The sequence below is a fragment of the Onychomys torridus genome, chromosome 3 (assembly GCF_903995425.1).
Source record: "Onychomys torridus chromosome 3, mOncTor1.1, whole genome shotgun sequence".
NCBI lineage: Eukaryota > Metazoa > Chordata > Mammalia > Rodentia > Cricetidae > Onychomys > Onychomys torridus.
In genome coordinates this window covers 61,081,137-61,153,225 of record NC_050445.1, presented here as the reverse complement: position 1 = coordinate 61,153,225, position 72,089 = coordinate 61,081,137, and the positions used below count along the sequence as shown (strand labels likewise).

Sequence of the window (72,089 nt, the reverse complement as noted above, 5' to 3'; positions counted from 1 at the left end):
GCTCTGCTTGCATCCTTGTCCAGGCACATGACGCCCCACGCTGGCTCCCTGAGCGCCTGGTCCAATCTGTAAATTTACCTAACATTCCCAGGGGACCGGCTGGCCCCCCTGAGGACCCTCCTTCTCTTTCAGATGCTAAAGCTACCATCAAAGACAGAGACCCCAAAGAGATGGAGATCACCCACAAAGCTGCCCATTGTGAGTCAGCTGGCTGTCTGGGGTCTCATACTCCTCTTCCCGAGCCACAGCCTCTCTAGCCTACCCCAAGACACCAACCACCACTAGCCCTTAAACCATACCTAGCAAGTACTGATGAAGCGATAAGATGTCATCTGGTAAACTTCCCTAGTCATCCATGCCCCCTGGTGGCAGACCTTTATCCTGACCTTTGTAAAATGGCCACCTTAACATCCCCTGATTGGCATGTTGATGATCAACCCCTTGCCGGAAGGGCTCCTGAGCTTTCTGATTCTTATCACAACCCCAGGCCTCGACCCCCTGGGTGTGCAAAGAAAGAAACTGGCCACCCTCCATTTTTATGTCTGCCCTGGTCATTATAGGCCTTGCAAGTTTCTCTACAAATGAGGGGGAACTGGAGAGTTTTTTTGTAAGTCCTGGGGATGTAAAACTATGGGCAATACCTATTGGCACCCCTCTTCTTCTTGGGATTTTATTACTGTTACCAGTAATTATTCCACTGGACATAGTAATACTTATCATGGCACCATTGATTGTTCCTCCTGGTGCCACTCCCTAAAAGTTACCTTCACCGAGACTGGGAAGGCTCATTTGGCCTGGGAGGCAGGCCTCATTTGGGGCCTTCGCCTATATCAGGAAGGAAGAGATACAGACGTCACCTTTATCATCAAACTTTTAAAACAGCCTGTTAATTCCCCTAATGCTGATGCCATCGGTCCCAACTCTCTTCTTGGCAACAATAATCTTCTTACAACCAATATATCTCAGACATCCACGGGTTTTTCTCCAACATTACTACCTCCCCCACCAACTACCAAAGATATGATTACCACCCTTATCGCAAAAACCTACCAGATTCTTAATACCTCCAAGCCTGATTTGGTTGACTCCTGCTGGCTTTGCTATCATTCTGCCCCCCCACCCCATTTTATGAAGGAGTGGCTGTTAATTTAGATTTCTCCCTAACCACTGACCCACACGATTGTTGCTGGCAACAGCCACCCACATCTCGCCTTACACTCTCCCAAGTTATGGGCTCAGGCCTCTGCCTTGTCACCCAAGGCACAATCATTCCCCACGTTTATCAACCCCTTTGCAATGTTACAGATAACCTAAATACCTCCCTTAAGTCTGGATATCTTCTCCCTGCCAATGATACTTGGTGGGCCTGCACTGATGGCCTAACATCATGCATTTCTCTTCATTCAAATAATCCCTCTGCCCCCTTATTTTGCATATTGGTTCAGCTTATCCTTAGGCTAACCTATTATTCTCCAGATCAATTCTCTGGAAGATGGGAAGAGAAGACTCTGGCAGAGATGGCTGCCCTTGCGCCACCCTGCCCCCCATCGCTCAAAAAGGGAGCCTGTGACCGTGGTCACTTTAGCGGTCCTCCTGGGGGTGGGGGCTGCAGGGGCCGTTACAGGCATAGCCTCCCTGGTTTTACCTAATCAGCATTATTCAGAGCTTAGAATTTCCATAGATGAAGATATAGTGCAGCTCGAGCAAGGCATTTCCGCCCTTGAATCCTCCCTCATCTCCCTTTCAGAGGTGGTCCTCCAAAACCACCGAGGACTTGACCTCCTCTTTTTACAGCAAGGAGGCCTCATTGCTGCTCTTAAGGAAGAGTGTTGCTTCTATACTGATCACACAGGAGTAGCAAGAGATAGCATGGCCAAGGTCCCTGAAGGCTTAGAGAAGCACAAAAAAGAAAGGGATCAAGAGGTAGGCTGGTTCCAAAATCTCCCTGGCTAACTACCCTCCTGCCATTCCTCCTGGGACCCTTGGTTGGCCTCATTCTTGTCTTGACAATCGGCCCTTGGGCTTTGTCTCAACTAACTCGATTTGTGCACGGTCAGCTGGCCGAACTTCAGGCAAAACAAATTCAGGTTCATTATCATCACCTCGACCTCCATGAACGTGGTCTCGATGAACCAGATATAGACTCCATATCAGCATAGACCCCTCTGCCCAGGGGAGGATGCACCTGTGCCTGGGAGATGGAGCCCACTGCTTAGGGGATTGAGGGTGCAGCCAGAACTGCAGAAGGCAGGGAGACTAAAGTGCTCCACCATCCTGGGTGCCTTAGATGACATGCTCTATTACACGGCGGTTATGCAGACCCTATACTCTTCCCTCCCGGATTAAAACCTGCCCCCTGTTAAAAAAAACCTGCATTGTTCCACCTTCCTTTGGGTCATGTGGGGACACCTACATGTACCGACCAATTAACAACGGAACTGAACTTATCAGGGATGGAGCCTCTGTCACCCCTCCCCCGTCACAGCAAAACATTTGTATTGGTGAAATTATTAAGGCCACTCCACATAGTTAAAAGGGAGGTTTATTTTGTGGGGTAACTTACAAATGAAGGGGTAGGTTGCAGGTCTGGCAAAGGTATAGCGCAGTCCGGCGGTGTTCTCTGGAGAACTCTGCTCGGTCTACCTCCAGCGTCCAGGGTCCTGGAACCAAGAGAGAGAGCTCCTCCTGATCCTTGGTCTTCTGCTTCCTCCTCTGCCCTCCTTGTGAGCATGACCATTACCGAAGCCTCAATGGGGGTTGGAACTTCCAGGCCAATGCTGGGATGGCTATCCACTACATCTCCCCCTTTTGTCTAAATAAGAAAGTTCTAACCTAATACAAGACTATATACAAAGAGATGGTAATCAAATATTGTCCAGGAGTAATGAGGGATAATGACCTAGATAGGTTGGAATTACAATAAGTGCAAACAATATCAAGCAAAAAACACATAGTGAAATCCAGGGAAGTCTAGGGCATGGGTAGGTGGCATGTTACAAAGATCATTCCAAAAGGTGTCCTATCCTAAAGAACCTGAGTCTAATACTTAATATATTCTATCTAAGATATTATATATGTATATATACTAAGTTGTAACTATAACTGCTAATCTCCAACCTCATCAAAGACCTGAGAAGGAATATAATAATACCTGAGAAATGGGAGAAGGATGCAAGCAGCTTTCGGGAGTCTTGCAAGAGTAGACAGACACAGCTAGCAGCCTGGACAGTCACCTAATGTTTCTCAGCATCGTTGGTGCATTCAAATTGGCTACAGGCCTAGAGTATCTGACAGACCATTTTCAGAAGCAGGAATTCTGAAAGACCATCTTACCCTGTCTTGGCAAAGTAGAGTGGTCGCTTTCCTTGTGTCCCGCTTGTCCAGAAAGGACAGCATTTGTACTGTCAGCAGTTGAGGCAAGGGCAGTTCTTTGCCCAGTAGGCCATTTTGTGCCAAGAAGACAAACTTCCAAATGGAAATGTCTTAGAAGCCCAACATTCTCTCGGGATCAAATTGGTGCTGCCAGGAGCAATTGTGTCTCATGTCAGCAGAATTCTAAGTTATTTAAATGCCATGTTCTCTAGGTCCATGAAGTGTTTGAAGATTACCTGTCCATCTGACCTATGTATTTATAAATCTGGATAACCTAACTAACATAATTATAGAGATGACAAGCATAGGTGACAATAACTCTGTAAGTCTTATCTACCTAAACAACCTAAGGACTAAGCTTCCTATAAATAAGGCAAACGGTCTGTAAGCAAATGTACAGTAAAAGGACAATGACTTTAAATTGTGACAATACACAAAATATCTTTAACAGAGGTAGGAATGTATAGTGCAATATGCAATATGATAATAATCCTAAATATATATCAGTATACAGAATATCTTAAACAGAAGTAGAACATACAGTATGACAGATATAAATTCACATTTATATCAATATACAAATATTTCAAATAAGAGTAAAAATATGTGTACATTATAACAAACATAGTTCTGTATTTGTATCAATATACAAATTATCTTAAATAGGAATGTAAAAAGTTTATATTTGTATCAACATATAAGAATTCATAACAGTGCAAAGGCTGCTATATTACTAAATTTGTTTACTAATGTATATGATAGTCTACCATAATATCTTATACCTATCCATTCCATTTCTTCTCCCCCCCACTTTTGTTTTTGGGACATATTTTCTTTCCTTAAGGAGAGTACTGAGTTTAACAGTTTCTTCCACCCCCAACCCTAGAACTATTATCCATAACCCTGAGAAATATGAAACCTTAGGGATAAGGGGTGTTGTTTTCTTAGAATTGCTTCCTGCTGTTTAGGGGGCAATGGTATCTCTGTTGGGTATTGTGAGAAAGCTCAGATAGTTAAATCTCAGTTAGACTAACTGTAGATTGTGCAGCAACTCTCAGAGTAATGGGTAAGATTGTCTGAAATTCTGGCAAGAAGTGTAGTATGATAATGATTACCATTGCTCCTTTCTTTGTTTTGCTATATGTATAGAAGGGGGAGATGTCAGGGACCAAGATGTCAGGAACCAAACATGAACCATGGAAAAGTACTAGCTAGGCCAGAGAACAAGTCATAAGACCACTGCCTTCCCAAGAGCAGTAACACCTGTTTACTAACCAGAGGCTCCCAAAGATAAGATATTCCACAGTCAGGTGCCATGACAACCAAATGTTAAGAGCATTACATGGTCAGGTAGCCTAGCAACAGAACAAATGGGCCCTGACCAGTGACCTTAGCTGACATCCTGCAGTTGCACGATCTGCATGTCTCCCATGTTCTGCACCCCTTCCACGTCCCTTCCCCTTCCCTCCTTCCTGCCCCCTCCCCTCCTATGCTATATAAGCCTTGCTGAGGAAAATAAAATTTGCCGCTTGATCAGAATCCTGTCTTGCTGTCGTCTCTCGTGTCCCCTGTGTCCCCTGTTCCTTTTATTTGCTCTGACAGGTGGGTTGCCCCTGTTGAAACCCTGCTGGCTGTGGCAGAAATTGTGTACTGCATGTAGCTTGAACACCCATAAGACCTCAAAGCCTGCCCTCACAGTGACACACTTCCTCCACTAAGACCAAACTTATGTCAATAAGGCCACACCTCCTAATAGTGCCACTTCTTATGGGCCAAGTGTTCAAACACATGAGTTTATGGGGGCCATACCTATTCAAACCAACACATTTATCATTCCATAAAATTAGAAAATATGAAAGCAAATAAATCTATTTTCATCTACCTAAATAAATTTTGGGTAAAGAGAAAACAGGTATAAATGGCAAAATTCAGAACAAAGTTTGCATTATATGGCCAAAGTAACAGGCAGAAATAGTTCTAGAGCTTGCTTCGAGTATTAATGTAAGCTTTAAAAATAAATTTAAGCCGGGTGTGGTGGTGCATTCTTGCATTTGGGAGGCAGAGGCAGGCAGATCTCTGAGTTCAAGGCCAGCTTGGTCTACAGAGTGCATCCCAGGACATCGAGAGCTACACAGAGAAATCCTGTCTTGAAAAATCAAAATGAATTAATTGATTGATTAATTAAACAAATAAGTTTATTTTAATAATAAACATTTTTACTCTTAAATTAAAATTAAAGTACAAACTCAGAAACATCTTATTTCATTACTTTCTTTCCATCTTACCCCTTTTATCTTCATTGAAAACTTAAAAAAATCCTCTTTTCATTTATCCTTTTTGCACAACTAAGAAATAAAAAACATTATGTTTTACTCTGTTTTGTACAAAATCTTGCACATCAGGTGCTTTCCCATTAACTAAGACATTCATGCTACAGAATCCACTGGTTTCTATTAAAAATTATTAGTTATTAGGAATGTGTTTTGAACTTGTCAATTTTTTATCAGCATCTATGCAATGATGATTTCATCCTTAGAGCTTACATATGTTATTAAATTATTGCAAATAAAAATTTATCTAGATTTTTGGCTGATTTCCTCATTACAATTCATAAACAATTGTAAATTTTTCAAAACATCAATTACAGACTTAGAGTCTTTCCATCCAGATATAATTACATGTAGTTCTCTTTGCTACTATTTATGTAATATGTTTTAGAGATTCAGGAATACACTAAACAGACCATTGTATAAATTTATTTTTTATAGTACAGATTTTTTTCTGAGATAGGATTTCTCTGTGTAGTCATGGCCATCCTGGAATTCTTTATGGCCTCAAACTTGGAGATCCTCCTGCCTCTGCTTCCCTAGTGCTGGATTAAAGGCGTGTGCCGCTACCACCTGGCTCATAGAAGAGATTTTTTTCATGAATTAATTTGTTTCTTTTATTCTTTGAACTTCATGCTTAATTTGAAATTTTATTTATTTCTTCACCATTGTCCTCAAATAACTATTCAGATGCCAAGTAAAAGTATCTAAGAATTCGTTTCTGTACATATCTGCCACCTCAGTGTGATAATAACATTCAAGGTAGGGATGAACTATTTCTGGTGTTGACAGAGGTGACTCTAAGTAGCCCCTGTGATTAATTCAGCCTCAATCATCTCTCTGGTCTTTAAGTTCATGAAAACTACTTAGAGAAAGATTTAGCTGCCATTAACCACACATCTGTAATCCCAGCTATTTATGAGCAGAGGTAGATGTTCAAGGCCAGACTGGAGCATATAAAGGACTGAAGGCATGACTAGGGCAATTTAGTGAAACCTTGTTTCAGAACATAACATTTTTTAAAATGAGAAGCAATGTAGCTCAGTGGAAGAGTGCTTACTTAGTAGGGGGCCCTGAATTGGATCCTTAGTACAGAAAAAAAAATACTGCTACAGACTTTTACTTTATGTGTTTGAGTGTTTGGCTGCATGCAAATCTGTGCACTGTGTGTATGATGGATGCTCATGGAGGACAGGAGAGAGCTGGATCCCCTGGAATTGCAGTTACATGTTATGAGCTGCCATGTGGATGCTGGGTACTGAATCCAGGTTCTCTGCAAGAGTAGCAAGCGCTCTTGACTGCCGAGCCATCTCTCCAGCCCTGGAACATGTTTTTAGTATTATTTGATTGTAAGACTTATTTTCTCTGGGGTAGTCAGATGAGGAAAGAGCTCAGTATGTTTTTTATAGCCTCTTCTCTTGCTTGAGTTTCATAGGCTTTTTAAAAATTTTTTTGCCAGCATGCTCTGTTTGTTAGATGACGCCAAAGTAAAGAAGGGCTTCCAGTCTTCCTCCAAAGTAGCTTCTTTTATGTTAATCTTGATGTCATTTTCTTCAGAACCCTCTCTCCAGTCACAGTTTGATCATGTACAAATTATTCATTACATAAGGGTTAAAAATATAAAACAGAGTGCATGAACATATTGATATCATAAATATGGTATCAATTACTAAAACTTTCAGAAAATTAACTTGATTTCTGTAAATGTTTAAATGCACGCATGTGTATTAATAGAAACATGTATTTTTTATTATTCAGTGTGCTTATCTTTTATAGACATAAATAAAAAACTGCAAGTGAAAACTGAAAAAAAAAAGACTTATTTTCTATGATCAATATTATGAAAATAGCCTCCAGTAGTGTGTTGCGACCACCTCGACCAGCAAGGAAGATGCAACACCAGGCTCTTCTTTCAGCAGTTTATTCAGGAACCTTGAGCAATCTTCTGACTTCTGACCCCAGGGAACCCCCCTCACAGCCTTAGGTAATCACTGGGTAGCCAACCCTGATACGACACGTGGGCACTACCAATAGGTCCAGGTGCGTGTAAGCAAGCCAGATTCTTAGCCTTAGCCAATTAAGGAGTTGTTTATCACAGAGAGCACTCACCATCGGGAAGGCGGAGGGCGGAAGCTGGCACCATCTTTAAGGTGCGGCTGCACGCAGCTCTCTACAGTAGTGGGTAACTTCAAGGACACAATAAGCCAAATCAAATCAAATTATTAGTCCAGATTTAATGAGCCAAGCATCCCAAGGTGATCTCAGGGGAAGAGAAGAAATCACATGGCAAGACTATGGGCTGCAACTTAAATACCATGTAGAGACAGTCTAGAGGAGCTCCCAGGGAGTAGCTGTCGATTGGCAGGCTTTCTTTGGGCAGGTTTTGGAATGGGAGGAGCTGGAGATTGCCAATATTCTACACTTTAATATAAAGACCAGAGTATGCATGCCATGAAGTATCAATGCAGCGGGCCCCAGGCAGATGTTCTCTTTCTGTTTTTTTTTTTTCCAGTTGCTTTTTTCCTTGTTCACCATGTCTATCTTTTCAGTTAACACTCCTCTCTGTTTGTCAAATGCCATTTCTACCTGCTTCTTCCATCTCTATTTTGTGGGAGGTGATCTATACAAACTCTTACTGTCTCCATGGCATTCCTATTACAATTTTCCTCTTGTGGTCAAAATGAAGTGTACCAATCTGGTACTGTTCAACAAGGATATACACCAACTGAGGACCTGTTGCCTGCTGACTGTTGCTACTCCCCACCCCCCATCCAGCGAGACCTTGAGACTGCGAGGCTGGACCCCTATACAACTACTACTGCCATGATTCTTCACAGTGAGTCTGACGTTCTCACGGCCGTAGTCTTTGCAATGGACACCCCGGGGGTTATCCTTAGGCTGTGCTGGCACATTTTTGCTCCTGACGAGGAGGAAAATGTGTTTCGGGTCTACTGGGTGGACCAACGGCAGCACAGTCGCAGCTCTTCCATCCCTTGATGAAGAGGATGGCGGACTTGAGCTGATTCTTAGATCTTACTCCACCCTCGGGGATGCCCGAGTTGAAGTCTGATCCCAGTTTGTTATTTTAATTTTTTATTTTTCATTTTTTTATTTTTCTCTCGGCTACAGCCATGGGACAAAGGGGCAGGTACCACCCACTTACATTGGCGGATAGGGCGGGTACTGGTAAATCTGGGTGCATAACAGAGTCGCGGGAACTTCTGCCAGCGAACGGACAAATAAATTACTTTATCTTCAAGCTTTCTGCTAAAGCTCTAAACCCTTTTCCCTCCCCACTTCTGCATTGGCCACGTGCAACTTTTTCTGTCTGACTTCCTGGGTCAGTGGGCGGGCTCAAATGCATGGGCTTGGGCAGCTTCTGAGACCACCCTAACTCATTTTAACTCCACGCGCTCATTCTCAAACTGCCTTGAGAAAGTGGCTAAGATCCATACAATTAAGTTTACAGTAGTCAGGAGGGCTCCTAAGCCAAAAATCAGCTTGTAGCCTCAGACAAATCTTCCAAAAGGATCAGTTTATAGTCTTCCTACTGGCAGATCTTCCAAAAGCTGTCCTTAAGCCACCAATTATCAGAAAAAAAAATTCAGGACACTGAGTAAAATCCGTCTCTGGGATGCAGGCCAGCCTAAAAAGTGGGCGGGCCCTCTGTTCCCCCCTCTTCTCTCTTTCTGCCCTCCATGCGGTCTGTCTCTCTTCCTCTCTCCTTCTCTCTCTCTCCCCTCTCTCTTCCTCTCCCCCTCTCTCTCAATAAAGCTCTAAAAAGGTAACTATGGCTTGTGACTTTCCTCCAGCATGCTCCTCCGCCGGCATGGCCGCTGTGGGTGACGGCCAGCCACCAGCAGCGCCGCTTTAACTAACACCCAGGAATTCAACTCATATTTTATTTTCCATTTATGGATTCTTTGACCACAAGAGGAAAACTCAGTTGAATGGTCAGAGAAACAGGAAGTTTCATTCTTAAAATAGTGCACTGCCTCACTCATTGTGGAAAAAAGTTCATGTTAGTACATTCATTTTTTTTTTTTTTAAGATTTATTTATTATGTATACAGTGTTCTGCCTACATGTATGCCTGGACGCCAGAAGAGGGCACCAGATTTCATTATAGATGGTTGTGAGCCACCATGTGGTTGCTGGGAATTGAACTCCGGACCTTTGGAAGAGCAGCCAGTGCTCTTAACCTCTGAGCCATCTTGATTCCTTTTCTCAAGGTCTCGCAATACCACCATGTCTTAGAACAGTCAGATATCCTGCACATCATATAGTTACATTTCACAACAGTAGCAAAATTACAGTTATGAAGTAGCAACAAAATAATTTTACAGTGGGGGGTCACCACAACATGAGGAACTGTGTTAAAGGATCACAGAATTAGGAAAGTTGAGAAATACTACTGTCTTAGAATCTTTCTGACCATCATGTCCATTTCTGATCATTGGTTTACAAAGCTTTGTGGATCTTTTCTGTTCCCTTTAGGCTGAATCAATTATTTTATTAGTTCATTGGCAGAATATTTTTCCACATTTTTATAAAAAGCTTTGGCTCTGAAAGAAATATTTCTTATACCTGTAATTTAACCTAAAGGGAAACTAGAAAAAGTAAACTAGAATGAGAAAATAATTTTAAATGTATAGGGATATTAACAAATGAAATAGGGCTAGAAAAGTTTCCTGAAATAATGACACTGTTCTTCAGCCCTCACCATTAATGTGGTTTGTCACAATACCAAATTAAATCCCTTAAGAATATCCTGTATTCTTTTAGGCAAATATTTTTCCTAAAGTTAAGTAAAAGGAAAAACTCTAATCAAGGCAATAAATATGGAGTACTTTTTGTGATGCACCATAGAGAGCCCTGGAAATGAGCAAATCTCTGAGAATATTGTCTTTTTGGATTTTCTAGTAGTTATATAGACAGAAATCAAGTGTCTGTGAAAGAACCACCCAAGATCTTATATTCTTGTGTTTTACGTACATGCTCAGCACCATTAATAAACTTCATGCATCAATGCAACAAATATTTGTGTGCTCATTACAGCTCTAGAGCACAGATGTATCAGTGGGAAACACCCCTCCGGAAAAATTCCTTCTTTGAGTATTCTAGTGAGAAACAGGAGCAAGTAACTAAATAAATGCTGTGTACTAAATATTATGAACAAGAAAAAAAAAGGCAGGAACAGCATGAGAATTTTGGCTTGGTTATGTTAGTTTCAAACAAGGTTGTCAGAGGGGTATGATTTGCAGGTTTCCCAAACCATGAGTTGGGCAAAGTAAATAAGCTAAGAGAATTCATATGAGAGAAGGTTACAAACAAATGTTTGTCGAGTGCCTGGCCTTCCATTGCGAGTGTGCCTGGCCTTCTCAGGTTAGTGTGGCTCGAACTCACTAACTAGGGAGTAAGTATACAGAAAAGTTAAATTCTAGAGGTCGAGAGACTTTGGGGTTTTACACCAATGGAATGCTATTGAGGATTTGTCAAGCAGAGAATGATATTTCCTAATTTCCACTTAGGTAGATCATAACTGAGGTTCAACATGGCCAGAGGCAGGAACACAAATAAGGAAGCTATCCAATGGAAAGAGATGATTATGGTACAGGACACTCTCCAGTGGAAAGAGATATTTATGGTACAGGGTGTGGTGAAAATGATGCTTGACTTCTGCATGAGTTTGGATTTGCCATTAGGATTTGCTGGAAGATTAAAAATGTAACGGGAATAAAAAACAATAAAGATAAAGAGTTACTGGCTCTGGGCTGGGTGGTGGTGGCACACGCCTTTAATCCCAGCACTAGGGAGGCAGAGCCAGGAGGATCTCTGTGAGTTCGACGCCAGCCTGGTCTCCAAAGTGAGTTCCAGTAAAAGCGCAAAGCTACACTGAGAAACCCTGTCTCGAAAAACAACAACAAAACCAAAACAAACAAACAAAAGTTACTGGCTCTGGAAAGTTACCCATCTCTTCACAAGTTAGGACTTAGGAACATCGAGATTCCTGGTTTTCACCTCACATTATAAGAATCCCCATGATCGTGGCCTTGGAAAAATACACTTGGGAAAAAACACCTCCCGTGATTCTTCCATAGCCTACTTGACCTGGACTAACCAAGTCTACCAGCTGGCGCTCACTGTGCCAGTTACCTGGGAGAAGCTCTGCTTCGAGGACAGAAACTCCAAATATCGCAGTGTGAGATGGGGGTGGGCTATTGGAGGGACCGATGAATCCACACTGATCCATACCTCCCTCCCAAGAAAACTCCCAGAAGCCTCAAACAGTTTGGATTAACCAAGGAAGGCTTTTTGGAGGAGACAGATTTTGATGAAGTGTTTCTCAAATCTTTAGTAAGAAGGACCTGACGAAGATGAAAGGAAGCGACGATGAATTAACTCTGAAAGGTAACAACTCGCTCACTCAAGACTTTCGAGTTATATAGTATTTCTCTAGGAATCCCGAGAAATTGCGCTGACTCCTCAAAAACCACACCTCCAGCAGAGATGGGGCGCTTTTCTGTCGGCACCAAAATTCAAGCTTCCGGAAGGACAAGATTCGATGTCGGACCAAACCGGATGAAGGTCGCACGCCCTTTACCGCCGCCCGCGACTTCCCAGTGGGGCGGAGGCGCGCTGGCCTTCTGCGCAGGCGCGGCAGGTCCAGCTAGCGCGGCGCAATGCCGGGGAGGCATGTTTCGCGTGTCCGGTGTTTATACAAGCGTATCTTGCAGCTCCACCGGGCTCTGCCCCCGGACCTCAAAGCTCTGGGCGACCAGTACGTGAAGGACGAATTTAGGAGGCATAAAACTGTTGGTTCTGGCGAAGCCCAGCGTTTCTTGCAGGAATGGGAGGCAAGTGATGCCCCCTCCCCGCCCCCTTATCCCAGGCTTTTGGGGTTTCTCAGTGGTATTCGGTTCCCAGACCACCTTCCCAGCTGCTCCCCATTGTCCATGCACAGCCAAACAGCGCATTTGAATTAAATAGCTTAAAGCTGGTCAAGCAACGCTTCACCAAGTGTCGTGAGCTCCCTCAGCTTCTCCCACAGGCTCTCCGCTGAAGCACATAAAGTTTCCCCGGTGTTCAGAGCAACTTTGGGAGAGTCTGAAGTTGTCAGGTGTTGGAGAGATGAGGGTGGGCTGTCTCAGAACTTACCACATCACGGACTGTTGAGTACTCCAAGTTCGCTGGCTTTTGTCCTTTTGTTTGCTTGTGTACGTGACAGTCCGTGTAATTAACACTGTGCGGTTACTTAGCTTCCAGAGATATAAGCTTATTCCCCCCCCCCCCCCCCCCCCCCAGAGACAGTGTTTCTCTGCGTTACCAGCCTTAGATGTCCTGGACCTATCTTTGTAGACCAGGCTAGACTCGAACTCACAGAGATCTGCTTGCCTGTGCCTCTGGAGTGCTGGGATTAATGGCGTGCACTACTACGCCTCGCTGAAAGTTATTTCTTTAGTCTCAAATCCTGGTAACTAAACATTGCGCTGTTGGATAATTCTTAAGATGCACACATTTGAATTTAGTTGTTTGGCTTTTCGCTTTTCTTTCTTATTTATTTTCTTTTTAATTACATATTTATTTGTGTGTATGGGGAAGGGACATGAGATCAGATGATACCCCAAGGAGAGTCTGTTCTCTCCTTTCACCACATGGGGCCTGGGGATCAAAACTCAGGTTGTGTGCCTTGGCAGCAGGCACCTTCTCACTGAACCATCTCTGCGGCCCTAATAATCTTTTATTGGAGACAGGGTTTCTATGTGTAGCTTTGGAGCCTGTCCTGGAACTTGCTCTGTAGACCAGGCTGGGCTCGAACTCACAGAGATCCATTTGCTTCTGCCTCCTGAGTGAGTGCTGGGATTAAGGGCATGTGCCACTACCTCCCAGCTCGGAATCTTTTTTAAGAATGAAGGGGGAAGCCGGGTGGTGGTGCACACCTGTAATCCCAGCACTCGGGAGTCAGAGACAGGTGGATCTCTGTGAGTTCAAGGCCAGCCTGGTCTACAGAGCTAGTCCAGGACAGGCTCCAAACCTACACACAGAAACCCTGTCTCGAAAAACCAAAAAAAAAAAAAAAAAAGAATGAAGGGGGAAAAATGAGAGTATTGCAGGATTCCTTACCACCTTGTAAATATCAGGAAGTGAAAGGAATTGGAAAGCAGAGTGCTTCTAGGTATTTTAAAGACACTGACTGCTATGATAAAATAGGAGAAAGAGTTTTCATACTGATAGTGTCTGAAGAGACGAGTGACGTTTACCATTAGAAAAACATAAAGATTATGCTAGGGTAAACATTTTCATTGAATCCTATAATTCTTGATTGCAGAATTGAGAGAAATTTAGAACTTTCTTAAAAGTCTTGGTTTATTAGATGTAATTTGGTTGCCCTGAACTGGGGAGGCTTAATCTTTTAAAATGTAAAGCTCCTTCTTTAAATATGTAATTGGTCTTGGAGTCAGAAAAACTAGATTTAAATTGAGACCTCAACATTTACTAAATGTCCCATCAGTTAATTTCTCTAGTTTTACAGTCTTATCTGTAAAACAGCAGTATTTACAATAAGCATCTCAAAGCTAGTTTATTTATTACTTTGGTTTGTTTCATTTGTTTGAGACAGGGTTTCTCTGTGTAGCCCTGGCTGGCCTGGAACTTTCTCTGTTGACCAGGCTGGCCCCGAACTCAGAGATCCCCCTGTCTCTGCCTCCCGAGTGGTGGGATTAAAAGCATGCACCACCATGCCCTGCTAAAGCTAGTGTGTTTAAAAAGTACTTTGTATATTGTTAATTACATTGAAGGTATAATATGTTAAGGGGTTTGTAAAGTCCCCCTCTGTTGAGTTACTTTGAAGCCCAACAGGAAGACTGTGTTGAGAAGAAATGAGTCTACTTTGAGAAGTCCTAAAGTTTAAGAACTTGAAATATTTACTGAAAATGTAGGAAAGGGTGGAACTTAGAATAAGTTGGCAGAAAGCTGAAGGAAAGGGTGCAGGATAACTGGGTAAATGTGTTGGTCCTCACAGGAGGCTTGATGACAGTAATTTCACTGTTTTTTTTTTTAATTAAAGTAATTTAGAGTTACAGAAGATATGGAAAGACAGTGTAGAGTTTACAAAAATCTACCATCCTCCTTCCCTTTGTGACAACATATAACCAGGACATTTATCAAAACGTAGAAACTAATATTGCTGGGGAACTCTTAACTACAGGGCTTATTCCCACTGTACCGCTACTTTCAAGAATGTTCTTACTCTGTTTTAGGATCAGGACTGGATTCCACTCTGCGTCTAGGAATTTTATTTTCCCTCTTTAATCTGTAGCTTGATGGCAGCTGTTCAGTGTTTCCTGATTTTGACACATTTTTTTGAAAAGCACTTTTCTGTTACTTAGAGGATTGGGTTTATTTGATCTTTACTCATGGTTAGATTAATGTTGTGCATTCTTGAAAGATTATTATGAGGTAAACTGTCACACATTATGATAGTTTATTATTATGTATTATTCAACACATTATGTAAAGGGTATATGTTGTGGTAAATGTGATGGGGGTTTGATTAAGGTGATACGTGCCCAGTGTTTTTACAGTTAAGTCAGTGCTGTGGTTTAGGGAAAGTTTATCGATGAGAGATGTTCATAATGTTCAGTCTGATCCCCAATGTGGCATATTGTGGAAACTTTAAGAGGTGAGACTCCAGTATGAGGCCATAAGCTCACACTGGAGCATTGGGCATCACCAATGGGAGAGACTGATGTAGTTTCAGGAATCTTGGAAATCCCTGTTGGAGCTGGTTGTTATATATAAAAATAATAAAAACAAAGAAAAACAGCAGCCTGAGCTCAGTGTGGTAATGAGTACTTATAATCCTGTCTATCCCAGGGCCAAGGGCAAGAGAGTTGAAAGCTTAAGGCTAACCCATGTAATTTAGCATGACCTCATCTCAAAATAAGATCACAAGAGGCTGGGGTGTAGTTCAGTGATAGAGTACTTACCTAGTATGTGCCAAGCCCTGAGTTCAGTTTCCATTACACACACACACACACACACACACACACACACACACACACACACACACACCTATACCTCATCCCTGAATCTTTCTTACTTCCTGCCTAGCCATGTGAAGTGTGATCCTTCCCTCTTACATATACCCCCACCACGAAGCAGTCAAAAGACTTCCACCAATGCCAAATAGTTGCTAGTGCCATGGTCTTGGAATCCCAATCTGTGAGTTAAGTAAATGTCTTTATATACTACAAAAGATCAGTATTTTTCCTTGTGAAATTAAAATATTTTGGGCCAAGAATCTGATGCTACACAAGTGTCCTGTTTCTCCTTAAACTTTGCCTAATCCAGCACTCAAGACTATATGCTGTGGTTGTGTTCCAGTGCTAATTTTCTGTTCCCAATATTCTTCTGAATACATTAGTTGAAAAGCTTTTGTAGGGAAGAAATGGTTCATCTTCTCCATTGGTCTAGTAGTTTTACATATTCTTTGGATTAAATAAGAAGTATTCTGTGGCATGTGTGTTGGGGGAGAGGGCGAGGAGCGGGGGAAATCCTGTAGTTGATGAATCATCAGAAGTTTAAACCTGGTATTTTCACTATCAAGAGTTCATGTAACCTTTGTAACTCATCTGAGGTATACTTTTTTTATTTGTGACTTTTAAATGGATCATAAAGTAAAAATAAATGTCTTAAGTTGCATGTTATATATTTAAAATTCAATTTAGTATAATTAGAGTTGATGGAATTTTGCTATTTTTAATAATTTCATGCTTCACCTAATTTGAAGACCTGTTGGCGTAAGTTTCTGTCCTGCAAGCCTCTCCCAAGTAACCACATAGAGGCTTATTATTAATTACAAATGCTCAGCCAATAGCTCCTCAAGTTGTTACTAGCTAACTCTCACAACTTAAATTAACCCATTTATATTTATCTATTCTTTGGTACGTGGCTCGGTACCCTTTCTCAGTACAGCATGTCCATCTTGCTTCTCTGCATCTATGTGCAACTCCTTCGATTCTGCCCTTCTTCCCAGAATTCTGTTTGGCTTTCCTCCTAACCTTATCTTGTCCAGTATTGGCCAGTCAGCTTCTTTATTAAACCAACCTCAGCGACATATATTCACACAGTGTTGTTGTTTATTTTTTACTCTTTGGCTCTTTGTGGGGCCTGCCACCCACATCCCAAGTAAATCAGACACAGAGACTTATTCTTAATTATAAATGCCTGGCCTTAGCTTAGTTTGTTTCTTGCCAGCTTTTCTTAATTTTATATTAACCCATCTGTCTTTTGCCTGTGGGCTTTTGTCTATTTTTGTATACCTTTCTTTGTGTCTTACTCTGTTGCTGGTTGTGTAGCTGGGTGCCTGGACCCTGAAGTCCTCCTCCTTCCTCTCTCACTCCTTGATCTTTTCTCCTTCAGTATATTCTCTCTGCCTGCCAGCCCCGCCTATCCTTTTTCCTGCCTTGCTGTTGGCCGTTCAGTTCTTTATTAGATCATCAGGTGTTTTAGACAGAGTAACACAGCCTCACAGAGTTAAACAAATGCAACATGAACAGAAGTAACACACCTTAAAATAATATTCCCCAACACAGTGTAAAGGAATATTCCACATTTCCCCTTTTTTGTCTAATTAAAAGGAAGGTTTTAACTTGAACATAGTAGAATTATATACAACAAAACAGTTATTAAGAATAACAGTTATAATATCCAGTCCATTTGTATTTGGTAAATTTAGAGAAAATATTCTATTTTTTATCTTATCTTTGTGACTCTAAAGTTTTATATCCAGTCTACCTTTTATCATAACTAAGGAAAACTTTAGCTATGCCTATCTAGTTTCCAACTCCATCAAAGACCCCAGAAAGGTGAAATGTTACCTAATAACAGGGACAAATTGCTGCCAACTCAAAGTTCCTCTGTAATGTTGGGGCATCCAACTCTGGCCTACAGGCCTACATATCTGATAGATTTCCCTGTGAAGTAGGGAATTTTGAAAACCTGTCCTACCTTGTCTTGACAAAGTTTGGCAGTCACCTTTCGTACATCCTGTTGGTCCAGTTTGGACAGTAACTGTCAGCAATTGAGGCAAGAGCAGTTTCTTTGCCCACATGGCTACCTTTTGCCATAAAGAAAACAAATCCCATATGGAGTTTCTTTGATGCCCAACATCTTCTCTGAAATAGATTGGTGCTGCCAGGAGCCATATGTCATGAAAAGCCTTAGGTTATTAAACATATTAACATAAAATTTCATAACTTTTGAATTTAAACATGTTTAAAAGGCAAGTGGAAAGTAGTTGAAGTTAATATAATATGTAGTTGATGGGAATTACAAAAAATAGGTGGTTGATGGCATTAAAATTTAAAAAAGCTTATTTAACTTGGTAGAAAATACTAAAAGTTTAAATTTAAAAGATGGGTGGGGTGGTAGTGCTGCATGACTTTAATCCCTGCTCTCAGGATTTCTATGAGTCTGAGGCCAGCCTGGTCTACTGACTGAGTTTCAGCACAACCAGGCCAACACAGAGAAACCTTGTCTCAAATAAACAAAACAAAACAAAGATAGGCAAAGGGAGTTTAACAGACCTTTTTTTGATTTACATATGAATAATGTAAACTGTTTTATTGCTTGGATATAATACAAGTAAGACATTGAAAGCAGTGTAGCTGCCCAACAGTAGAAAATAATTCTAACAGAGATATATAATGAGTGGGTGGGTGTAACTGGAGTTTTCTCCAGTCCTGCCTGACCCACAGTCAGGACAAATCTCTCTCACCCACCAGTCCCACAGCTGCTCAGATCCAACCAAGTAAACACACAGAGAATTATATTGCTTAAAAACTGTATGGCAGCAGTGGCGGGCTTCTTGCTAACTGTTATTATATCTTTTTTTTTTGAGCTGAGGATCAAACCCAGGGCTTTGCCCTTGCTAGACTAGCGCTCTATCACGGAGCTAAATCCCCAACCCTATTATATCTTAAATTAACCCATTCCTATTAATCTATAAGTTGCCACATAGTTCATGGCTTACTGGTATCTTAACATGTTGCTTCTCATCATTGCGGCTGGCAGCGTCTCTCTGCCTCAGTCTTCTACTTCCCCGTATTCTCTTCTCTGCTTGTCCCGCCTATACTTCCTGCCTGGCTACTGGCCAATCAGCATTTTATTTATAGTGAGCGATGTCCACAGCAGGTGGGTTAGAAGGCAACTATTGGAAAGGGTTTTAGAAGAATGAGTAGCAACGGCTCATGATGTAATTAGATAAAAACAATGTTTATTTGGTTGATAAGATAAAGAATGATTTTAATTTTTTCTTTGAACTTCAGATTTTCCAGATTATCTCCATATATTATATTTCTTTAGTAATTATAAGAAAATGTTACTTTAAAATGCAATCAAATATACTCAATAATTTTGTAACCAATTCTGTTTCTCTAAAGCCTTCAGTCAGGAATATTCAAAGAACTAAATACCAGCACTTTATAAAAATTTCTTGCCTTTATCTTCTGATTTTTGTATGCTAAATCTTAAAGTTTTTATATTTTGTAGAAACATTGATTCCAGCTACATAGTTTTTAAATATTTTTTAATTTTTCTATATTAAGAAATTTTTTACTCATTTTACATACCAACCACAGATTGCCCTCTCATCCCTCCTCCTGCTTACCCCCTAAGCTTTTCCCCTCAACCCACCCATCATCCCCTCCTCCAAAAAGATAAGGCCTCCCATGGAGAGTCAGTAAAACCTGTTACTTTCAGATGAGGAAGGACCAAACCCCTCCCCCTGCATAAAGGCTGTGCAAGGTGTCCCACCATAGGCAATGGGTTCCAAAAACATCTCATGCACTAGGGATAGATCCTGATTCCACTGCCAGAGGTCCCTCAAACAGACCAAGCTACACAACTGTCTTGCTTATGCAGGGGGCCTAGTTCAGTCCTTTGCAGGCTCCACAGCTGTTGGTCTAAAGTTAGTGAGGTCCCACTAGCTTGGTTCAGTTGTCTGTAGGTTTCCCCATCATGATCTTGATGTCCCTTGCTCATAGAATCCCTCTTCCCTTTCTTCAGCTGAACTCCTGGAGCTCAGCCTGGTGCTTGGCTGTGGATCTCTGCATCTGCTTCCATCAGTTACTGGATGAAGGAAGGCTCTATGATGACAGTTATGATGTTCATCAATCTGATTACCGGGGTAGGCCAGCTCAGGCACCCTCTCCACTATTGCTAGTAGTCTAAGCTGGGGTCATCCTTGTGGATTCCTGGGAACTTCCCTAGCACCAAATAGGTTTCTCCCCATCCCCATGATGTCTCCCTCCATCATGGTTTCTCTTTCATTGCTTTCCCCCTCCATCCCTCTTCCAGCTCAACCATCCCATTCCCTTATGTTCTCATCTCCTATCCCCTACCATCTATTGCCCCCTCTCACTCCCAGTTTACTCAGAATGTCTCATCTATTTCCCCTTCCCAGGGCAATCCATGTGTCCCTCTTAGGGTCCTCCTTGTTGCTAACTATGTAGTTTTATGTTTTCTTGCTGAGTTTTAGAAGTGAAATGGAATTCTAAGCATGTGTAACTTCACATTAAAGTATTTTACTCTTTACCTAATCAGAATAAGTATTTGAATTTATAGATATTATTTAAATATTCAACTATGTTCCAATAACTTAATTTGGTAAAAATTAAGATGCTATTTAATAATTGTATGGATTTAGTTTTTTTACTGTTTAAAAATTTTATAGGATAACAGTGAGGTTGAATGGGGATATTCATTAATAATTGTTTTGTGAAGATGTGTTAACATGCTCCCTTTGTGACTTAGAAATTGGTAGTAGGCTTAAGGAAGAGATTTAAGGTAGGCATATACCATGCCTGAGAACTGGTTACAAGGCCCAGTAATGATCTTGCATGATGGACCGAACTTTAGCAAGATACTCAAAGACATCAGATTGTTGGTCTCAGACTCCTTATACAATAATGAAATATAAACCAAATTATCAATTGGCTCTTTCTGCTGGGAACTTGCTGTGGGATGGTCTTTATGTTAAATGTGTTACTCTGATTGGTTAATAAATAAAACACTGATTGGCCAGTAGCCAGGCAGGGAGTATAGGCTGGACAAGAGAGAAGAGAATTTGGGGAAGTGGAAGGCTGAAGGGGAGAGACACTGCCAGCCGCCGCCATGACAAGCAAGATGTAAGATACCAGTAAGCCACAAGCCACGTGGCAAAGTATAGATAGACTAATAGAAATGGGTTAATTTAAGATAAAAGAAGTAGATAACAAGAAGCCTGCCATGATCATACAGTTTGTAAGCAGTACAAGTCTCTGTATGTTTACTTGGTTGGGTCTGAGCAGCTGTGGGCCTTGTGGGTGAGAGAGATTTGTCCTGACCCTGAGCCAGGCAGGACCAGAAAAACTCTAGCTACAAAAACTAATGAAGAGCATGTTCTTTTCTAGAAGTCAGGATATTTGCCTTCACTTCCAGGGGACCCTTTCTCAGTTGTATCTCAGAACAAAGAATTATTTTAGATTTTCTAAAAACTAATAAGTAATTTACAGTGACCATTACAAAAATATCCTATTGGGATCTGGGATGGCACCTGTTACCTGTAATCAAATAGATTAATTCGTTTGCTGAAAAAAATTGACCATTCACAATAAGTGTAGTAAATAAAGACTTAATGTTCAATTATGTCAGAATTGACTGCCAGATCTAAAATTATTTTTTGTTTTTTCAGGATTTCTTTCAAACTTTAAACTTGCAAAGGAGGGGTTGTCTTCCTGGGAGATTGGATTCATGTTAACATGGTTGCCTAGTGAACATTACATTAAAATGAGGAGAAGTGGGGCGGGCAGAAGAATGTTTTCGTCAGGCTTCACTACATCTGCAGTAGCAAAGGGTCCTACAGCTGCATTGCTCATTTGTTTTTCTAGACATTATGGACTCATACTAATGTTTTCTCTCAATCCTGTATTTTAATGTTACCCACTTTTGCTTGACAGTATTGTTATATCTGTTAATAGATTAAGCTGCTTAACTCAACCTTCTGGGCCTGAGAGACATCAGCTTATTCTCCTTTTGTGCAGATTTAATTAGCTTATTTCCCAAGGGAGGGATCATATTTTCCTTGTTTACAAATTTGTGCTCTTCTTTACTCCCAAATCACTGTAATTGAGGCATGTCTAAAGGAAAAGGCATGCTTTACTTTTTTAAGTTCTAAAATACTGAAGTATTTATGCTTTATTTGAATTGGTTTTAAAAATACTAGACATTTCAGGACTTTGGTGCAGTGAGACTTCATTTTGCTGTCCATCAACAGGTCTATAGTTTGTTTAAAAACTATCCCATATAATAAAAAAAAATGTGTATACTTTGTATACTGCCTTTGTATACCAAACTCAGAATGGTGGTAGATGGCATAGCTAACACATATTTCCAGACACAGCTACAGTGGTCACAGGAGTGACAGGAATACTTTTCTAGCTTTAGACAGCATAATTTGAACTGAGAACTCTCTAAAAGACATCATGTTTAGTGACTTGTGTAAAGCACAGCCTAGAGTTTGTTGTTGCACTTACTCATTAGATAAGCTGCAGATACACACATGCAATTGATAACTTCATAACTTCTAGCCAGCAGCAGCAGTTAACACTGTTTAGCTGAAGACACATGCACTGCATTGGGAACTACAGAACTCGTAGGCAATAACAGTGTTACTGCTGTTTTAAAGTGGTTTTGTGCTGGTCTTCCAGTGCCTTCAGAAGGGTAAGAGAAAGCCATACAAAGCCAGAAGAACTATTTACTATGAAATGTTTGGAAAGATGTGCATCTTTGAGTGTAGTTCTGGGTGCTCATAACATCTGGTACATTTTATGCAAATTGCTGGTTTCTAGAGTACTTCTAGAAACTGCAGTGTGATTATATTTTAATTATGTAGTTAAGGCCAGCAGAAACACTATGAAAAGGTTTACCCTGTAGACTAATGTGGAAACAGGAAATTCAGTTTTATTTCTTAGTAATTACTTCCTCAGCTCTTTCTTCTTGTCATTCTCTTCATTATGGTCATCATGGTTTTCAGGCTACAGTAGCCACGGTTTTTGCTGAACCCTTGTCCTCATCATCTGTGCTTGCAGCAGCTATGTCCTCGTCATAATTTTTTGTCAACTTCTCCTCTTTGTTATTGTAAGGCTGATTTTCCCTATCATTCATATTGCTAGCTTTTTGGTCTACATTGGCGATGCAGGGATTGTGGAATTGTTTTTAGGATGACACTCTGAAAAGAACAGGAAGAAGCCAGGAGTGGTGATTTGGGGTCTTCAGGATCCTTTTTATTGTCTCTCTGTAGCTAGTTGGTCCAAAATACTTCATTTTTACATCATCAAATTTGGGTTGTTTTTCCAGGCATGGCCTTTGTGGTAGTTTGAGTATATAGGATCCCATAAACTCAATGTGTTTGAATTCTTGGCTCATAGGAAGTGGCACTAAATTAGGAAGTATGGCCTTGTTGGACTAGGTGTGGTCATGGTATCTCTAGACAGCAATAGAAAGTCTAACTAATACAGAACTTGGTACCAGGGACCTGGGGTATTGCTGTGATCGGCCTGACCATGATTTGGAACTTTGGGTTAGGAAAGCAGTGTAATGCTTTAAGCACTGTTTAATGAGCCATACTAGTAGGAGCATGGAAGACAGTGGTGCTGAGGGTGATTTGAACTCTGGGGGCCTGGCTGAAAAGGTTTCAGAGAAGAATTAAAGTATGTTGCCTAGAGATCGTTCTTGTGATGTTTTGGTGAAGAATGTGACTGCTTTTTGCTCTTGCTCTAACAGTCTGCCTGAGGTTAAAGTGAAGAGTTTTGGATTAATTGTATTGGCAGAGGAAATCTCAAAACAGCCTAGGATAGACTCTATCGTGTGGTTATTATTGGTCACTCTTAAGAAGATCTGTAATGAAAAGGAACAAGCTGAGAAAGGAAAAAATACATTGTGGGACTGGCGGGTAAGAGAGATTTGTCCTGACTGGGCCAGGCAGGAAAACTCTAGCAACAAATGGTGCCCAACGTGTTGGCAAGAGTTTCCACCTAAAACTTGAGAAAAAAGATTCTAAAACAGAGCTAAAAACAGCTTCCTAGTTGTCTCTCTCAAGTTAGCGGCAGCCTGCCAGTTTGAGCTACTATGGCGGGTTCCTGGCGTGTGCATCTGACCTGCAGTGTGGCGGGAATGAGGAATCTACAAGCGGCACTTTACTCTGCTGCGTGGTGGATTTTGTCTTTGCTAGTTTAAAAAAAAAAAAAAAAGTTTCTGGGCTATGTGCTGCTTTGATAGGACTGCTTCTGATAGTTGATGGTACACATGGCTCCAAACCCAGAGCTGGTGGTAAACTGTACCACCGCCATGTTGGGAAGCTGAGGTGGGCGGAGCCAGCAGCCACAGCAACATTTCAGTCTTACAAAGATGGATATTACACAGAGAATCTGGTTTGTCTTGTCTTTGGGATTTTTAACTGCAGAAAAAGATTTCATCGTAAAAGCTGTTGAGTTAAACAAATATGTAAATTTTAAAGGTACCTTGACTTCAAAATTTGGATATAAGGATATGTTGCTTTGGAAAAGAGTCTCTGCTTTTGTTTCCACAGAAAGCCAGAGGCTGTGGATTTGTTCCAGATTAAGATACATCAGGTTTGATCAGCCAAGACCACCTGAAAGGTCTCCGATGACACAATGGCCCAGATGATCCGACATCCAGAATGGTTTCAAGGCAACTGGCTCAGAGGTTTACCCTCACGGACTACTCCATAATCCTAAAATTTTCTTTGTGTTCCCATAAGATACAGCGCCCGCCTCTAGCAGGAAGTAGTAAGAGAAACTACGCCCAAATTCCCAGCTGGCTTTGGAGATGGAATTGGCTCACTCCTTCTCTAAACCCAGACATATTGCTAAAAGAAAAGGTTAAGAGATTCTTGTGTCCCAAATCAGAAGAGCCCTCTGGTGTGGGACAGAGAAAAACCACTATTTTATTTAAAATAGGTTGATTATAAATGCAATCTCTTTCTAAAGATAAAAAGGGGATATGATATAAATATGATAGGATGAAAGGGTAGATTAATGAACTTACTTCTAAAAGGAAAACAACTCATTTAAAATGTTTTACATTGGTATAGATTTTAGTCTATTGATACAAACTTAAGGTTAATTTTGTTATACTGTGTGTATATTTCTACTCATGTTTAAGGTATTATGTTTGTATAGCTCATTTTAAATTGAAATGAATAATTAAAAATAGATTAATAATTAGTCATCTATGATAATCATACTCGTAGCCATGTTAGTTAAGTCTTCTAGATATACATAGACATATTTCAGATAGATAGGTAATCTTCAAATACTTCAAAGACCTACAGAATATGGCATTTAAAATACTTTTAAAATTTAGACTTTCTGGACAGTGAGACATGTCTGCTCCTGGCAGCATCGATTTACTTCAGAGAGGAGGATGGGCATTGAAGACACTTCATACGGAGTTTATCTTCACCTTGGCAAAAATAGCCATTTGGACAAGAAACTGTTCTTGCCTGGACAGCTTGATCAACTGGACATGCAGGACCCATAGAAAGGTGACCTAAACTTTGCTTGACAAAATGGTCCTTCAGGTTCCTGCTTCACAGAGGAAACTGCCAGACATTCTAAAGGACACTGAGAAAAGTGACCGAGAGACTCTAGCCCTGTGGGCTGAAGACAAATGCCCCAACTTTACAAAGGAACATTAGGTGATCGTCCAGCCTGCCAGCTGTCTCTGTCTACTCTTGGAAGACTCCCGAAAAATGCTTGAATCCTTCTCCCAGTTCTCAGGTAATATTATATCCTTCTGAGGTCTTTGATGTGGTTGAAGACTAGATGGTTATAATTTCCTCAGTTATGATAAAAGATGTTAGATATAAAACCTTAGACTCACAAATATAAGATGGATAGGATATCTTCTTTAATATTATAACTTTAATTCTTGTTTTGTTATATGTAATTTTACTATGTAAAAGTTAAAACCTTCCTTAAAAAAAAAAAGAAAAGGGGAAGTGCTGTGGATATCGCTCTGTGTAAATAAAGTTCTGATTGGCCAGTGGCCAGGCAGGAAGTATAGGCGGGACAAGAGAGAAGAGAATTCTGGGAACAGGAAGGCAGAGGGAGAGACACCGCCAGTCGCCGCCATGAGAAGCAACATGTAAAGACACTGGTAAGCCACAAGCCATGTAGCAAAGTATAGATAAGCAGAAATGGGTTAATTTAAGATAGAAAAAGTAGATAACAAGAAGCCTGCTACAGCCATACAGTTTGTAAACAATGTAAGTTTCTGTGTGCTTTCTTGGTTGGGTCTGAGCGACTGTGGGACTGGCAGGTAAGAGAGATTTGTCCTGACTGGGATAGCCACAATACATAATGTACAATTTGAGGAAGAAATGGGCTCCAGGATGTGGAATGGAGCTAAGTCCAGTGTTCAAGGAGATAAACAGATTAAGAACTCAGGACAGGATCCCCCCCCCCCCCCCCCCCCCCCCCCCGCTAAGTTTCCATCTGTGAAAAGGAATTTTAATAGCTGAGGTCCATGTGTGGTGGTACATGCTTTTAACTCCTGCACTTAGGAGACAAAGACATGCAGATCTCTGAGTTCAAGGCCAGTATGATCTACAGAGCAATTTCCAGGACAGCCAAGCGTAGACAGTAAAGGATACCATGGAAAACAGAAAGCTGGTGAGGATATAATTGAACAAAGGAGCCATGTTTCAGTCCCAGCAAGCAGCAGAACTTAGCAGCTTTGGCCATGTGGTTCTGGCTTTAGAGTCAAGGATAGAAGAAATGGGTTATGGAATCTCCCTCTGTGACTAAGAGAAGCCACTGAGGCCAGGTATGTGTCAGGGGTGTCCCTGCATGGAGGTGTAGAGAGACTGTTGTGTGAAGCTGTGAAGTTGAAGCCTGACTTGCGTTGGAAACCCCAAGATGTTGGAGATGCCAGAGTCATGGGATACCTGCTAAGGAGAGTTGCTAACGGAGTGGAGAAAGAAGTGTGTTGCAATTAACAAAGCTTAAAGGAGTTGGAGATCTGAAGAACATTTTGATATCAGATGTGGAGATGCAGAATTTGGAGTTTTCTCATCTGGTTTTAGATCTTGCTTTGGTCCAGTATTTCCTTACTCTCCTTCCTTTCCTCTATTTGGAATGGTAACATATCCTGTGCCATTGTATATTGGAAGTATGTGATCTGTTTTTTGATTTTGATTTTACAGGGTTTCTCTGTGTAGCTTTGTGCCTTTTTTGGAGCTCACTTGGTAGCCCAGGTTGGCCTTGAACTCACAGAGATCTGCCTGGCTCTGCCTCCCGAGTGCTGGGATTAAAGGCGTGCGCCACCCCCGCCTTTCTTTTTTTAAGGATATTTGTTTATTCTGCATACAGTGCTCTGTCTGCATATATCCCTGCAGACCAGAAGAGGGCACCATATCTCATTACAGATGGTTGTGAGCCACCATGTGGTTGCTAGGATTTGAACTCAGGACCTTTGGAAGAGCAGCCAGTGCTCTTAACCTCTGAGCCATCTCTCCAGCTTACCCTCCCACCCCCTTTTTAAGACAGGGTTTCTCTATGTAGCTCTGGTTAACCTGGAACTTGATGTATAAGTCTGGCTGACATTGAACTTGGAGAGATCAGCCTGTCCTTGTCTCCCAAGTGCTGGGATTAAGGTATATACCACTGTGATAACTGTTTGTTAATATAGCATAAGTATGATAGATTATAATGAAAAAAGATAAAATATGATTGTCAAGGTAAATTTAATTGTGCTGTGGGTTGAGTGGAAGTGTGTTGTTGTTGTTGTTGTCTTATTTTTTGTAGGCTTATCTAGGAACCTATTTCTTACCTTTTGGATTTTGGACTCTATTATCTCTTACTTCCTTTTAGAAGCATAAATAATTCTTGAACAAGGTAGGCTTATAGGGGCATTATCCTCCTCTGGTCAAAAATCCACATAGAACTTTGGGATTTTCCCAAATTAAATTACTAATGATTTGCTATTGACTAGAAGTCTTAAAATAACATGAGCAGTCCATTTGACACATGCTTTGTATTTTTATGTGTATTTTGCTAACCTGTTCTTCTAGCCTCTTGTGATACTTACTGAGTTGGAGAATCTCAAGGGCAGTGGTTATTTGACATTGGTTAACAGGTAGTCACTGAATGTGTTGTTGGATAATCAGAGCATTTCAAGGTGCAGTATTACTATCAACATGACAATCAAGGGTAAGGATCAAATCAGATAGTATTTACATGCTAGTTGGTCAGTGCCCTGTGGACAGTGTCTAGTAAGCATTAGTGATTTTTGTCTCCTATGTGGAGTAGGAAGAGGGTTAATACGAAAGTGGGATTGACAAAAAAGAGATTTGAGGGTCCTGAAAGGGAAGCAGATTGTCAGTTTTATTACTCATGTTTTTTTCTCTTCTATATCCAGCTAGTGAAATCTTGTTGACTCCTTTACCTTTTTGGTCTCAGAATTCTGACCTTTTGTTCCCATCCCAATTGCTGTTACCTCCAAACGTCTGTGGTCAGTTTATAAGTATCTTACGATACTATCTTTTTTTTTTTTTTGGAGCTGAGGATTGAACCCAGGGCCTTGCGCTTGCTAGGCAAGTGCTCTACCACTGAGCTAAATCCCCAACCCCACGATACTATCTTTTACCTGTCATTAACTGTGACTTTGATCATGTTACTGCCACTTTGAAAATTGTTTTTTGTAGTGGTATTTGCTCCACCCATAACCTTGGGCTATCCAGCCTGAAAGAGGCAGTGCTTCTTGTCTGAGTATGTGACCTCTTAAAAGGAAAAAGGGAGGGATCACATTCTTCTTCTTGACGTGATGGACTCCAGTTGGCCAGGTGCATTTGCTCCCAGCAGAACAGAGGAGACTTCAGCTGTTTACTCAGTTCTGTATCCATGACTGTGTTTTCCTAATTTATGTTAATCAATCCCAATTACCCATTAAACAGACTCATGTGATTGATTTCAATAGGTTTCTGTTTTCCTGTTGACCTCTCTTGACCCTGGAGTTTGAAAGTATGAAGTCTCACCCCAGTGCCTTTCCCTCCTGTCTGTGAGTGCTTGCTGCCATAAATTTGTTTTAGTTATTCATTTGAGACTCTTGCTTGGTAATTGACCCAGTAGTTTTGTTTCTCACAAATCAGTTGGCCTAAATGGTTTGATTTTTCTGCATAGTCAGAGTCTAAAATGGTTTCAGGACACACATACACACACACACACACACACACACACACACACACACACACACACACACACGTAAATACAGGCAAAACACTCATACACATAAAATAAATAAACCAAATTAAAAAAATGGTACTAGAACACTGAGATTCCTAATTATTCAAGATAAGTTTGAGTAGTATAGAATTAATTTTTCTTTTGTCTAATTTAGTATTTTAAATGCCCGATGTAGGGAGAAATAAGAGTATTTAAAGAGGAATATAGGAGCTGGGCAGTGATGGTGCATGCCTGGGCAGAGGTAAGCACATCTCCATGAGTTCGAGGCCAGCCTGGTCTACAAAGCCAGTTTCAGGACAGCCAGAGCTGTTACACAGAGATGCCTCCCCTCCCTGTACACACCCCCCTTCCGGCCCACCAAAAAAGCAATAAGGGGAAAACCTGTAATTGAGTGTTGGCCACATAGTATCCTTATGTTACAATCAACACTGTTTTCTTCGGAAAGAAGAGTAATGAAGCATGTACACAGGTTTACATAGAATTTAACATTTGCTTTGAAGTAGTTCACAACTGGATTTAACTATTCAAATATTTGAACATGGGGATGAACTAATAGCTCTAGGCAGATAAAGTATTATTTTTAAATTATATGTAATGTCACAGCCTTCCACACGGTGGCAGAAAATCCTTACGTATAGGAAGACTTACAGCCTGGAAATCAGCAGTTTTAGTTTTTATCTTTAATACTTATCTCTCCTATTCCAAGTACCAGTATTCCTGAATTATTTAAGTTACATATGTTGTTACTGTTTTGCATATTTACATGCATTTACTGATTTTAAAATGAAGTTGCTCTTTCTTTGTCTTTTTAGTTTTAATCCATTTTGAAGAGTTCATGAGTATCCTTGAATAGCATTTTATGTAACTGTTTTGGTAAATCATTTTTTTGTAGAGAAATTGAGAAGAGTTATTGTTATCTCTAGATAATTGTGAAAAAACTAGTGTGTGAAATGATTTTATTTTAAAAATTAATAATTGGTTCAGCATGATCTTTATTGTTAAGTTACCTAGAATTTTGCATAGCCATTTTATGGTTTCATTACTACTTTGATTTTTGCCTTTTTTCTCTTATACTGTTGTCAAAGTCTTCTTTCTATTTTCCTAGTCTTAATTGAAAAAAACTAATTCATTCAATATATTTTTATATAAATGCCTACTATGTTTGAAGTACCACCCTAGACACTAATAACTATAGGTGGTGGTGGCGGTGGTGGCACATGCCTTTAATCCCAGCACCGAGAGGCAGAGCCAGGCGGATCTCTGTGAGTTCGAGGCCAGCCTGGTCTACAGAGTGAGTTCCAGGAAAGGCTCCAAAGCTACACAGAGAAACCCTGTCTCGAAAAACAAACAAACAAACAAACAAAATCAAACATACAACAACAACAAAAATACTAAGAAAAGGATGGCAGAGGTGCTCAGCAGACCAAGGCACTTGTGGTCAGGACTGACAGACTGTTTGGTCTTGGATTCACAAGGAAACACACACACACACACACACACACACACACACACACACACACATCTATGTACATATTAATAATTAATTAATAATATAAGAAAAGCAAACCCTAACAAGATAGGGTTTTTTATTTGTTTGTTTTAGATTTGTTTTTATTTGTATGAGCATATGGAGGCCGTTTTCATTCAAACCACCCCCTCCAACTGCTGTCATAACCGTCTGCTCTACTGCCCTCCCATCTCTTCCCTACTTGGCATGTCTTCTGTCTCCCTATCCCATCATTTGTTTGCATAATTTGTTTTCAGATTGGGATGAACATAGGGAATGAAACAAGTACAGAAACATCATTTACCTACTTTTGAAATAAATATCAATTGGCTTAGAAAACGGCTTTGTTGCTAGAACTATAATGTAATTATTTAGGATGATTGTTACTGAAAGTCAATTTTCAAGTTGTGAAAACATAACTGGGTACTTTGTGGTAAAAATTTATGATTACATGATCATGGCAAACTGTAAAATAGTTGTTCATAGGCCACACCTCTGTACTTTTAGCTACTCCTATAATACTGTTCTTTTTTTCTGCTTGAAGAACACACATTTTTGCAATATGGTTTTATTTTAAAAATTTCTTAAAATTGACTGTAGCTATTTTTGAAGGGAAATTTGTGAGTGATAGGAAATAGTCTTCCACAAGGCTACTGGGAAAGGCAGAGAAGCTCAGGCAAATTCTGCATCAATAGAAGATGTTTTCATATCAGCTTCTTCGGTATGTTTAAGTATTAAGCATTTAAACCTAAATATTTTTTAAAGATGTGTTTATGTATGTATTTCGTTGTAGGTGGACGTTTCTGTCCTGCCAGCAACTCTCAAATACCCCGCAGGCACTTCCCAAATTACCACACAGAGGCTTATATTAATTCTAAATGCTCAGCCTGTAGCTCTGGCTTATAACTAACTAGCTCTTTCACTTAACCCATAATTCTTATCTATGTTTAACCTTGTGACTTGGTAACTTTTCTTTTGTATGTGGCATTCAAATTTTGCTTCCTCTTTGTCTGGCTGGCAACTCCTGACTCCGCCTTCCCCTCCTCAGCATCCTTAGTCTGGTCACCCTGCCTGTACTTCCTGTCTGGCTACTGGCCAATCAGCATGTCATTAAACCAATTTGAGTGATAAATTTTTAAAACGTACAAGAGGATTACTCCACAGCATTTTATGTATGTGCATGTACATCCACACCAGAAGAGGGCATCAGATAGTTACGAGCTGCTGTGTGAGTGCTGGGAATTGAACTCAGGATTTTCAGCAGAGCAGTGAGGGCTCTTAACTCCTGAGCCATCTCTCCAGCCCGTTATCTTTTTGTCTCCAGTTTGATGAGCTTTCTTTGGAAGTTTTGCAAAACAATTTGTCTCATCAGTTGTCTCTATTTAGGATTATTATGACTGCTTTGCCAGAGTCATGTGTTCTGCATCACATGCCTTTTCAGTTTTCCTCTATTTGGCATCTTTGTGAGTATGTCCCATTTTAAACAGGAGCCTGACTCCCATCCCCTATACTGTTCCCAGAGACTGGATGTGCAGTTATAGAATTTTTCAAGATTAAGCCTCATAAACTGTGCTTTCATAACTGGTTGGTCTATGGTGGTGACTCAGCCTGCAGCTTACAAGCTTTATCTTAAACACTGGCTGTTGGAATCATCATCTTTTTGTTTCTGTATTTGTCCAATACTTTGGCCACTGATTTTAACAAAATACAACTAAAATTTAGAGTGCTAGATTACAAAATACCCAAAGAAGTGTCCACCTCCTCTTATAACAGGATTGACCCTAACAGGGCCAGTTTTTTCGATTATTTATTTTTCCCCCAGGGGTCACTTTGCTAAGACCTCTGCTCCATATTACCCCACCATCCTATGTTGACTCATATCTGGCTTCAGTCAGACCCTCAGGAAGTATGTCCAGTCTGGTAGCTAATCGGGGTCTTACCTGGCCACAAGCAGGAACTGTTCTTGCTATTTTCAGTCAAACAAACCCCTGACACTGCAACTACAGTTGGTGGCTAGATGTCATGAGCCAATCATAAAATGATTCCTGTACCAGTAAGAGTTGTTAGGGTCTTGGAGAAATCCCACAAAAGATCACCATCCATGTATGCAGTCAACAAGAGCATTTGTTATCTCAAGAATAAATGTACCAGCAAGCTGGGGCTGCCCATCTGACACAAAGGCAAAATGGTAACCCTGAGAGAAGCTCACAGGCTCCTTTTCAGCACAGCTAAGGGGAGTCTCAGATATGATTGGCTTAGGTGAGTGGCAATCATATTACTACATTCTAATTGTCTAGGCTAGCAGGGGCTGGTTAAGGATACAGTTTTACCATCTTTAGGCAAGTCTGGACAAGTCCCAGGTTCTGTCCTTATTTAGTTATTAGCTTGAGCTATTCACTGTGGGGCTGGCTCAGGGCTGTTATGCGCTATCTCATTCCTGCTGTTAGGGACATTGAAGATTGATTGTCCTTTGTTCATGGCTCTGTCAGAAACTGCCTGTTCAGTTTCAAGAGGCCTAGTTTTTAACTGAGTTATTAGGAGCCTGTCATGGTGTTTGCCCAGTCTTCTCAGGGTTTGTATCACTTCAAAGTATACCTAACCCCAAGTGGAATTCCCCAAGCCGTGCTTAAAAGGAGCCTGCGAGCCTCTTTCGGCTCACCATTTTGCCAGATGGGTTGACCCCCACATGCTGGAATTTTTGCTCTCTAGAATTAAGTGTTCTTATTGATTGCATACATGTCTGGTGGGCTTCCATGGGACTTCTCATGGACCCTAACACCCAGTCTTACTGTAGGTCATTTAGGTTGGTCTGCAGAAGAGTTCTGCAGATATTGTAGGATCTGCCGCTGTGCTGAAGAGCTGACATGCCACTGCAGCCTTGGTGCAAAATGTTGACAGATTACTTATGCTGCAATAGGACAGATTTTTAGGAAAGTGTCAGTTTGACAATAGATTGTTTGGGTCTGTGACAGTTTGCACACATACACTGCAACTCAGATGAAATACATTCCTCTCTAACTACTCTCAATTTAGTAAGAACATTGTTACTTCTTCTGGCATCTGCTGTTAATGTGTGTTGTTTTTATCACTCTAAAACCAAATAATTTTGTCTTCACTGCTAAACTTATAAAAACTCAATTTACAGCAGCATTAACAATACTATTTCTAACAGCCTTACTGCAACTCCATGAGTTTGATAAAATAAATCAAGATATTATTAGAGCTAATTAATTGGTTTTTTTATTTAAAGCATTTTGTATTGCTAATACAATATATCATTTAAATATTTGCCAAGTGACCCTTTTTGCTATCAGTTTAGCAATTATTAAATTTTTATATGTACATACACAAAAACCCAAGGATAAAAATGACTGAAATTAACTTAGAAGCCAAGCCAGTAAGTTGATCTGATTCTTAAAATGATATTTCCCAGTGTAGTATGGGAGTGTCCTATTTGTAGTTATAGTATGACCGTTTGCCCCAAGAGATTGAAACGTTCCATCTTTTTGCAATGGAGTGCTCCTCAAGCAGGAAGGCAAACAACTCAAAATAGCTTCAGGAAGGCCCTGAAACTGACCAGATTTACTAGGAAACTCCTTGCCAGAGTAAGCAATTAAAGCTGAGAGTACCCATCTCAGGTGAAGTGAGAAGCAAGGAAGATTCTAAGACTAGAACAGCTGTCTGGAAGAAGCAGAAGCCACATGAGCTTCCCAGAAGAGGTTTAGACCAACTGAGGCACCTGGAATGGACACTTTCCAGCCTATTGATCTGTCTGCAGGCTGTGCAGTGTGCTCCAGGTTCCCAGCTTTTGTGAGCTGTCATCTTGGTGATCTGGTTGTCTTTCTGCTCCTGTAAGTGATCCCTGAAAGGATTGGAATTGACACAAGACACCCCAAGACCAAGTTCTCAGCACAAAGGAGATTTATTTGCCTCAGAGAGGTAAAGGGCAAGGAATAAGAGACAAAGACAGGAGATAGAGGATGAGGAGAAGGGGGAAGGAACAAGGGAGAGGGAGAAGGGATATTTGCCTTGAGGGACAAAGGATTGCCCCTGGATAGAGAGGAGACAGATGTGTCCCATAGGGAGGTGGCAGTTTATAAAGTTAAAGGAGGAAACCCCATGTTAGGATGAGTTGGTTAATTTTTATTGGACGTGTTAGTTAGGGCAGCCAAAAGGGGGTTTTTGATTGCTGGACTTTAACACTTTGCTACTGGACCTTGATGGTAAGCCTCAGGGGGAGGAAGAGGCCACATAAGGGAATAGACCTTGGTGGCTAGGGTTAGGAAAGCAATCTAATGATTTTTAGTAAAGTAAGGCAGAGGGAATGGGGAGAAGGGCAATGGAGATTTTGTACTTTTTCATTCAAGATATACCTTTTTTGTTAGCTTATGAGTCCCAAAAGAATTACAAAATTAAAAGCATTATCAAATAATAAGTAAATAGTTGCAGTGCATCATATATTAAATGACAAAATTATTGTTATAGGAACAAACTCTTTATTGTACTTTGTGTATTCTCAATTTGCCTTATAAATTTCACATGTACCTAACCTGTTCTTTCCCATGCTTCCATGAAGGGCATTGAATGGCTGCTTTGTATGTTCTATAGGCCAACACATATTATATATTACAGCTCAAAGGTCTGAAGACTGAGTAGCTGATAGAGCAGTCAAGACCGATACTTGAATGATTTTAGACCATGTGTCCTGTTCCTGGAGCTGCATGTGTCTGAGTGGACCTGCTGTATCAACACTGCCTTGTATACCGTCTTAGAAAGCAGTGTGTCAGTTACATGAAGCCATGAGGGGCTTGGGAAAAAGAGGACTTGTCAGTGGTCATCCTCTGAGTTTAATTACTTACTAAATCAAGACCTTGGATGCTGTGTCTCATGTCCTACTGACTAGACTGTGACAAAAGCACTAATTCAGCTGCCTTAGAAAATTATTACCACTTTGGCAAAATGAAGAAACACAGGATGGGGGCTTGACTCAGTGTTGGATCACTCATTCAGCATGCTTGAGGCCTGTTGGAACCCCAGCACTGGAAAAAAAAACAACTATAGAGATGGGTAAACTGTTCAGAGCACTGGCTGCTCTTGCAGAGGACTATGTTTCAGTTCCCAGTACTCACATGGTGGCTCACAACCATCTGTAATTCCAGTTCTAGATGATCCAACTCCTTTTTCTGGCCTCTTTGGGCAATGGGCATGCAACCAAAGCATCATACACTTAAAATAAACATAAATAAAGGTATATGCCCAGTTTAAAAAAAAAGGGAGAAAAACCCTCAAAATCCTCAAACAAAAATTCATGACACATTTTAAACTGGATGTGATGTGAATAATTCTCTATAAACCAGAATATGAATGATAGTTCTATAATGCAACACTTGATAACAGTTGCTGTGGATGGTTCATTGGTAAATAAAACACTGATTGGTCAGTAGCCAGGCAGGAAGTATAGGCGGGACTAAGAGAGGAGAAAGGGGAGAAGAAAAAGGCAGGGTGGGACACTTCGAGTGGCCGCCAGGACAAGGAAGATGTAAGGTACCAGTAAGCCACGAGCCATGTGGCAAAGTATAGATGAACAGAAATGGGCTGAATATAAGAGTAAGAGCTAGACAATGGTAGGCCTGAGCTAATGGCCAAGCAGTTTTAAATAATGTAAGTGTCTGTTTGTTTATTTTATATGTGGGCTGTCGGACTAACAGGGCTTGGCGGGGGCTGGAGAGAAGGTCTCCAGCTACAAACAGAAATTTTTTAAAGACAGAAATGTGCTATGGTTTTATGAATGAAATACTGGTATGTGGTGCTAGGTGTTGGACCCAGGGCATCTCACATGCTTACCCTTATCTTGTTTCTGGTTTCCATGGAAATGCTCCAAGTTTGTTTGTTTGTTTGTTTGTTTAAATTATAATGTACCTTTGTTATATATAGGTCTGTCTTTAAATAATTCTGAGTCCCATTAAGTTGAAAATCAAGATTAATCACCTTAGCGATATTGCTTGCTGTGTCAAACTTTAAAAATGACGAGTGTGTTTTTATATGCATTGGCCATCTGCATGTTTTCTTTGGTACATTGTCTGCTCCGATTTTTCGTCCCCTTTTCTAGATTGTTTTTCCACTCTTCAGTTTTTACATTTTGGATTCCAGTCCTGCTGTGTATGTGGTGTGCATTGTTTTCCTTTCTTCTACAGTTGCTTTTCATCCTCTTAGAGTCATTTTGGAGCAAAAGTTTTTTGTTTTGATGGTCTAGTTTATCAGATTTTTCTTTCATGGATCAGGCTTTTAGTGTCTAGTGTTTCAAATTTTCATCTGTCCTGAAGATTTGCGGCTGCTGGTTATTTTGATGGTGTGTTAGCTTGCATTTGACGCAGTTCATTTTGAATTAATTTGTGTGTGCAGTACAGGGTTTAGTTCTGTCCAGCCAGGCAGCCCCACTGTACACAGGATTGGGTTTATGTCACAAAGCTTGGGCTTTTGGGCACATTTGTATAGTGTGGACTTTATCTTGCATGTGTATATTTGTTACATGTAGTTCTGCATGCAGCTTCATGTTTCATGTGACTAATTAGCATCTTAAACCCTCACTCAGACAAGTGTATTTTGTGTTACTATATAACAAGCAATGAGCCGCCCGCATCTTTAGACTCCAGAGGGCCTCTGTGCAGTGCCTCCGGCCTGTTTCAGCCTCCTGTAAGGGGTGGGGAGATGGTTCCAGTTTTTTTACCAACTGCATTCCTTTTCATATACTAATTTTGTAAAAGTTTATAGCAAGCCCTCTGTATCTCACTTTTTGCCCTGTTCTCCCACCTTAATAAGACCTTTTTTTTTTAAGCAAAAAAGTATTTATAATTTACTGTAGATTAACACATTAATTTCTGCTTGCTTTAAGTCTTCTTATTTAATCTTCATCCCTCTCCCCCCTTCTCTTCTGATGATGTGAAAACACAAAAAGCCAGTTTGGGTGGCACACGTCTTTAATCCCACACTCAGGAGGCGGAGACAGGCATATTTGAGTTTAAGACCAGCCTGGTCTCCATAGACAGTTCCAGGAAAGCTGGGGCTACATAGAGAGACCCTGTCTCAAACAAACACAAAAGAAATGAAACAAAACCCCACAGCTCTTGCCTTAAAGAGACTAAGAGAGAGCTTTTTATGGACCCAAATATGAGGTGACCATGGCCCCAAAACACAGCTGTAGGTCACCCCCAAATTTCATGTTCCAACATGATATTAATTTCATGAAGTTTTTTACAGTAAAATAATGTTCTGGCTTTATTGTCAGCTTTATACAAGTTAGAGTCACCTGGGAAGAGAAAAGCTGACCTGAGGGACTGGCCTGTGCGCCAGTTGTCTTGGCGATGGTGTGCGAGGGCCCAGCCCCTTTCATACAGTACCATGCAGGTAGGCCTGGGCTCTAAGAAAGCTGGTTGATGGTGAGACAGAGTAAGCCACAAACAAGCCACATGTCTCCATGATTTTGCTTTAGTTCCTGCCCTGACTTCTTTGATGGTGAGTTATTTATTACTCGGGGTAGTAAGATGAAAAAAACCCTTTCCTCTCCTAAACTGCTTTTGGTCAGACTGGTTTGTTTTTTTAAACTTTTTTTTTTTTTTTTATTCTTTGAAAATTTTGTACAACATGTTTTGATCATATTTACCCTCCCTCCCCCAAATCTTCCTAGATTCACCCCCACTTCCCTTCCCACCCAACTTTGTGTCCTCCCCACCCAAGTCAAGATCAATTATGCTACGCAAATATGCTGGGCCGCGTGACTTTCCACTGGAGTGTGGCCACCGTTTTGGGTCCACTTTCAGAGGAAGCTGACCTGTCAGTAGGTCCTCAGCTAGGGAAGAACTCTGTGTCCCACTCCCCTCTCCATGCCGGGATGTAGTCTGGCTTAGGTTTGCACAGGTCTTGTGCCAGCTCCACAGCTGCTGAGTTCTTACGTGCAGCTGCCCAGCTGTGCCCTGAAGACAATGTTCCCATGTAGTCAGCCACCTCATGTGGCTCTTACACTCTTTCTGTCTTTTGCAGTGGTCTCTGAGCCTTTAGAGAGCTGGTTCTCAACCTGGGGGGCGAACAAACTTTTCATAGAGGTTGCTTAATACCATCGGAAAACACAGCTATTTCCATCATAATTCATTACAGTAGCAAATCACAGTTATGAAGTAGCAACAAAAATAATTTTATGGTTGGGGTCAGCATAACTTGAGGAACTGTATTAAAGGGTCACAGTACCAGAAAGGTTGAGTTTAAGATGAATTACTAAATGGTCTTATAAATGAAAAAAAAAAAAAGTGGAGCCAGATATTGGGGTTAAAACCGAGAGATCAGAAGAATAGGACAAGCCACAGCCAACCTCACCTTAAACAGCTCTTAACCTCCAAAGAGACCTACTTCCTGTATACCCACGCCTATATGCCTTTCTGTTCTGCATCTCATCACTTCCTGTCTGTCTGTACAGATCTCCAGACCTTTATGGTTAGTGCTGGGATTAAAGGCATGTGTCACCGTGCCTGGCTCTGTTCCCAGTGTGACCTCGAACTCACAGAGATGTGGATGGATGTCTGCCTCCTGAATGCTAGGATTAAAGGCGTGTGGTACTATTGCCTGACTTCCATGTTTAATATAGTGGCTGGCTTTTTCCTCTGATCATCAGATAAGCTTTATTAGGGTACTCAATTTGGGGGGGGGGACACAATATATCACCACAGTTGAGAGCTACTGCTACTGCTTTAGAGAAAGGAATGTGTTATCGGTGTTCCATTTAGGTCAGGACGTTCTGAGTCTGGTTAGTGTTTTATCACAACAGAAAAGCAACCTAGAACACAGAAAATAGAAAGTAAGAAACAAGACACTTCATCCACGCTGACGCATCAGATAGAGGGGTTGCAGCATGGGGGAAATATCTGCTGTAGGCCTCGGCTGCTGACATACTCTTAGCTTGTGGGTTGGCAGAGCTAGGAGCCTGTTGAGTTAATCTACCCTAGTGGTAAGGATTAGGTCAGACACAGGTGGTCACTCAGTGGCTGTGAAGTGGGATCTGCTGCATTCCAGCTTTCCCACTGTCACGATGCTCTCCTCAGCTCACCCTTGGAGAAGGCTCAGACACAGTGCTGCTTCCTGGGATTCCAGTTCATCCTCCCTCCCTCCCCTCTCCAGTCCTCCTTTTACCCCCCTCCTTCTCTCCATCTTGCCTCTCTCCTGGGGCCTGGTGCATTCTGGGTGTTCTTCTGCACCCTCAGCTGAATTTGTGATTTCTTTAGGGAAGAGATCCAAGTGTTGTCTGTGAGACTCAACCAAACATTTGGTCTGCCTTAGAGGAAGGAATAATTAAAACAGTTCTTTATTTGCTTAGGTTTTATTAGAGAACTGTAGCTGGAGTTTTCCTGCCTGGCCCACGGTCAGGACAAATGTCTCTTACCCACCAGTCCCACAGTCGCTCAGACCCAACCAAGTAAGCACACAGAGACTTATATTGTTTACAAACCGTATGCCCATGGCAGGCTTCTTGTTATCTACTTCTTTTATCTTAAATTAACCCATTTCTATTAATCTATACTTTGCCACATGTGGTTTACCAGTACCTTACATCTTTCTTCTCATGGCGGCCGCTGGCAGTATCTCTCTCCCCAGCCTTCCAATTCCTACAATTCTCCTCCTCCTTGTCCCGCCTACCCTATCCTTCCTGCCTGGCTACTGGCCAATTAACACTTTATTTATTTTAACCAATCAGAGCAACACATTTGACATACAGAACATCCCACAGCACTGAACTATTAATTGTGCTAAGTAAATGTGCCAGATGTTGTGGCACACGCCTTTAATCCCAGCACTCAGGAGGCAGAGGCAGGCAGATCTCTGTGAATTCAAGGCCAGCCTGGTCTATATACTGAGCTACATAGTAAGACCCTGTCTAAATCAAATAAAAGAATCTGAAAACATATTATCATATGTAATATAGGATACAAATGGATATGTATGTATGTAGTAAAAGAAATGAAAAAGAACTGAGTGTAATTATGTACTTCATGATAACATGTTAGTAGAGAACTACACATGTGACAGTGGCCCAATAAGATTGTGTTACTTAGTGATGTAGCTCTCTGAGTTTGTGTGAATACATCTGTGGTCTTTGCACAACATTGAAATCACCTAAGTGTTCTGTCACTAAGAGTAGGGCATGTATTCAACGTGGCCTGTAGTTTTCCTCTCCATTGCTAAGTCCTGAGCCTTCGAAGAAGCTGCTCTTACCTGCTCTCTGACGCCTCTCTCGTCTCATCCCCTTCCCCTTTGATCACCACATCTCTCATTTAACACTGTGTGTCCAGGTTTGCAGACACTCTAAGGACAGGCAGTGAGATGGGATGTGTCTAAACTTCCAAGTATGTTGCCAATTCCCATACCAGAGGCTTTCATTATTTGGAAATCTAAAAAATCCCACTATGTTTTAAAATACAATTTCAAAAATGTATTTTAAAATGTAGCCCTCTTGGCAATTTGAAAATATTTTATCTAGTGATGTGTAAATTATTATCCTTTTAAATATCTGTACATAATTGATTGGAAAAAGGAAGATATGATCAAAGTAGCTTAATTGCTCCCTAAGAGTATTTTACCAAAGTAACTTTCCTTTTTTAATTGTAAAAGGAGGACAGTGTGTAAACTACTCAGTGTAAGGAAAGATGTGGGAGGCATGTTTCCCAGCATGTTGGTTTAGAGAATGTTAGTAATTTGTAAGAATATTAATGAAGTATAGTGATTTTAAGGAAACTCTACTTAGATCTGAATATTCAATATTCAATAGTATTTAAAATATTCTTATGCTATTACGACTAATAGTATAAAATAGTGCCTGTATACACTATAGATTAAACTGTGTGAAACAGAGAAACTTCTATGAGCTTTTTGTACTCTAGTACTCTACTTCCTGTATGCTCTTGTCTTTACAGGACCTTGAAAATGAGGGAGTAGGAAGGGTGTGAGCTTGCAAGTCCTGATGGGGCTGTTCTTGGTGTGCCGTCAGCTCGTACTGTCTTTGTACCATTATTGGAATGATCAGTGTGAGACTTGGTGCCTGCTGTGGTCCTCATTTTGTAGCATGAAGTTTCTCTAGTCCTGCCAAGCCCCTGCAGTTCTGTGGCCACTTACAAAAGAATCACCCAAAAGCTTATATTAATTATAACTGCTTGGTCATTAGCTCAGGTGTACCACTGACTAGCTCTTACACTTAAACTCAGCCCATTTCTGTTAATCTCTATGTCACCATGTGTTCTGTGGCTTTACCTGTGTGCCATTACATGCTGCTCCCTGGACAGTAGGCTGTCTCCTGACTCAGCCTTCCTCTTCCCATAATTCTCCTTGTCCACTTATCCCGCCTATACTTCCTGCCTGGCTACTGTCTAATCAGCATTTTATTAAACCATTGTACAAAAGCATTATTCCACAGCATCATTTTAATGGTTTAAAACTGTAGGTCTGCCTTGATAAATTAGGCAATGTATGAAACAAGGAATACTTCTCAGTGCCAAAACTCTGAGTACTTCCTCTAAGAACGGGATCACATTCTCACCCCCTAGAAAGAACAATCAAAGAAAAAGACAGCCAAAATCAGAATGGAAGAAAGAACATCATTTTGACTTTAGGGTGATGTGCTTTTAAAAAAAAAATTCACAGTGGCTTTATTGGTAATAACTGGAAGTAAGTTAAGCATTTAGCTGCCAATATGTGACACACCTTGGCACACTGCTTGGTAATAAAAATAACTATTGATGCATACAGCAGTATGAATGAAACAAAATCACTTCGCTTAGAGAAATAGGCCGTACAAAAGAGAGCATGTATTGTGTGGTCCTAACCATGAAGTACTTCGACTGTAAGAAACTCCCAACACCCTACCGAAAAGCTATTAGAACTCACAACAAATTCAGCAGAGTCAGGGATACAAACTGAACATACAAAAACTAGATATTTCTATGCACTAACAGCTACCTGAAATTGAGTCCATTGACAGAAGCACAAAGAATGAAAATACTTGAAGATAAACTAAGAAGATGAAGTAGTTGTGTGCTGAAAAACAAAAGTGTGATGAAAGACATGGAAAGCAAAAATAAACAGAAAGGGATACGTTCATGGACTAGAAAAGTTAATATAGTAAAAAATGTCCTTATTCCCCAAAGCTATATGCTGATCCCTCTTAAAACCCCAGTGATGGGGCTGGACACATGGCTAAGTGGTTAGGAGTACTTTGCTCCTGTAGAGGACCCAGGTTCAATTCCAAGCACTGAATGGTGGCTCACAACCATTTATAACTCTAGTTACAAGGGTTCTTCTGACATCTGAGGGTGCTAGGCACACATATAGTACACATACAGGTACAATACTCTTATACATAAATAAATATAAAAAACATTAAAACTTTAAAGGACTTTCTACAGATATAGAAAAATAATCATACACAAATGGCCTGAGTAGCCAAAACCAATTTTGAAAAGAACAAAGCCAGACACATCACAGTTTCAGATTTCAAACTACATTACAAAGATACAGTAATTAAAATAGTGTGTACTGCCTAAAGACAGACCAGAGGAACAGAACAGAATCCAGAAATGAATCCACATGCAGTTAATTTATCTTTTAGAGGCAGGGAAGAAGAGGGTAGTCTTTAGCAACTGGTGACGGGAAACACTGGATATCTACATAGGAAAGAATGAAACTCGGTATCTTACACCATTCAAAAAATACCAACTCAAAATTGGTTAAAGACTTGCGAGCTAGAGTGGGCACTGTAATAGACTGGGCCCTGTAATAGACTGGGCTCTGCAATATAGACCAGGCACTGTAAAACTTTTAGAAGTAAAGGTAGTGAGAGCTTTTGGCTATAACACTAAAAGTGCAGACAATAAATCTGAAATTGGGCAAGTGGGACAATATAAAACACAAAGCTTCTTTCTGAACAGCAAAGAAAAATAGTCATAAAATGGTAAGACTACCCAAGGAGTTGAAAAAAACATAGAAACCATTCCTCTCATAAAGGATTTATATTCAAAGTATGTAAGGAACCCCTATAATTCAGAATAAAATCCAAATCACCCAATTAAAACAATAGGACAAAGACTTGAATCAACATTTCTGTAAAGAAAATACACAAGTGGCAGATGTAAGAGAAGCTCAGCATCAGGATCATTAAGGAAATGTGAGCCCAGCCACAGTGAGAGCTCATTTTGTACCCATTAGGACAGGTATTATCAGGAAGGCATAGCAAATAGTGGTGAGAATGTGAAGTAATCAGAACATTTGATTCCAAAGACAAAAATCAGAACACATGATTCCAAAGACAAAAAAGTATAGCCACCGTGGAAAATGGTGTAGCAGTACCCCAAATTAAAAACAAAATGCTACACTATCCAGAAATCTCAGTTATGGACATTTATTCAGAACTCATAGCAGGCTCTTGAAAAGACATTAATAGTCCTGTGTCCACTGCAGACTATTCAGAAGAGCCAAGGTGTGGTAACAACTGTCAGGTGACTAGATAAGAAAATGCTTAGAATCTCACAGTATTCAGAATTCCAAAGAAGGATCTGCTATGAATAGCAACATAGATGACCCAGGAGGAAGTGTGCTAAATGCAAAAGACCAGACACAGGTGACAGACACACTGCCTGAGCCTTTACATAGGTGTCTAAAATAGTCAAACTCATAAAACTGGAACATAGAATGATGGTTGTTGTGATGGAGTAAGGGAAACAGCGTGGCCGTGTACTGGAGATTTGCAGCTCATTGTATCTAGAGTTAAAACTATAGCACAATTAGGTCTCATGTGCTATACACGCACAAGAAAAAACCTAATTCCTGTAGTCTAGCAGTTAAGAGGACTTTTGCAGCTAGATCCAAAGGTCCTGTTTAGTTGAGTAGAGTGTGTAGCTATAACCATGTGTGCTCATTATGATGGTAACTGAGCACTTGTAGAAATTAATGTTCATGTTCAAATCAGAGGATTTTAAATTGTATTTAAGAACATTTAATATATTTCAAATTCTACAAAGTTACTATATTTTAAAAGAATGGGTAGAGCTCAGTGTGAAATGGTAGTTTTGTAAACTACATGTATCTTCTGTAGCTGATTATATTGAAGCATGGTATCACATTTATGAGAAAGAAACTGTTGCTTTACAGGCAGGCTTGATGTATTCCAATTGGCACATGCATTATCTATGGTCAGAAATTGACCACCATGGAAATCTGCCCAGTTTTTCTTTAATGCATGTAATGCCTACACTTTTTATTTATAATGAAGTTATTTACTAAAACCTAATGTGTAACTCCATATGAATTTCCTAGAAATTTTACTATGCTAAATATATAGTTAGATATAAATATAAGCAAATAGATACATAACAACATACACAGAATGTGTTTTCTTTAGCTGATAATAAATTATAGTTTATCATTATCTTGAGATACTGCTTACATTGAATTTCTATTTTAATATATTCAACTCTTATTTTTTTTTCAACCATTAAAATTATTGTTTTAAATGTATGAGTGCTTGCCTGCATGTATGTCTGTGCGTACCATATGTGTGCTGGGTTTCTGTGGAAGCCAGAAAAAGGTGTTAGATCTCCTGGAACTGGGGTTACAGACAGTTGTGAGTCACCAGATGGGTGCTGGGAATCAAACCCAGGTCCTCTGCAAGAGCAGCCAGTGCTCGTAACTAGTGAGCCATCTCTCCAGCCCCTTGTTTTGTTTTTTTTGAGACTAGGTCTGATATAGTGCAGGTTAGCCCCAAACTTTCATCTTGCCTCTATTTCCCAAGTGCAGGGATTTCAAACATGTGCTACCACCACACTCAGCTAAGATGCTGAATTCTTTGCTTTTTGATTTCCCATAGTCCTGAATGGTCTTGTTTGTACCGGAGGTTGACCTTGAATCCTTCTTCCTTCTGTCTCTTTTCCAAGTGCTAGGAATATGGTTTGTGCCATTAGTCTAGCTTCAAGTTCTTTATTAAGGCGAGCGAGCCTCCTCTGAGCACTTTATGTCATCTAAGTATATTACTCAGAACAAAAAAACAAAAACTAACCAGTGTGGGGTCAGTGAGAAGGTTCCGTAGGTAAAAGCACTTGCCACACAAGCCTTGCAGCCTGGGTTTGATTCCTGGAACACATGTAAAGAGAATGAGAGACCTGACTTCACAAAGTTGTTCTCTGACTTCCACCCATACACAGTGACACACATACCACCTCACATACACCACACACACTAATAATAACAGAATAAATAAAAATGCTTTTACAAAGTTTTGAAGTTTAAGATACACCAAATTAAAAACAGTAAATCCTTAAATTATGGATAAAAATAAAGATACAGAAAAATAGAATAAAATTACAAAAAACTTGATAAGTAAACTCTGAAATTTATAGTTATCTTAATTATTGCTGATAATTTTTTGAAGGTAAAATTATCCATAAATTCTCATTGTCTCTATTGAAATTTACTTTGGCACTAAGCAACAATCCTTTAAATTATGTCACTATTTTTTCTTAAAGACATTCCGCTGATAGCCTAGCATCTATGTTAGCTTAAAAAATATAATTTATTGATTTCTTGAAAATTTCATGCAATGTATTTTGATCATATTTACCTCCCATTCCTCCCCACCAACTTCATGTCTCTTTCTTTTTAAAAAATAATCCAGCAAGTCCAATTTGTATTGTTCTTATACTCTTGTATGTGGGACCATCCATTACAGCATGATCTATCTACCAGGACCATATCCTTAAAGAAAACTCCCTGCTTCTAAAGGATATGGATTTTTTGTTAAAGGCCTTCTCTATCTATTAAGATGATCATGTGATTTTTGTTCATTCTATAATTTATTATATTTGTTTTCATGTGTTGAAGCAATCCTAAATTTCTGATGAAAAGCCAATTTGAGAACTGTGAATGATCTTTTGGATAGGTGCTTATATTTGGTTTGCAAGTATTTTGTTGAGAATTTTTGTATCTATGTTTATCATAGATCTATAGTTTTCTGTTGTTTTGTGTTGTATGTATCTGTGTTTATCTAGTTTTGATATTAAAGTAGTACTGACTTCATAGAAAGGGTTTGGAAGTGTTCCTTCTATTTTAAAATAATTGAAGAAATGTTGATTATAGATAAATGCATATGGAGCTCGGCTGCTATTTTGTCTGTCTGTTTTTGTTTTCAGTTGGAAGAGTTTACGTATTTATGTATTTATTTATTTATTGCTCTTCTATATCCTAGACCTATTTTAAGTTACTGCTCTTATTACCTTAGTTATTATATCTGATTGTATTATATTTAATCACAGTTTAAAGCTTGAAATCAGTAGCAAAAGAAACAGATGAAAGTGTTCAAACACATGGAGATTAAAAACATACTAGTGGATGATGGAGATGGAATGTGCTAGTGAAGAAATTAAGACAGAAATAAAAATTTATTGGAATTAAATGAAAATATAACATTTCAAAACCTCTGGGGTAGGAAAGCAGTCCAAAAAGAGAAACTATAAAAACAAATCAGAAAACACAAATAAGAAACGTACTGATGAACTTAAGAGTTTTGAAAAGCAAGGAAATAAAAACAACCCAAAAGCTACCACTTTGTCTGAATAGCGGTTTCCTTTGCCTTACAGAAGTTTTTTCCGTTTTATGAGTTCCCATTTATTAATTGTTGGTCTTAGTGCCTTCATTAATGGTGTTCTGTTCAGAAAGTCCTTTCCTGTGCTAATGCATTCAGGGCTATTCCTCACTTTCTCTTCTACTAGGTTCAGTGTACCTGGTTTTATGTTGAGGGCTTTGATCCATTTGGAGTTGAGTTTTGTACAGGATGGTAGATATGGATCTATTTGCATTCTTTATACATACTGACATCTAGTTTAACAAGCACCATTCATTGAAGATGCTGTCTTTTTTTTCCATTGTATATTTCTGCTTCTTTATCAAAAACCAGTATCCACAGGTGTGTGGGTTTATGTCTGGGTCTTCAGTTTCATTCCATTGATGAGTAGGTCTACTTTTGTGCCAGTGTCACGCTGTTTTTATTTCTGTAGCTCTGTCATACAACTTGAAATCGGGGTTAGTGAGTGATACTTCCCACAGTTCTTTTATTATTCAGGATTGTTTTAGTTATCTTGGGTTATTTGTGTTTTCATCTGAAATTAGCCCTTTCAAGATCTATAAAGAATTGTGTTGGGCTGGGCGGTGGTGGCAAATGCCTTTAATCCCAGCACTCAAGAGGCAGAGGTAGGCAGATCTTTGTGAGTTTGAGGCCAGCCTGGTCTACAGAGCGAGATCTAGGAAAGGCGCAAAGCTACACAGAGAAACCCTGTCTCGAAAAACAAAAACAAAACAACAACAAAAAAGAATCATGTTGGAAGTTTGTTGGGGATTGCATTGAATCTGTGGATTGCTTTTCTCAGGATGGCCATTTGCTGTGGATATCGCTCTGTACAAATAAAATGCTGTTTGGCCAGTGGCTAGGCAGGAAGTATAGGCGGGACAAGAGAGAAGAGGATTCTGGGATGTAGAAGGCTGGGGAGAAACACCGCCAGCCGCTGCCATGAGAAGCAACATGTAAAGACACTGGTAAGCCACACGCCATGTGGCAAAGTATAGATTAGCAGAAATGGGTTAATTTAAGATAAAAAAGTAGATAACAAGAAGCCTGCCACAGCCATACAGTTTCTAAACAATGTAAGTTTCTGTGTGCTTTCTTGGTTGGGTCTGAGCGATTGTGGGACTGGCGGGTAAGAGAGATTTGTCCTGACTGGGCCAGGCAGGAAAACTCCAACTACAAATGGCGTCCAACGTGTTGGCAAGAGTTTCCACCTAAAACCTGAGAAAAAAGATTCTAAAACAGAGCTAAAAACAGCTTCCTAGTTGTCTTTCTCAAGTTAGTGGCAGCCTGCTGGTTTGAGCTACTATGGCGGGTTCCTGGCGTGTGCATCTGACCTGCAGTGTGGCGGGAATGAGGAGTCTACAAGCGACACTTTACTCTGCTGCGTGGTAGATTTAACCTTTGCTAGTTTAAAAAAAGAAAAAAAGTTTCTGGGCTATGCACTGCTTTGATAGAACTGCTTCTGATAGTTGATGGTACACATGGCTCCAGACCCAGAGCTGGCGGTAAACTGTACCACCGCCATGTTGGAAATCTGAGGTGGGCGGAGCCAGCAGCCACAGTGGCATTTCAGTCTTACAAAGATGGATATTACACAGAGAATCTGGTTTGTCTTGTCTTTGGGATTTTTAACCACAGAAAAAGATTTGATCATAAAAGCTGTTGAGTTAAACAAAAATGTAAATTTTAAAGGTACCTTGACTTTGAAATTTGGATATAAGGATATGTTGCTTTGGAAAGGAGTCTCTGCTTTTGTTTCCACAGAAAGCCAGAGGCTGTGGATTTGTTCCAGATTAAGATACATCAGGTTTGATCAGCCAAGACCACCTGAAAGTTCTCCAATGACACCATGGCCCAGATGATCCAACATCCAGAATGGTTTCAAGACAACTGGCTCAGAGGTTCACCCTAATGGACTACTCCATAATCCTAAAATTTTCTTTGTGTCCCTATAAGATACAGCGCCCCCCCTCCAGCAGGAAGTAGTAAGAAAAACTACGCCCACATTCCCAAAATTATCAAGCTGGCTTTGGAGATGGAATTGGCTCACTCCTTCTCTAAACCCAGACATATTGCTAAAAGAAAAGGTTAAGAGATTCTTGTGTCCCAAATCAGAAGAGCCCTCTGGTGTGGGACAGAGAAAAACCAATATTTTTCTTTAAAGTAGATTGATTATAAACACAATCTCTTTCTAAAGAAGAAAAGGGTATATGATATAGATATAATACGATAAAAGGGTAGTTTAAGGAACTTACTTCTAAAGACCAACAACTTGTTTAAAATGTTTTACATTTGTATAGACTTTAGTCTATTGATACAAACTTAAAGTTAATTTTGTTATACTGTGTGCATATTTCTACTCATGTTTAAGGTATTATGTTTGTATAGCTCATTTTAAATTGTAATGGATAATTAAAAATAGATAAATAATTAGTCATCTAGGATAATCATACTTGTAGCCATGTTAGTTAAGTCTTCTAGGTATACATATAGATATTTCAGATAGATAGGTAATCTTCAAATACTTCAAAGACCTACAGAATATGGCATTTAAAATACTTTTAAAATTTAGACTTTCTGGACAGTGAGACATGTCTGCTCCTGGCAGCACCGTTTTACTTCAGAGAGGAGGATGGGCATTGAAGACACTTCATACGGAGTTTATCTTCACCTTGGCAAAAATAGCCATTTGGACAAGAAACTGTTCTTGCCTGGACTGCTTGATCGACTGGACATGCAGGACCCATAGAAAGGTGACCACTGAACTTTGCTTGACAAAATGGTCCTTCAGGTTCCTGCCTCACAGAGGAAACTGCCAGACATTCTACAGGACACTGAGAGAAGTGAGCGAGAGACTCTAGCCCTGTGGGCTGAAGACAAATGCCCCAACTTTACAAAGGAACATTAGGTGACTGTCCAGGCTGCCAGCTGTCTCTGTCTACTCTTGCAAGACTCCTGAAAAATGCTTACATCCTTCTCCCGGTTCTCAGGTAATATTATATCCTTCTGAGGTCTTTGATGTGGTTGAAGACTAGATAGTTATAATTTCTTCAGTTATGATACAAGATAAGTTAGATATAAAACCTTAGACTCACAAATATAAGATAGATAGGATATCTTCTTTAATATTGTAACTGTAATTCTTGCTAGATAATTGTTTTGTTATATGTAATTGTACTATGTAAAAGTTAAAACCTTCCTTAAAAAAAAAAAAAAGAAAAGGGGAAGTGCTGTGGATATCGCTCTGTACAAATAAAATGCTGTTTGGCCAGTGGCTAGGCAGGAAGTATAGGCGGGACAAGAGAGAAGAGGATTCTGGGATGTAGAAGGCTGGGGAGAAACACCGCCAGCCGCTGCCATGAGAAGCAACATGTAAAGACACTGGTAAGCCACATGCCATGTGGCAAAGTATAGATTAGCAGAAATGGGTTAATTTAAGATAAAAAAGTAGATAACAAGAAGCCTGCCACAGCCATATAGTTTCTAAACAATGTAAGTTTCTGTGTGCTTTCTTGGTTGGGTCTGAGCGATTGTGGGACTGGCGGGTAAGAGAGATTTGTCCTGACTGGGCCAGGCAGGAAAACTCCAACTACAGCCATTTTTACTATATTAATCCTATTAATGCATGTTTATGGGAGATCTTTCCATCTCCTGATATTTTCAGTTTCTTCAGTGTCTTAAAGGCTTTATGATACTAATCTTTCACTTGCTTGATTAGAGTTATCCAAGATATTTTATATTATTTGAGGCTGTTTTGAAAGGTATTGTTTCCCTGATTTTTCTTTCAGCCCACTTGTCATTTGCATATAGGAGGGGTACTAATTTTTGTGTGTTAATTTTGTATCCAGCTACTTTGTTAAAGGTGTTTATCAGCTGTAAGAGTTTCCCAGTGGATTTTTTAGGGTCAGTTTTTATGTGTACTATCACATCATCTGCAAATAAAGATACTTTGACTGACTGCTTCCTTTCCAATTTGTATCCCCTTGATGTCCTTCAGTTGCCTTATTGCTCTAGCTAAGACTTCAAGTACTACATTGAATAAGTGTGGAGAAAGTGGACAATCTTGTCTTGTTCCTGATTTTAGTGGAATTGCTTTGAGTTTCTTTACATTTAAGTTAATGTTGGCTGTAGGTCCCCTTGTCAAATTCTGTTCAGTCTTTTCCTGCCATCGTGGAAGAAACTCCTTCTCAGAGCAATTAAAGAACCTAATGCCCAGCCATCACTTCCTGGGATTAAAGGCATGTGTGCTTCCTAGTACTGGGATTAAAGGTGTGTACCACCACTGCCTGGCTCTGTTTTCTCTCCTAGACTAAATCAATCTCATGTAGTCCGGGGTGGCTTTGAACTCACAGAGATCCGTACAGATTTCTACTCCCAAGTGCTAAGATTAAAGGTGTGTGCCACAACTGCCTGCCCTATATGTTTAATCTAGTGGCTTGCTCTGTTCTCTGATTTTCAGGCAAATTTTATTAGGTATCACCACATATGGGCTTGCTATAAACTGCCTTTATTGTTTAGGTGTGTCTCTTGTATCCCTGAGCTCTCCAGGACTTTTATCTTGAAAAGGTGTTAGATTTTGTCAAATGCCTTTCTGTATCTAATGAGATGATCATTTGGCTTTTTTTTTTTTTTTTCAGTTTGTTTATATAGTGGGTTACATTTATTGATTTTCATATATTGAACCAATCCCTGCATCTCTGGGATGAAGCATACTTGATCATGGTGAATAATCTTTTTGATGAGTTCTTGTATTTGGTGTGCAAGTGTTTTATTATTTTTACATCTATGTTCATAAGGGAAATTGATCTGTAATTCTTTGTTGAGTCTTTGTGTGGTTTGGGTATCAGGGTGACTGTGGCCTCACAAAATGAAATTGGCAGCATTCCTTCTTTTTCTGTTTTGTGGACTAATTTGAGGAGTATTGGCATTAACTCTTCTTTGAAAGTCTTGTACAGTTCTGTGCTGAAACCACCAGACCTTGGACTATTTTTGATTGGGAGGCTTTTAATGACAGCTTCTATTTCACTAGGGCTAGAGGTTTGTTTAAATTGCTTATATGATCTTGATTTAACTTTGATAAATGGTATATATTGAGAAAATTAGCCATTTGTTTTAAATTTTCCAGTTTGGTTGAATACAGGTTTTTAATGTATGGCCTTATGATTCTCTGGATTTCCTTGGTGTCTGTTGTTATGTTCCCCCCTTTTCATTTCTGATTTTGTTAATTTGCATATTCTTTCTCCACCTTTTGCCTTTTTAGTTAATCTGGATAAAGGTTTGTTGATCTTACTGATTTTCTCAAAGAACTTCCTCTTTGTGTCATTGATTTTTGTACTGTTCTTTCCCCCCCCCAACTTTATTGATTTCAACTACAGTTTGATTATGTCTTGTCATCTGTTCCTCTTGGGTGTGCTTACTTTTTTTTGTTCTAGAGCTTTCAGGTGTGCTGTTAAGTTGCTAGTATTAGATCTCTCAATTTTTATTTTTTTAAATGAAGGCACTTAGTACTATGAATTTGCCTCTTAGAACCACTTTCATTGTGTCCCATAAGTCTGGGTATGTTGTGCATTCACTTTCATTGGGTAGAATATCTTTAATTTCTGTCTTGACCCAATTTTCACTCAGTGGAGAGCTTCCATGAGTTTGTAAGCTTTCTGTTGTTTCTATTGCTTTAACTCATGGTGGTCTAATAGGATGCAGGAGTTATTTCAGTTTTCTTGTATGTGTTGAGAATTTTTTTGTGTCTGCATATATGGTTTTGGAAAAATTTCTATGAGGTGCTGAGAAGAAGATATATTTTTTTGTGTTTGGATGAATGAAATGTTCTATAAGTATTTGTGGAGTCTATTTGTTTTTATAACATCTGTTATTGCTAGTATTTCTGTGTAATTTTTGTCTAGATGATCTGTCTGTTGGTGAGAGTGGGGTATTGAAGTCTCCCACTATCAATGTGTGAGGGTCAATGTGTGATTTAAGCTGTAGTAGTGTTTCTTTTACAAATGCAGGTGCCTTTGTTTTTGGGGCATAGATGTTAAAAACTGAAATGCCATCTTGGTGAATTTTTCCTTTGATGAGTATGAAGTGTCCTTCCCCCATCTCTTTTGATTAATTTTGGTTGGGAGTCTGTTTTGTTAGTTATTAAAATGGTCACACCAGCATGCTTCTTAGGTCCATTTGCTTGGGATATCTTTTTCTAAACCTTTACACTGACGTAATGTCTATCTTTGATATTGAGGTATGCTTCTTGTATGCAGCAGAAAAATGGGTCCTGTTTCACATCTGTTTTCTTAGTTTGTGTCTTTTTTCTTGGGTAATTAAGTCCATTGATACTGAGAGATACCAATAACCAATGATTTTTATTCTTGTTATTTTATTTTCAGTGTTGTTGGTGATAGGATGGTATGTATGCGCATGAATGCTTCCCTTTGATTTTGATGGTCGAAGATTATTCTATTCTATGTGATTTCATGGTTGTAGTTAACCTCCTTAGGTTGGAGTTTGCCTTCTACCACCCTCTTTAAGGCTGCATTTGTAGATAAATATTGTTTTATTATGGAATGTCTTATTTTCTCCACCTATGGTAATTGAAAGTTTGCTGGGTGTAGTAGTCTGTGCTGGCTTCTGTGCTCTCTTAGAGTGTGCATCACATCTGCTTAGGCCCTTCAGATTTTAGAGTCTCCATGAGAAGTCAGGTGTAATTCTTAGAGGTATGCCTTTATTTGTTACTTGGTCTTTCTCCTTGTGGTTTTTAATAGTCTTTCTTTGTTCTATACTTTTAGTGTTGTGATTATTATGTGTTGGGGGGACTTTCTCTTCTGGTCCAATACATTTGGTTTTCTGTATGCTTCTTGTACCTTTACAGTCATCTTCTTCTTTAGGTTAGGGAAATCTTTATGATTTTATTGAAAATATTTTCTGCCAGGCCAGGCAGTGGTGGCACACGCCTTTAATCCCAGCACTTGAGAGGCAGAGCCAGGCAGATCTCTGTGAATTCAAGGCCAGTCTGGTCTACAGAGCAAGGCCCAGGACAGATACGAAAACTACACAGAGAAACCCTGTCTCGAAACCACACCCCCCCCCCAAAAAAAAGAAAATATTTTCTGTGTCTTTGAGCTGAGATGATTCTCCTCCTCCTCTTCCTCTTCTTCCTCCTCCTCCTCTTCCTCCTCCTCCTCCTCTTCCTCCTCCTCCTCCTCTTCCTCCTCCTCCTCCTCCTCCTCCTCCTTCTTCTATTTCTATTATTCTTAGGTTTGGTTTTTTTGTAGTGTCCCAGATTTCCTGGATGTTTTGTGTCAGGAAATTTTTAGATTTAACTTTTTTTTGACAGATGTATTGATTTCTTCAAGTGTATTTTCTACATCTGAGATTCTTTCTTCCATCTCTTGTATTCTGTTGGTGAAACTTGCCTCTGTAGTTCCTGTTCACTTACCCAGATTTTCCATTTCCACAATTCTTTCAGTTTGTGTTTTCTTGATTGATTCTGCTGGGGATAAGAGAAAAGGGAGATTGCAACAGGTTTTCTGCTGCAGAGCTGGGGATGAGCCTGGGGTGATTGGATATGGAGGAGCAGAGGAGAGGTGTGGTCCACCATCAGCCTGTTGTTGCCCTGGCAGGAGGTGCTCTTGGTTTAGCAGCGGGTGCCTGCTGTGGTTGGGGGCTGGGCCAGAGCAACAAAAGGGGGTGTGGAGACTAGAGGGAAGGTCTGTGGAATCCACAGAAGATGGAACAGGGGCACAGGGAAGGCTGCCACAGTTGCTCTGCTGCAGAGCTGGGGATGAGACCTGGGGATTGGGTCTAAGGGGACCGGGGAGAGCCATTTGTCATTCTGGATCTCTGTTACCTCACTCAGTGTGCTCTTTTCTAGTTCCATCCATCTACCTGCAAAACTCATGATTTAATTTTTGTAGCTAAATAGTGTTCTTTGGTGTATATGTACCACATTTTCATTATCCTTAAGTTTCATAGCTGTTTGGAATAGGGTGACAATAGACATTGCTGGGGAAAAGTAGGATGTGGAGTAGGGTGTCCAGTCCTTGGGGCATTTGCCAAGGAGTGGTAGAGCTGGGTCACATGGCAGGTTTACTTTCTTCTCTATACTGATTTCCAGAGTAACTGTACTAGTTTGCACTCCCACCAGCAGTGAATGAGAGTTCCCCTCTCCTCACAACCTCACCAGTGTTTGTTCTCAGTTGTTTTGTTATCTTAGCCATTCTGAATAGGGTGAGAGGAAATCGCAAAATTGTTTTAGTTGGCATTTGCCTAAATTGGTAAAGATGATGAACACTTTTTGAGGTATTTTTTGGCCATTTTTATGTCTTCTATTGGGAACTCTGTTCAGATCCCTAGCCCATTTTTAAATTTATTTCCTATTGAACATATTTTTTTTCTACAATATATTCTGATCACTGTTTTTCCTCCCTCCTCTCCTTTCAGATCCTCCCGACCTCCCCACCTATCCCACTCCATGGCTTCTTTTTTTCTCTCTTTAGGAAACAGGCAAACAAAACAGATTAAAACAAAATAAGCAAAAAGCATGAGAAACACACACACCAAACCCATAAATACCACAAACCACAGTATATAAGTAAAAGACCAGCAAGGTTAAAAAAACAATGCCCAAACAAAGCACTATGAGACTAAAAATAGCACTGGGTTCCTTTTGTCATGCCCATCTACTGCTGGGCATGGGGCTTTCCCTTTGTATACCCAGTGAGACTCCATTGGAGACAACAGAGTTTTCCTTTGTGAGTGGTTGTCAACTGGAGATAGCTTCTGGATTACTGATGGAAGCTCATGTCTACGTCTCCTGTTAGCACTGGGATCCATCTGGCCTAGAACCTTGCAGGAACTGTGCATGCTGCTGGTTTCTGTGAGCTCACATGTGCATTAGGCCTGGTGTGTCTGGAGGCACTGTTTCCTTTGTGGCTTCCATCACTTGCTCTTACAATCTTCTGCATCCTCTTCGGCATTGCTCACTGATCCCCGAGAGGAGGAGTTTGGTGAAGACATCCCATTTAGGACTGGATGTCCCAAGGTCTCTTACTCTCTGCACAGTGTCCTCTTCTCTTGTTAGTTCCCATCTCCTGCAGGAGGAAGCTTCTCTGATGCTAGCTGAGTGCGACACTGATCTAGGGTATAGCAGAATAGTGTTAGCAGTCATTTTATTGCTACATTACTTTATCAGAACAGTAGTATTTGGCTTTCCCTTAGGCCCATGACCTATTTAGTCTGAGGTTCTTGGTTACCTGAGTAGTGTCAGACATGAGTTACATCTCATAGAGTGGGCTTTAAGTCCATAGTGGTTGGTTACTCCCACAACTTTGGTGCTACTGGTGCACCAGTGTATCTGCAGGCAGATCACCATTGTACAACAAAGGATCTGTAGCTGGGATGGTATTTACCTTTCTTCTTTGGTAGCCTGCTGAATACCTTTCAGTATCATAAACACTATACACAGGGGTGAAAGCTGTATGTAGGTACTGGTTTGACTTGTTCATATTCAGTGGGTTATGTAGGTGTTTTCAGCAGTAGGGCATTAACCTTCAGTTTGTGGAGAGCAACCAATTGCCTGAGTTGTTGGGGGTTTCCATGGAGCTCCTTTGGCTAACAACTCAATTAGATGTAATCTATTTCTGGTGCTGGAGGTTTCACTTGGTACTGAGAGATGGTCTAGTTGGAGCTTTGTCTCTCCTGTTATTTGGTTATTTCATTTAGATTTTTAAAAATATTTATGTATTTTAAGAAACTTCTACTTTATTACATTTCCATATGACTCCCCAAATGGACCTTTAGCTGTTCCTTTCCATATTTCCTCCCTTAACCCTCTCTTCTCTCCCCGTGTCCATTTAATCCTCCTATTAGTCACCCCCATTGTCTCTCCATAACTATTTATTCTGTTTCCCCTTCCTTGAGAGATCCTTCACTCCTCCCCAGTCCTTTATCTCTAACATCTGTGGGTGTATGGATTATAGAATGCCTATCAAAGTCTTCAAGCTAAACTTTCACATGTAAGAGAATACACACCATGTTTATCTTCTTAGGTCTGGGTTACCTCACTCAGGATAATCTTTTCTGCTCTGTCCATTTAGCTGTGAAGGTCATGTTTGTTTGTTAACATCTGAGTAATATTCCATTATGTAGATGTACCACATTTCATATCCATTCATCTGTGTATGGATATCTAGGCTGTTTCCAGTTTCTCCCAGTCCATTTTTAGTTGGATCATTTGTTTCCTTAACTTTGCCTTTGAAGTCTTTGTATTCTGGCTATTAGTTCTGTGTCAGCTGTGTAACTGGCAAAAGTTCTCTCTCATTCTGTTGTTTCTTCTTTACTAGACTGATGAGTTCCTTAGCCGTACAGAGCTTTTCAATTTTGTGACTTCCTACTTGTCAATTGTTGGCCTTAATTCCTTGGCAAATGGAGTCCACTTCAGAAAGCCCTTTCACACACCTAAATCTTGTAGTGTTGCCTGAGCTTTGCCTTGTGGTGCCTTGTAACCTGAGTTTTCTACTAGTAGTTTTTTAGTGTATCAGGTTTCAAGTTGAGATCTTTGATCCACTTGGAGCTAATTTTTGTGCAGGGCGATAAATATGGGTCGAGTTTCTTTCTGCATATAGACATGAGATTTTACCAACACCAGTTTTGAAGATTTTTTTCTCTAGTGTATGCTTCTTGCTTCTTTGTCAAATATCAGATGCTTGTAGTCATGAGTACTTGTGTTTGAGCCTTCTATTTTATTCCATTTGTTTACTCATCTGTTTTTGTGCCAGTACCATATTGCTTTTATTACTATAGCTCTGTAATAGATCTGGGTGTCTGGAATGATAATACATCCAGTATTACTTTTTTTACTCAGGTTTGGTTTTGCTATCTAGGGTTCCATTTGGGTTTTTTTTTTTTTTTTTTTTTTTTTTTTTGTTGGTGTTTTCTATTTCTATGAAGAATGTTGTAGGTATTTTGATTGGGATTGCATTGAATCTGCAAATTCCTTTTGGTATGGTAGTCATTTTCATAGTATTCTATATGAGGAGACATTTTCCAATGTCTTTCTCAATCTCTTCAGAGATGGCCCTACTACTGTCTATCATGTGGTGGAGTGGGTGAGGGAGAGATGCCCCCCTTCTTGCCCCTGGCTGCCTGTGGTAGACAAGGAAGCTGACCCTCCCCCTTACCAGCTGCAGCACTTGGGAAAGCAGGCCCTGCACCTTGCTTGGGCAGCACGGTAGAGCTGTCCTGTTGTTGAATGAGCTGGCACTGAGGGTGTGAGAGTGGGATAGCTGGCCCTGCCTCCCCTTACCAGCTGCAGTGCTCAGGAAAGTGGGCCCTGCCCCTCACCTGGGCAACACAGTAGTGCTGGCCCTGGTGTTGTAAGTGTGGATGAGCTGGCCTTGATGGCATGAAAGCAGAACTGGTCCCTCCCTTTACTCCATAATTTGAGCTAGCTGGGGCAATGTTGGAGAGCTCACCCTGGTGGCAGGGCCAGGGGAGAGCTGATGGGCTGACCAACCTTGTAACTACCCAGGCCTAGAACCAGGATTATGAGCTGATCTACCCCACCAATGATCTGCTTGAGCATGTGAGGGGGCAGGTCTTACAGATCCAAAACTTCAGGGCAACAATGGGATGTCCCAAGAGGAGTCCCAGTGAGGGCCTGGTATTGATGATTTAGCAGAAACCAGAGACCTCAAGTCAGACCAGTGACTCTTTGCAGTGAACATTTGCAAGTAAAGATATATGGACAAAGGATTTACTGCGTGACTCACTGTGTCACACTGCAGCTTCCATGTGAGATTTTCTTTTCTCCTGAATTTTATTGTATTTTTTTTGGGGGGAGTGGTTTGCCAGGGCAGAGCGTGGCTAAAAAGGGACGGGGAGATGAATGGAATTGAGATGCATGATGTGGAAGACACAAAGAATAAATTAAAAGAAAGTTTAAAAAGTATTGGCGGTAGTTTTTGAAAGTCTGATTAAAATTCTGCTATAAGTCCATCTGGCCTTAGGTTTGGTTTTTTTATTTGTTTGTTTGTTTGTTTGTTTTAGTTAGTTGGAAGGTGGTTTTGTTTCAGTCTCCTACTTTGTTATGGGTTTGTTTGTTGTTGATTTTTTTTTTTTTTTGGTTTAACATAGGTAGTTTGGATGAATCAAAAATTTATCCATTCTTTTAGATTTTCCAATTTAATGAAGTACAGGTTTTAAAATTATTCCCTTATGTCTTTCTGCATGTCTTTGGTGTCTATTATAATATTTCCTTGTTCATTTCTAATTCTGTTCATTTGAGTTGGTTGTCTTTTTCTTTTCATTTATTGGGCCAAAGGTCTGTCTATCTTGTTTATTTTTTTGCAAAGAACTAGCCCATAGATTTATTTGTTCTTTGTATTGTTTTCTTTGTTTCTATTTAATTAATTTCTGTTTTTGTTTTTGTTTTTTCTCCAGAGCTGAGGACTGAACCCAGGGCCTTGCGCTTGCTAGGCAAGCGCTCTACCACTGAGCTAAATCAGTGGTTTTTATTACCTCTTGCCATTCACTGGGTTTGGATTTTTCCCCCCAAATTCTTGAGTTATATCAGTATGTCATTTATTTGTTTTGTTTTTGATTTTTCACTGTACTCACGTAGGGCTATAAACATCCCACTTAGGCCTCCTTTCAATGTGTCCCAGGGGTTTTGTTGTATTGTGTTTTATTTTCATTTACTTCTGTGAATATTTTGATTCCTTTCTTGATTTCTTCTAACCCATTCATCATTTTGTAATGAGCTGTTTAGTCTCCATGAGTTTATACACTTTGAGTTTTATTTGCTGTCAATTTAATTTTTTTTTATATTTGTCAAGGTTTGTTTTGTGCCCCAGCATGTGGTCCATTTTAGAGACACTTCATGGGCTGCGGAGTAGAGTGTGTATTTGCTGTTTGGGGGAGTATTCTGCAGATAATTTTAAAGTCTGTTTGATGTAAAATGTCCTTTAATTCTTATTTCATCTGGACAAGAAATAGAGAATTTTGGAAAATTTAAATTCAGCTATATATGCTTTACAAATAAGATATCATGTTAAATTTGTTGATCCTTGTAAAAATCTAGAAGAGTTAATCACTTACTATTTATTTCCTTATTATTAAAAAGTCAGTCCTGAGCCAGATGGTGGTGGTGCACGCCTTTCCCAGCACTTGGGAGGCAGAGCCAGGCGGATCTCTGTGAGTTCGAGACCAACCTGGGCTACAGAGTGAGTTCCATGAAAGGCACAAAGCTACACAGCGAAACCCTGTCTCAAAAAACCAAACAAACAAAAAAAAACAAAAAACAAAACAAAACCAAAAAAAAAACAAAACAAAACAACAACAACAAAAAAAACCCCAAACAAACAAAAAGTCACTCCTGAGTCCTGTCTTTGTTCCTGCTATTGTTTTCCATGTTTTACTGTGGTGGACACGGAATACTTTGTATCTGGGTAAGTGCTGAGCAGGGCAGACAGAGTAACAGGACTTACATAAGTTAGTAAGGCCTCCTCAAGAAAGACATTTATGGGGGTTGGAAAGATGGCTGCTGTCTCAGAGGCCCTGAGTTCAGTTCTGAGCTCTTACACAGCAATTCACAACCTTCTGTAATGGAATTTGATGCCCTCTTCTGGTGTGCAGACATACATGTAGACAAAACACACATATATATATATAAAACACATAAATCAATAAACAAATCTTTGAAAAAGGGAAAGGTGTTTATGCTATACCCAGAGATAGTAGCCACCAGCATAAGTGGAACCGTGTAGGCAGGAGAGTATTTATAAAGACACAAACCCGGAGAATTAGAGCCCACACTATTTTACAGCCTGGATACAAATGCCTATTAAAATATTGACCATTTGCCATTTTAATTCTCATCATAGTCACATGAGGTAAGTGTACAGGTGTCATCACCATGCTATAAACATTTGACAATTCTAATTAAAGATGTCCTAATCATTTGATAATTAGTGCTGAATAACAGGGTGATGTTTTGTTTGTTTTACGACTTTTCAGTAACATTGTGGTCCATTCACACACAGGTATGAATAACAAAATTTATTGATGAAGTTGTACCATTAGAGAAAGAGTTATAGGGCGAGGGAGATGGCCACTGTTCTTCTAAAGGGTAGCCATCAACTATCTGTAACCACCTGATGCCTTCCTTCCTCACACACCAGGCACACAGTGGCACACATGCTGGCCAACTAACCATACACATAAAATAATAAGAATAAATATAAGGCATGTGTCATGATGTCTGGTAGCAATAGTTTTTAAAAAAAGAAAAAGTAGCTATATAAAACAAAGCATACAGATAATCCATTTAGCACCATGGTTTTTTTTTTTTTTTTTTAAATAACCAGTAAGATAAATTTTAAAAATTAGTCTTAGGATTATATTTATAGATGAATTACATAACATATTTTTCTGACATGTTTTATTTACCTTAAGAACAGTGTTGTTATTAAGCTTCTGGGAACCTCTGTGGATTTCATAAACAAGTACATGCTGACTCATTCGCTCTGATGCACTGTATCTGATGCTTTGGCATTTTCATTTGTACATGTCTAATGCCACGGACATAGAATTCACGATAGACGAATGGAAAGAGCATTTATGAACCATCTCTTCTCGAACATTCCCTTCGTATGCTGTTGACGAAGAACTTCCCATGCTCTTGCTCTTGTTCTCATCTTTTTCTCAGCTGTGAGTCTGGAATTGGGTAACTACACCGGACAGAGGGACCTGGGTCCCAGCTTCATGGCTGCCTGAAAAACACACTCAATGGTGATACTGGTGTTACATCCTGGCCTGTGTTCTGTGAATCAGTGCAGTTTAGGAGGGAAGAAATGGTGTATGTTATCATCTCATGCTAGCACATGCTGTAAAAAGAAAGGATATTCTTCTGTCAGGGACTTGAAAAAGAACCAGAACTCACACTTATTACCATAGCTACCAAAGATCCTTTGTGCGGGGCTGAAACGGTCCTTCTTAGTGACTTAGCAGAGGAGCTTCAGATCCCGAAGGTGTCTTTGGGTAGTTAAGGCAGTTCTAGTCTGTAGCTTTCAGGTCCTCCCAGGCTAGCGTGTTTCTGTTGGCATTGCTCCTCAAGGAGGTGTGGCACTTTAAATCACTTCTCTGTGGAAAACTGGGAAATGAAGGCTGCACGTTTACATTCATTGTTCAGTACGGCTGACTAGAACCCTGGAATGACTGAACGCATTTGGGGTGAGGCATTTCCACTAGGTCCAGAACTTTTCTTCCTGGTTGAGAGTTTACAGAAAAGGAGTACAAATTGTTTATCAAAACTGTCAGGGAATTGCTGTCATTTTAACTTGTCAGCAAGCCCTGAGAGTGGCAGTACAGTCCTTTCTTTTCTGTTAAGGAAATTCGTAATTCGAATACAGAAAAATTGGAGCTAATCCTAGGCTGTCTAGAGAAACACACTGCCTCAAAAACAAACAAACAAACAAACAAAAAACCCCAAAAAATCCAGTGGCTTTTCCCTCCAGGTGTATTATTCACCCTGTATCATGGATTTATTTTCGTTGACCTTTCTGTTGCTCTTTGACCCTTGTGCTTGGTGTCTGTCACCAGCAAGTGTCTTTTTGTCTTAAACTCTTATTGGCGTCCTAGAAAACTGTGGCCCAGCTTTGTTCTTCAGAACCAGTGTTTGTGAAAGTCTATGAGGACTTTTGTGTCTCTGTGCTTCTAGCTTTTGGGCAAGGCAGCATCCATCTAGTACTTCACACTATGGATATAAGTTCTAATTTAGTGACTGAAAAAGTATCAAAGTTTACCAGCTAAAGTGACAGATCTGGAATCTTGGGCCTCTAGTGAGGAAATTTCTGTTCAGTCTGCTTTAAAAATGTCTTACTTAGGTTTTATAATGTGTGAGGTAGAAGAAATCATGCTAAGGTGTTCAAGAAGAAAACCACTGGTACATGCAGGTGCTCTTGCTGTCTTCTCTGGTGAGCACTGGCCAGAATGCTAGGAAGAAATGGTGAAATGGTTAACTGGAGGCCAAAGAAAATGAGGACCAAACAAGATTAATTAATAGCAAGAGTTAGTAAAGGACAAAGTTTTGCCACCCAGGCTGTCATTCTGCTCTCCTTAGACTAGAAATGGTTTGTAATTGAGAAAAGATAGCCTCACAAAAACTAGTTTTCTTCTTTGAACCCTGATAAACCCACAAGAAAACTATCTGAGGGTCATTTTAGAAGATGAGACAAGAACAGACAAGATTTGAATCTGAGCAAAATACTGCCTTGTTTCTTTACTGATTCACGAAATTAATTTAGATTTAACCTTGCATACATGTGTACTCATGAGAGCTATTTTTTTATGTTGGTAAAGCAATGTATGGTATGTGTATCACATTTTCTTTATTCATTTATCAGTTGATAGCCACTTATACTGATTCCCTTTTTTTTACTATTGTGAAAAGCATAGTGATGAATATGGATGTGCAAGTATCTCTTTAGTCAGATGTAGAGTACTTCGGGTATATGTAGTTGGATGTTTCCTGTCTTGGACACTCCTAAATGTCTGTAAAAACCTTTAGAAGGGGCCGGGTGGTGGTGATGCACGCCTTTTTAATCCCAGCACTTGGACGGCAGAGCCAGGCGGATCTCTGTGAGTTCGAGGCCAGCCCGGTCTCCAAAGCGAGTTCAGGAAAGGTGCAAAGCTACACAGAGAAACCCTGTCTTGAAAAACCAAGGGGGCGGGGGAGAACCTTTAGAAGGCTAAAAATAAGATCTATTTGAAATCATGTCTGAAGACTAAAACCGTGACTTTGTATCTTTTTAATCAAATGCAGAAAATTTAGTGATGGAGCCCAACTGGTGATTTGGGATGTAGAAACTCAGTAATCTGTGACTCAGTGAGCCGTCATGGTTTTTAGTCTCTAACGGCTCCTGTCTCTCTTTACTAGGCATATGCAGCGGTGTTACAGCAGCAAGTTAAGGACAGCAGACAGAGTTCAGCAGGAGAAGCTTGCTTTGGGACCTCTCTCCCAGAAGACAAACTCAATGACTTCCGTGATGAGCAGATTGGACAGTTGCAAGAGCTGATGCAAGAAGCTACTAAACCAAATAGGCAGTTTAGTATCACTGAGTCTACAAAACCCAAATTGTGACTCATAAATCTTACCAATGCATGTAAAATTGATAACCTCTTACCTCTTCTATCATTGGCTCTTTAAAATATATCCCTTCAGCTTTAATGGGATAGCCTCATTTTGGACAGTAGGAATGATATATGGATCAAGATCACAAATGGCACACTATGCCATCACTGGAATAACATATTGGCTGTATGGAATGTAATTTTGTGGAATTTAATTTTTGGACTAAAAGATGTAAAAAGGAACACACTTTGGAATTGCACTGAAATTTTCTTTTTTGTATATGAGTTTGTTTTAAATTCTATTCCCATCAGGCACTAGCTCATGGTTTCTTTCTAGCTTCATCAGTTAAATAAATATAACATGGTAGGGGTAGATGTGGAATTCCAGTAAGTTTCTTAATAGATGTATTGTCATTCTGAAAGTCCCACCATGTCTCCTGGCTATCACTCAGAACATCCTTTTTGAATCACTCACAGTGAAAATTTTAAGAAAAGCTTTAAGATTCAATTTTTGGGAATTTCAGTTGTTGCCTAACAGTTGGGTGTAGCAGGAATCTTGAAAGTTCTTATTAATAAAATCAAACTCAGGTCCAGTTATTGGGGTGAATGCTGGAAGATCAGAGAAGCAGAACAAGCCACAGCTACCTCACCTCGCTAGTTCCTCAGCTGATCCTGTTTCCTCAGACTGGAAGCCTCTGAGCCCTCATATCCGAATGGGTTCCAGCTGAACTGTGCTGCTCCAAAGCCTAAAAGTTCAGCCAGATCTTCTAGTTTCTGGTCTTCATGCCTTATATATCTTTCTGTTTTTGCCATCACTCCCTGGGATTAAAGGCTCACTTCTTGGGATTAAAGGCATGTTTCACCATGCCTGGTGTTTCCAATGTGGCCTTGAACTCACAGAGATCCAGAGGGATTTCTGTTTCTGGAATGCTAGGATTTAAAGGGGTGAGTGCCACCATTTTCTAGCTTCTGTATCTAGTGGCTGTCTGTTCTCTGACCCCAGATAAATTTATTAGGGTGCACAATATTTGGGGGAACATAATACCACCACAGTTGGGGAGATAAACAGTACTATGTTGACTTACAAACTTACAAACTTATCAAAACCTGCATGTAGACTAGGCAACCTATTGGGTACTGGAATGACAGAAGTTGGACCAGTGAGCTAGCTCAATTGGTAAAGTGTTTGTTGTGTGCAGATTTCTGGTACCCACATGATGAGCAGGCATGTTGCTGCCCCTCTGTTATCCTAGCAATGAAAAGGCAGGTAGGCCTATCCCTGTGGCTCACCAGCCAGTACAGCTGAATCAGTGAGCTCTAGCTTCAGTAAGAGACTTGCTCTCAAAAAGTGGAGATGAAGAGGAGGATGGTTCTATAGATTGACTACATGAGTGTGACACCTTTGTAAGATAGGTTCTGTAGAGGATAAGTGTCTGGGGGAGGATGTGGTAGGGTCTAGGTCACCAGGCTATTAACCACATCCGATCCTAGCCTTCTAGGCTGATAACAGGTTGTGTGTCTCTTCCTTTGAAGGAACAACCCAGTGTATTTAACATTCCAGGTTCACCTAGTGCTTATCTGTGAGCACAAGGACCTCTATGCCTCTCATAGAGAACTAAACCTTATTTCTAAAATTCAACTCTGTTTTTCAAATTATATATGATATTTCCAATCATATTAAAAATTAAACTTATTTTTCTTCTCTTCTCAATAAGTGAATGATATTAACATATACCCAGTTCATCGGTTAATCTAATTGAACTTAGATTTTACATTTCCCTCGAGGCTTGCTTAATAGGAATTCTGAGGCACCATGTGGTAGGTTGCCAAGTAGCCCTAGTTCTCTGCCATCCTTGATAGCCATCTCTGTCTGTAAGTAACTTTGTAGCTCCTTCCTCCTACATTTACATGAGCTGGCCCTGATACTTGATTTGCTCAAAAGAACAGATGTGTGGTCTAGACCCTAAAGCCTGGCACACTTCCAGGCTTTGAATATACGTGGAGAATAGCACATAGGGTAACAATGCAGCCAGTGTAAATTTGGATATTTGAAAGGAGAGCACTAGTATTTGTAGATGAATTTCTAAACAGTCTTAGTAAATAAGAAACACAGAGCCAAATACAGGGGTAATAGCTGAAGAGATCAGAGAACTAGTGAGTAGACACTGACTAACCTTAACTTACCACCAAACTGTAGCTTCCCACGAGAGAGCTTTTTCCTGTCTAACCTGTGCCTTTATTACCTTTCTGTTCTGCCTTCTCATTGGCTCTAAGCCCAGCCACATATTTCCTTGTCACTGCCTGTCTATACAGACTTCCAGGGCTTTATGGTTGGTACTGGGATCAAAGGCATGTGTTACCACGCTTGACTGTGTCCTTGACCACACAGAGACTCTGCCTGCCATGTGATTGGATTAAGGGTATGTGCTACCATCGCCTGACTTAGGTTTATGGCTCGCTATGACCTCTGATCTCCAGGCAAACTTTATTTATTAATATGCAAATAAAATCACATTTAAGCACAAATAAATATCACCACAAGCATTGGTTAATTTTAAGTATGAGTGTGACTTGTAACATAACCATTTAAAATGGCCATACAGAAATTAGTATATAAATTTGTAGCTAATAGCAGAGAAAATGAAACAGTAAAAATATAAAATAAGACTAAATAGATGCTCTGATTTGATAGTGGTAGTCACCTCTGAAACTCATGTTGGAGGCTGATCCTCATGAGATGCTGGGAGGTAGAAAGAACTGGAAGTGTGCCTTTGAGAGAGCCTCAATCAGCAGGATGCAGCTCTCATGACTGAATATTGGCGACTATAAGAAGAGACAGAGACAGGTCACGAGGCATCCTCCCTGTGATAATCTCAGCTGCCTTGGGTTCTGTTAGTAAGGCCATCCATCATCAGATACAGCCTCTCTGCCTCTGACCAGGACTTGTGAGCCAAAGTAATCTCTAAAAATGAGTACATTGATGCTGTGATGTTAGCCACAGAAAGGGCTACTGTGATTGATACAACTCAAGATGTCATTAATTGTGTTTGTTAAAGGTAAAGAACAAGTTATCTGGTGAGTGCCTGGGTTATACTCAGAGAGGCAACTGCCCCTGGGTCCCACCGCTGGACACAGGCCATCCCAGGAGGAACTGCCCAACTTGGCCCCAGTTTCGGCCAATTGGTGGGCCCTGAGGGAAGGCTCCCCTTTTCCAAGACTGCAGGTAGACACTGCAATCTCCACACCCTGCCCCCACACACATCTGCCAGAGACCCCAGCCACTTCCTGAGAATCAGAGACCAGCCCCCAGCTTCCATCCTGCCCTGGAATTCCCATCTGGACCAGAGACCAGAGGAACTCCCATCTGGACAAAGAGGAGCTCCCATCTGGACAAAATAAGGAGACCCCAGGGACTTCCCGAGACTCAGAGTCCAGCCCCCCCAGCTCCTATCCGGCCAGCATTCTCATCTGGACCAGAGCTCCCATCTGGCCCCGAGCTTCCATCTGGACCAGAGAGAGGCTCCCTAAATCTGTCGCTCTCTCTGGACCAAGTACACTGATAAGACCAAGAACAAATCCACAAGGAGATAGGCAGATGTCAAGGCAGAAGTACATAAAACAAAATAAAGAGCAATACAGCATCATCAGAACCTAGCCCTTCTCCAACAGCTAGACCTGAACATCACGGAATGGAAGAAGAAGAAGAAAACAACCTTATAAGTAACATCATGAAGAGGCTAGAGCCTTATATAGAAGAAATCAAAAATAAAGTAGAGGAACAGACAAACAAAAAATGGGAAAAACGCTATAAAAAAATAGAGGAAAGGACAATTAAAGCAGAAGAAAACAGTAAGTCCTTGAAAGAAAATCATGAAAAAGCAAGGGAGACAGTCCAAGACCTGAAGAGGGAAATAGAAAAAATGAAGAAGACACTAGCAGAAGGAATTCTGGAAATAGAAAATCTGAGTAAACAAACAGGAACTTCAGAGGCAAGTATAACCAACAGAATGCAAGAGATGGAAGAGAGGATCTCTGGTGTTGAAGATACGGTAGAAGAAATAGATTCATCAGTCAAAGAAAACACTAAAACCAACAAAGTCATGACACAAAATGTCCAAGAAATTTGGGCACCATGAAAAGACCAAACCTACAAATAATAGGGATAGAGGAAGGAGAAGAATACCAACTCAAAGGCACAGAAAATATATTTAACAAGATAATAGAAGAAAACTTTCCCAACTTAAAGAAGGAAATGCCTATGAAGATACAAGAAGCCTATAGAACACCAAACAGACTAGAACCCCGAAAAAGTCCCCTTGCCACATAAACAACTAGATGTACAGAATAAAGAAAGAATATTAAGGGCAGCAAAGGAAAAAGGCCAAGTGACTTATAAAGGCAAACACATCAGAATAACACCTAATTTCTCGATGGAGACTTTGAAAGCCAGAAGGACCTGGACAGATATAATGCAGACACTAAGAGACCATGGATGCCAGCCTAGACTAATATACCCAGCAAAACTTTCAATCGTCATAGATGCAATGAACAAGACCTTCCAAGACAAAACCAGATTTAAACAAGACTTATCCACAAACCCAGCCCCACAGAAATCACTAGAATGAAAATTCCAACCTAAGGAAGGCAGATACACACATGAAAACACAGGCAATAGATAACACCACAGCAGTAACCCCAAAGAAGAGAAGTATACACACACTACCACCAAAAAATAAAAATAGCAACAGGAATGAACAATCACTGGTCATTAATATCCCTTAATATCAATGGATTTAATTCATGTATAAAAAGACACAGACTAACAATGGATACGAAAACAGGACCCATCTTTCTGCTGCATACAAGAAACACACCTCAAATTCAAAGAAAGATACCTCCTAAGAATAAAAGACTGGGAAAAGACTTTCTAATCAAAGGGTCTGAAGAAGCAAGCTGGTGTAGCCATCCTAATATCCAGCAAAATAGACTTCAAACTAAAATCAATCAAAAGAGATGATGAAGGACATTACATACTCATAGCAGGAAAGATCCACCAAGATGAAGTCTCAATTCTGAACATTTATGCCCCAAACACAAGGGCACCCACATATGTAAAAGAAACATTGCTAAAGCTTAAATCACATATAAAACCCCACACATTAATAGTGGGAGACTTCAACACCCCACTTTCACCTCCAGACAGATCAGCCAAATTGAAACTTAAGAGAAACATATTGGACTTAACTGATTTTATGGCTCAAATGGAGTTAATCGATATCTACAGAACATTCCACCAAACAAAAAAGAATATACCTTCTTCTCAGCACCCCATGGAACCTTCTCTAAAATCGACCACATACTTGGCCACAAAGCAAATCTCAACAGATACAAAACAATTGGAATAACCTCCTATATTCTATCAGACCACAATGGTTTAAAGTTAGATTTCAACAACATAAACTACAGAAATCCTACAATCTCATGGAAACTGAATAATGCTCAACTGAATCACCAATGGGTTAAGGAAGAAATAAAGAAAGAAATTAAAGACTTCCTGGAGATCAATGAAAATTAATACACCACATACCCAAACTTATGGGATACTATGAAAGCACTGCTAAGAGGGAAATTCATAGCACTGAATGCCCACATAAAGAAGCGGGAGAAATCTCACGCTAGTGACTTGACAGCACACCTGAAAGCCCTTGAACAGGAAGAAGCAAAGTCTCCCAGGAGGAACAGACACCAGGAAATTATCAAATTGAGAGCTGAAATCAATAAAATAGAAATAAAGAGAACAATACAAAGGATTATTGAAACAAAGAGTTGGTTCTTTGAGAAGATCAACAAGATAGACAAGCCCTTATCCAAACTAACCAAAAGACAGAGAGAGAGCATCCAAATTAACAAAATCAGAAATGAAAAGGGGGACATAACAACAGACAATGAGGAAATCCAGAGAATCATCAGATCATACTTCAAAAACCTCTGCTCCATAAAACTGGAAAATCTAAAAGAAATGGATAATTTTCTGGATAGGTACCACATACCTAAGTTAAATCAAGACCAGATAAACCATTTAAATAGTCCAATAACCCCTAAGGAAATAAAATCAGTCATTAAAAGTCTCCGAACCAAAAATGTCCTGGACCAGATGGTTTCACTGCAGAATTCTACCAGATCTTCAAAGAAGACTTAATACCAATACTCTTTAAATGGTTCCACACAATAGAAGCAGAAGGAATGTTACCAAACTCCTTCCATGAGGCTAAAATTACTCTGATTCCCAAGCCAAACAAAGATGCAACAAAGAAAGAGAACTACACACCGATCTCCCTCATGAACATTGATGCAAAAATACTCAATAAAATTCTGCGAACAGACTCCAAGAACACATCAAAACAATTAATCCACCATGAACAAGTAGGCTTCATCCCAGGAATGCAAGGATGGTTCAACATATGAAAGTCCGTCAATGTAATACACCATATAAACAAACTCAAAGAAAAAAAACACATGATCTTCTCACTAGATGCAGAAAAGGCATTTGATAAAATCCAACACCCCTTCATGATAAAGGTCTTGAAGCGATTAGGAATACAGGGAACATACCTAAACATAATAAAGGCAATCTACAGCAAGACAACAGCCAACATCAAATTAAATGGAGAGAAACTCAAAGCAATACCACTAAAATCAGGAACAAGGCAAGGCTGTCCCCTCTCCCCCTACTTATTCAAGATAGTACTTGAAGTTCTAGCCAGAGCTATAAGACAACATAAAGAGATTAAGGGGATACAAATTGGAAAGGAAGAAGTCAAGCTCTCCCTATTTGAAGATGACATGATAGTATACATGAGTGATGCCAAAAATTCAACCGAGGAACTGATACAGCTAATAAAAACCTTCATCAACATAGCAGAATACAAGATCAACTCAAAAAAATCAGTAGCCCTCCTATATACAGTAGACAAACAGGCTGAGAAGGAAATCAGAGATACATCACCCTTTACAATAGCCACAAATGATATAAAATACCTTGGGATTACTCTAACTAAGCATGTGAAGGACCTATATGACAAGAACTTTAAGTCCCTGAAAAAAGAAATTGAAGAAGTTGTCAGAAAATGGAAAGATCTCCCATGCTCATGGATAGGCAGGATTAACATAGTAAAAATGGCAATCTTGCCAAAAGCAATCTACAGATTCAACACAATCCCTATGAAATTACCAACACAATTCTTCACAGATCTGGAAAGAATAATACTCAACTTCATATGGAAAAACAAAAAACCCAGGATAGCCAAAAGAATCCTGTACAACAAAACAACCTCTGGAGGCATCACAATCCCCGACCTCAATCTCTACTACAGACCTACCATAATAAAAACAGCTTGGTACTGGCATAAAAACCAACATGTGGACCAATGGAATCGAATTGAAGACCCTGACATTAACCCGCACACCTTTGAACATTAAATTTTTGACAAAGAAGCCAAAAATATACAATGGAAAAAAGAAAGCATCTTCAACAAATGGTGCTGGCATGACTGGATGTCAATGTGTAGAAGGCTGCAAATAGATCCCTATCTGTCACTGTGCACAATACTTCAGTCCAAGTGGATCAAAGACCTCAACATAAATCTAGTTACTCTGAACCTGATAGAAGAGAAAGTAGGAAGTAGTCTTGAATGCATTGGCACTGGAGATCACTTTCTAAATATAACACCAGTAGCACAGACACTGAGAGAAGCAATCAATGGGACCTGTTGACACTGAGAAGCTTTTGTAGAGCAAAGGACATGGTCA

At 40.1% G+C, this 72,089-nt stretch overlaps 1 protein-coding gene across 1 annotated transcript; it reads left to right on the top strand.

The window, feature by feature from the left end:
• Nucleotides 1-12,314: 12,314 nt before the first annotated feature.
• Sdhaf3 (succinate dehydrogenase complex assembly factor 3) lies at nucleotides 12,315-64,653 on the top strand. Its single transcript, XM_036182222.1, has 2 exons — nucleotides 12,315-12,555; nucleotides 64,087-64,653. The coding sequence occupies exons 1-2, from the start codon at nucleotides 12,382-12,384 to the stop codon at nucleotides 64,288-64,290; spliced, it is 378 nt and encodes a 125-aa protein (XP_036038115.1). The 5' UTR covers nucleotides 12,315-12,381; the 3' UTR covers nucleotides 64,291-64,653.
• The last annotated feature ends 7,436 nt before the right edge of the window (nucleotides 64,654-72,089 follow it).

Excerpts from the sequence above, each read along its gene's own strand:
- Sdhaf3 (XM_036182222.1), top strand. The coding sequence starts at position 12,382 with ATGCCGGGGAGGCATGTTTCGCGTGTCCGGTGTTTATACAAGCGTATC. Across the intron at positions 12,556-64,086 it reads GTTTCTTGCAGGAATGGGAG|GCATATGCAGCGGTGTTACA; the intron begins GCAAGTGATGCC and ends TCTCTTTACTAG.